Raw genomic sequence first — 70,796 nt, 5'->3', positions numbered from 1 at the left:
TTCTTGGGCTCTGGTTCTCACAAGGGCAGCGAGGACTTCTGCCATCACCCTGAGGTCTGTGCGAAGGGAAGAACCAGCTCCATGGGGCGGGCGCAGCTGATTGTGCAACCCCACCTGACAGATGGGGACACGGAGGCTGAACGTCCACTGCTCACACAGCTGGGAAGCCGCAGGGAAAAGAGTCAAACCCGGTCTTAGTTTCCAGCTGCTCCAAGTGCTTCTTAGGGAGGCCACCGCGCTCACCCCTGAAGGAGGAGACCCCAGGCTGCGGGGCAGACCTGAGTCCGCTGGGCGATTTCTCAGGTGACAGCGCCCTCTCGTGGTCGGCGTGCAAAGGCTAGGAAGGCCCGGAGCCCGGCCTCAGAACCTGACGGCCCCTCTCTGCCAGGGGTTGATCCTTTCGTTTATTCATCCCTCCAATCCCACAAACACTTTCGGAGTGCCTACTGAGCGCTCGCCGGCGACACGTTGGGACCCACAAAGACACAGTGGCTGCTCTGGCCGCACTTACAGTCCATCTGGGAGAACAGAGAACATACCCACACTGATGTAGAAATACAGCTTGTATTAAAAATGCATGGAGGAACAATTCAGGGTGCGTGGGAGTGTGTGCCTGAGGCCCTGGCCTGTGGCAGAGTCAGCCAAGTCCCCTGGGAGGAGAGGCATGATTAGGAGTTAAGTGGGAGAAGAGGGTGGAGGAGGAGTGGGCATCGGTGGGGAGTTTTGCGCAGAGGACGCAGCACGTGCGAAGGCTCTCAGTGGAGAGGAAGCCTGGGGAGCGTTCAGGTTGGAGGAGTCTAGCCAAGCGGGGTGGGTGGGCGGGGGCGCCGTGGTGGGAGGAAAGTTGGGGCGGTGGGCGGCCGACCTCACAGGGACTTCTGAGCCTCAGCCAGCGGGTTTCTTGTGTCCTGGGTGCCTCAGGATGGTGTCAAGGTTACAGGTGTGGGCTGTGGCCCCAAGCTGCCTAGGTTTGAATCTTTTCTCTGCCTTTTGCCAGCTGGGTGACCTTGGGCAAGTTGCTGAAGCTCTCTGTGCCTCAGTTTCCTCCCTCTGATAGTTGGGCTGGTGGCAGAGCTCCCCTCGCAGGGCTCTGGTGAGGAGTAAATGAGTCTGCACCAGGAACACGCCTGCAACAGTGCAGGGCCCTTGAGTGCTGGCAGATATCGTTATTGCCGTTGTCATTGTTATTGGAGGGTTCTGGGGTGGGGTGACAGGATCAGAATCTCAGTGACAGGAGGACTCCAGGCTCTGATGAGGACGGGTTGGAGGGGTTGGAAGCAGGGAGACCAGGGAGCGGCTGCTGCAGCCTTCCTGAGGGGGGGATGATGGTCACATGGGCTAGGATGCTTTGGGGAGGAGAAGACACATTGCTGGTGTAATTAGGAGGTGAGGTCAATGCAGCTTGGTTGATGGATTGGATATGGGAGGTGAGAAAGAGAGGGTCCCACATGATGCCCAAGATTCAGGACTTCACAACAGGCTGGAACACGAGATGAGGCCCAGGGGGTTGCTGTGTAATTGATCGATAGATTGAGTAATTGATTGATGGCGAGGGTGCTGGGGCATTCAAGAGGTCCAGGGTCAGATTGCCGTTCCTAAGTGTGGTCTGGAGAAGCTGTCCAGGAGACGGTACCTGCAGGGTCCAGTGCTCAGAGAGTGGCCCAAATGAGAAAGGGAGTCTGGATCACCCTTGGAGGGGCACTTATTAAAGCTGTGGGTGAGGATGCCACCACAAGGGAGAGGAAGTGGAGATGGGGGAGCCCCCCCCTGCAATGGCTGGTTAGGGAAGGACGGACAGAAGGGAGCCTGGAGCTAGGGTTTGGGGATCTACCAGCACCTGGCCCAGGAAGGCACCTCTCTGTCTGCTGGACCTGGTCACTCCTTCCTCAAAGGGCCTGTTTGGCCTAAATCCACCATGTGCATTTCCCCTGTTTCCTTTAAATGCCCCTCCCCTGATGCCTTCCTCCACCGTGTCCCTGGCTTGGCCCTCCCTTTCCACGCCCTTCCTCTGCGTGCCCTGCTCAGCTGACGTAGTGAAGATGCCGTCAAATGCCCCACATGTCCAGCAACCCTCTGTGCTTTTCATCCCCCATCACCCCCCAACCCCATGCCCTGAGGAGGCCTCTTCCCTGAGTTCTCTCAAATGGGGGTGGTTTGACTTTGCAAAACTCACAGATCCCGGGGTAAGTCAACGGGGTGGGTGTCTTCCTCGATTCCCCGAACCTCTTCGAGATTTTCCACTTCCGTGCAAAACACCCGGTTCCTTCGAGGTCCAGGGTGTTCAGCAATCCACCCCCTGCCCCCAGCTTTGCTCTTCTACCTCCTTGGTGATTGATATTTCTTTGACATTTTTTCTTTCAGTTCTGTTAACTTTTACCTTGTATATCACCGGACCATGTCATTAAGTACATAAAAACTTGGAATTATTATAGCTTCCTAGTAGACTAAGCCTTTTATCATTATCTATCTCTAGTAATGCTTTTCTTACAGTTTACCTTTTGGGGGTAGTAGTACAGCTACACTTTTGATTATTGTTTGCATGATGTTTTTCTTTCCATCTTTTTACTTTCTACCTTTCTTATCCTTATATTTAAATTGTGGGGTTTTTTAAAGTTTTAATCTGATACTCTTTGTATTTTGTCTATTTAAACATTTTTTTAATATATTTTAAAAATTTAATTAATTAATTAATTTTTCGGGGCGGGCTATGCTGGGTCTTCGTTGCTACGTGCGGGCTTTCTCTAGTTGCGGCGAGCAGGGGCTACTCTTCGTTGCGGTGCGCGGGCTTCCCATTGCAGGGTCTTCTCTTGTGGAGCATGGGCTCTAGGTACTTGGGCTTCAGCAGTTGTGTCACGCAGGCTCAGTAGCTGTGGCCTGTGGGCTCTAGAGTGCAGGCTCAGCCGTCGTGGCACATGGGCTCAGCTGCTCCACGGAACGTGGGATCTTCCCAGACCAGGGCTCGAACCCGTGTCTTCTGCATTGGCAGGCGGACTCTTAACCACTGCGCCACCAGGGAAGGCCTGAATGCTCTTTTGAAACTAATGTGTCTTTTTTCCTTCTGGCTACTTATGAGATTCACTCTTTGTCTTTGATTTTCAGCCATTTTTCTGTGAATTGCCTACGTGAGTTTGTATTTGTTTTGCTTGGAGGATCCTGGCATTTCTTGAAACTTTGGCTTGAGGTCTTTCATAACTTCTGTAAAATTTCAGCTACTATCTTTTTGAATATTGCTTCCACTAACCCTGAGTACCTCTGAATGCGACTGTATTTGGAGGTAGGGCCTTAAAGAAGACATTAAGGTAAAACAAAATCAATAAATGGAGAATCTGTCTTATAGGAGCTCCCAGGAAGGTTCCAAGACAACTACTGTGCAGAGGCAAGAATGAGAATGGCACACAGTAGGAGCTCAGTAAATGGTAATTGGACAAGTGATCAAAGGTAGCAAAGAAGCATGGAGGGGGAAGTGTGAAAAATCACTTTGAAAGGTAAAGTTAGATTTGTACTTTAAGAGTTAAAGCAAAATAACTTCTAGATGATTCTTCAATTATCTAAATGTTAAAACTGTATAAAGGTACTAGAAGATAATATAGGTGAATATTTATATAATCTTTGAACTGGAAACTTAAAGCTTCACACCAAAGGCAAAAAACATAAAAGAAAAGACATAGCTTTGACAACATCAATTAAATTATTTTCTTCTATTAAAAACCATCTAAACAAAACTTGAAAGTCAAATAATAAACGATGAGAAATATTTTCAACATACACAGCTAGCAAAGGACTGTTGTTTTTGCTAGCACTCTTACTAACCAATAACACTTTGCCAGAAAGTCAGCAAGGGATAAGGAAAGGCAATTCACAATAAGATAGCCCATACTCAAATAATAAAACGTATATGCTTGCCAATAATGAAATAACGGCATATTGCAACATTAGTGAGATGCTATATATTTTAATATCTAATTGATCAAAGATGAAAAATAAATAATACCCAGGGTTGGTGACGTTACAGGGAAGTGGATATTCCCACATTGCTGGTGAAGTTGTAAACTGTTTCAATCTTTTCAGAAAGCATTTTGGCAGCGTGGATCTAACAGCATAAATCTTTGCTTTTTTTTTTTTTGCAGTACGCGGGCCTCTCACTGTTGTGGCCTCTCCCGTTGCGGAGCACAGGCTCCGGACGCGCAGGCTCAGCCGCCACGGCTCACGGGCCCAGCCGCTCCGCGGCATGTGGGATCTTCCCGGACTGGGGCACGAACCCGCGCCCCCTGCATTGGCAGGCGGACTCTCAACCACTGCGCCACCAGGGAAGCCCGCATATTTTTTTGACCTAACAATTCCTCTTCAAGGAATTTATCCTGTGGAAGCAGTTGTGAGATGAGCAAAAACTTCAAGGACCTACATGATAGTGCTGTTAATAATTGAAAGGATTTGCATACAATCAAAGTGCTCATTGATAGAGGGATGATGAATAAATTATGGATCATCCAATCAATGGAATAATGTGAAATACTTAGACTTGATGATAAAAACATACAGTAGCAATTCAGAAGATGCTAATAACATGCTGTGGGACCATGAGGGGCAGTTACCCTAGAAACCACCACTCACTTAGGGCCACAGTAGTTGAACGGGGTCAAACCCGTTCCCCCACCCAGGACCCTCAGGATAATCCCCTCAATGCCTTCAGTCATCTTCCAGACTTTCTCTCATCCCTGTCCTGCTCTGTACTGCCCCTCAGCTGACCCAGTTCTGTCCATCTTCCCTCTTCTCCCTCCCCCCTTCCCCCCCCCACAAGAAACAAAGCAACCCTCTCTCCTGTTCACCCACACACACATACTCACACACCTACACACATCCACACTCACTCACAGGCCTTCCCATACACTCACCTTCCCCCCACACTCACACTCACCCACCCACAAGCACACACTCACACACACAGTAACCTTCACCACCCCTATATTCACATGCACCCACACTTTCACTGTACCACCAACACTCACACTGGACACATCCACACTCACCCTCTCACACTCACACATGTTCACTCTCAAACTCATTCATGCTCTACACACTCATCCCCATACAAGCACACACTCACCCACATTCGCCCACACCCCTTCACTCACTGACGCTCACACACGCTAATACTCACCCACCCACGTATCCTCACACACACACTAACACACGCTGTCCACACACACTCTTACACTGACACTTGACACATTCACACTTACACTCACCCATCCACGATCACTCACTCACACTCACTTACACACGCAGACACCCACACCTTCTGTTCTCTCTGAGGTCCGCAAGCCCACCTCTGCCCATGGCTGGCGGGCAGCTGCTCTGAGCCTTCCCTTCCCTCCTGCCTGATGGGACTCAGGCTGCCCCGGAGGACACGGCGCCCCTTAGGTACCCCAGGTGGAAGATGTTTCCACCCTCACACCTGTGCCTGGGAGCCCGGGGATGGAATTGCAGGTTCCTGGCTCCCTCTCCTCCTTGGAGACTGCCATCTGGCTCTGTCAGAGGCTGCCTCAGGGCTGCCATCGCCAGTCCCCTGGACGCCCCCTAATTCGCAGATGGCTGAGGACACTTGGGGAGACCTGATGCTCCTGGGAGTGAGTGACCCGCCCAGACCCCAGGCCTTGCAGCTTCACCCCCTCCACCTCCAGTGACCTTTCCATCCCTCCACCTCAGCCGTCCACCCCTCTGCACGCCCTGGACTCTCATCTCAGAAACCGCACCACCATCGACCCCTCACAAGTCCAAGTGCCCAGCTCCCGGACAGCGCTTCCCGTCCTGCCAGCTCACATAGCCAAGAAGCTCACTGTCCCCATGAACCCAACGGCCTCAGCCTGTTCTCACCCTCCTCCTCCCCCCTGCCCCCTCCTTCCCCAGCTTAGATTTCAGGGCCCATCGTTTACTTCCCCGCCAACACCCTTTGTGGCTTGGCCTCCTCCTCTCCAGCTTGTATGCCTGGCAAAACCCTAACCCTGGTGAACCCAACCCTTTGCCTTCTGTGGGCCTGTCCCTGAGCAGCTGATAAATCCCACCACCCAGCTGACGGAACTCACTTTCAATTCCGTTTTATGATCCCAGAGGTCAGACGGCCCCTCGCTGCCGTGCCACCCACCGTGGCTCTCTAGAAGGTTTCCTGTCCCGTTCCCCCTGGGTCTCTTTCCTCAAAGCCCTGACTTTTCCCACAATCTCAATCGGTGATCTCAGCTCACTCCACGGAGTAACAGAGGTCTCCGGAGGCAAAACTCACATCGCCACCGCCGCACCTACCACCTTCCTGCATCTGCCCCACAGAAGTAAACATCCTCCCCCTACAGCCACCATGCCTCTGGGGCTCTGGATCCCTTCTGGCTACCTCAGGAGCCTTGTTTATTTGGTTTTCTCTCCCTTCAGCATCACCAATGCCTTCTTCTTTAACTGGTCCCCACCAGTATGCAAAATGCCAGCGCAGGGGTCCACAAACCTTGGCCCTCGGGCCAATCCTGGCCTGCCAACTGCGTTTGTAGATAAAGTTTTATTGGCACAGCCAGACCCATCCGTTCAGGTACATCTATGGCCGCTCCTGCACCACAGCAGCAGAGCTGAGAGGTTGTGACAGAGACCTGATGGTCTATAATGCTGAAAAATGCTACAGTCTGGCCCTTTACAGAATCAGTTTGCCCACCTCTGTGCTACAGCATTGGTTTGTGGCTGTGTTTTGGTATTGCACATGAGGGGGCTTTGGGAAATGTGGTGGGTGGTTTTTGGTTGTCACTCTATTTGAGGGGCTCTGCTGGCCTGTATTGGGAGGAGCCAGGGATGTTAAACATCTGGTGATGCCCAGTGTAGTCCTGGGTCACAAAGAACCCTCAAATGCCAAATACCATTAAAACAAATCAGTCCATCCATCAATCAATTGTTGAAACAAAAATCTCATGATACTATACACTCCCAGCTACCTTATTTCTCTACTCACCTTTACGGCCAAACTTGCAGAAAGATTAGCTGCGCATTTTCTGCTTCCTTTCCCCGGTCTCTTTCCAGGACACTTTCATCAGACGTCTGTGTCCACCGTTCCGTTGAAATCGCTCTTATCAAGCTCGCCAGGGCCTCCCCATTGCTAATCCAATGGCCCGTCCCTGTTCTCATCATAAGAATGTTCCAGCAGTATCTTCGCAGTTCACTTCTCTCTTTGAGAAGCTCCCCTCAGCTCAGGACACCACGCCGGCCTGCTTCTCTACTGACTGCGCTTCCTCTCCTGCTCTCAGATCTCGGGGATCCTCAGTGGTCCTGAGCTCCCTCCTTCTCTCCACTTACATCGTCTCTCCAGCTGAGCCCATAAAACCTTGATTTCTATTTCTATTTCAAATCTAGACTGTTCCCCCAGCTCTGGATTCATATGTCCAGCTGCCTAGGCAACTCCTCCTCTTGAGTGTTTCACAGACAGCTCAGCACAAATATATCCCAAACATAAAGTGTGGGCTCTGCCCTAAAACTTGCCCTCTCATCCCAAGTCTACTGGTACCACCAACCACACAGCTGCTGCAGCTGGAAACTTAGGGGTCATCCTTGATTCCTCCTTTTCTCTCTCCCAATTTATCGGCATATTCTGTTATCTCTGCCCCCAAAACACATCCTCCCTCTGTCCATTTGTGTCTACTGACCCCGTACCCCCTGAGTGCAGACCGCCTGCCTTTCTGCCCTGGACCACTGCAGTAGCCCAGCACGTCTGTCCGCTCGGCTCTCCCCCACCTCAGGTCATTTTCCGGAGCCCTCTTCAAAGACTGACTGAACACCTACCATGTGCCGGGTGCTGGGGATAAAAAGTGAATGAGATAAACTGTCTCTGCTTCCACTCACCTCTGATAGGGTGAGGGAGAGAGAGTAAACCGACAGAACGTGATAAATGCTATGGAGAAAATAAACAAAACTCTGCATAGCATGGTCATGAAGAGTATTCTGAGTAAATGACATTCAAGCTGAAACTTTGAGGTGGCAAAGCCTTGTGGGCCCCCTGTAAGGAGCTTTGGGCTTCATACGAAAATCTTTGAAGGATTTTAAACAGAGGAATTATATAATCTGGTTTAAGTCTTAAGAAAATCCCTCCAGCTGCTCCGTGGACAATGGATCAGGGTCGGGTGAGGTCAGAGGAGGTGGAAAGCACTGATTGGCCAGGCCGTGTGCACAGCTCTCAGCCAAAGCAAGGAGATCAGTCAGCACGATCCACATGGATGGGGTGGGGTAGGGTGGCTCCCCTGAGGTGCTGTTTCCAAAATAAGGGGAAAGGGACTTCCCTGGTGGCGCAGTTGTTAAGAATCTGCCTGCCAATGCAGGGGACACGGGTTCAAGCCCTGGTCCTGGAAGATCCCACATGCCGCGGAGCAACTAAGCCTGTGTGCCACAACTACCCAGCCTACGCTCTAGAGCCCGCGAGCCACAACTACTGAGCCCACGAGCCACAACTACTGAGCCCGCAAGCCACAGCTACTGAAGCCTGCACGCCTAGAGCCCATGCTCCACAACGAAGAGTAGCCCCCGCTCGCCACAACTAGAGAAAGCCCACGTGCAACAACGAAGACCCAACGCAGCCAAAAAATAAATAATTTTTTTTTAATTTAAAAAAATAAGGGGAAGAAGGCTGGGCAGGAAAAAATGTAATAGCTGCCCACTTCAGGGACTCAGGTGGAGGTTTTCAGAGGGATTATTCTGCAGATGAAGAGCATAAGAAAGTAAAGGACATTCTACACCTGGGATATATGGGGGCTCAAGAAAACTTTACTGAATGAAGAGCTAACATAGGTCTAAGATATGAAGGGTTGTGCAGGCCAGGAAAGAGAAATCTCTCTTCCCTTCTGCTGATTTGGGAGAAGAGTGAAAGAAGAGGCAAGAACTCTCTGTTGGGGTTTCTCAAGGATGTAATGCTTATAGAGCTGTGGTCCATGTGGTCCAGTCTGAGAAAATTGCTGTGGGATCAAGACCAGAGTCCAGCAAACAAAAAACGCAGTGTCAACATAGTACAATTCTTCCACTTGTATCTCTCAGTCACCATCAAAAGGACTAATTTCCTACCTTCCTCTTCCACCCATAGGTTCTCCGACCCTCTCTTCCAAATTCCTCCTGCATGCCTCTTGTGCTTCCCTCTACTCTGCGTTTCTTCTGAGAATCTTCCCAAAAAGTGGACAGGAGGGAAGTTGGACAGAGTCAGCAGGTAGGAGGCAAGAAAGGTTCAGAACACAGTCACAGAGGGGTCATGGTCCCTGGGCATGGCCCAACCTTCCCCATGCTTGTCTTCCTCCCCCACCATGTAGTCATTTGTTTAAGTGGAGAAGTATCTGTGGGACGCCTACCAAGAGCTGGACACTGTTCTTAGCATGCGGAATTAAAGATGAACTAGACATTTCCCCGGCCCTTGAGAAGCTAATGGTTTACTGAAGGTGATAGAGAAGTAAGCAAATTATCACAGATTAACGCAGTCTGGCGGTGTCGGGGTAAGGGGTGGGATCTGCCAGGGAAGGCTTTCTGGAGGAGTCATATGGAAACTGTGAGGTTTGAATGGAGAGCAGGTAAGTAGGTACGATCCAGGCAAAGTGTGTGTGAGTGTATGCCCTTGGAGTATGGTGGGGCAACGTTCCAGACAGAGAGAGAAGCATGCGTACACGATACACTCCGTTAACCCAGGCATGTGTGAAATGAGCTGACTTTCCCCACAACTTCGTTTCTATTTTGAGACCCCATTCCACCGGGGTTCTCTACCTTTCCACCAAGGTCATGGCCAAGTTCCAGGGGTTTGTGTCATGCCAAGATGTTGACGGGAGTAGGTGTACAACACAGAGCCAATTCTCAATCCCATCTTTCCACGTGGTAGCCCTAGATTGGTCTTAGAGCGTCTACTGTGCGCTGGGTCCTTGCACCCTGGTTGCTTTCTGCCCTGTGGCATCTTTCCTTTGAGTATGGAGGGAGGGAGAGGTCCCAGGTAAGGGAGGGAGGTGCCAGGGGTCAGGGAGACTCAGTTAATATTTAAAACATACAAGCCTTCCACATTTGTAACGCAGTTTACTCTGGCTAGCGCAGAACAAAGTGAGGTGGCAGGGGTCATAGGAGTGGAGGAGCCAGAGTGGGGCATGGTCAGGGTGGACCCCACACATCCTCTGTCCTTCATCCATGAAGAAGGGGGTAGCCTGAGCCTGACACGTGTCACTGCTCTCTCCAGCAGAGGTGGGTAGGCTTTTTAAGGCCACCTGGGGTCTCACAATTTCACTCTACCCAGGTCATGCAGTGAGAGGTCTTCTAGGCTGTTTGGGGCCATCATGTATCTATTTGGTTACTGGAGAAACTGAGGGTAACAAGCGCCAACGACTCTGCTGGGGTCATGGAGCCAACAGAGCCCACATGTCACCCCCAACCCAGGGCATGACTTCTTCCCTGGCAGACAAGTGGGGAATGATATACAGCCGTGGAGATGCCCCCGCTTCTGATCAAACTTCTTAGCATTCACTGGGCAATTTGCAAGTTCTCAGGGAAACCACAGCTCTGGGAGGTGGTTTAACAGGTGAATCAGAGCTTAAGTGTTTTCTATTCTATGTGAAGTAGGAAGGGAAAATAAAAGGGACTGTTTAAAAATATATTCAAAAGCAATCCTCAAGGTGGAGTATACCATCCTCTCCAAACCGCCTCCGTCTTATACCTTTGGTGGTTTTGCTTGTCTGTTTTTTGGCCGCACTGCACGGCTTGCGGGAGTTCCCCGACCAGGGAGTGAACCCAGGCCACAGCAGTGAAAGCGCCGAATCCTAACCAGCAGACCACCAGGAAACTCCTGGTTTTATTTGCTTGTATTGGCCTGATGAGCCACCCAGGCTGGAATGAAGCTGCCTCAGGGCCTTTGCATGTACTGTTCCTTCTGCTTGGCAAACCGTTCTTCCTCTTCTGCACCTGGAGACCATCTGTTCCCCCTTCAAGATGCTCCTCAAGGGTTCCCTCCTCCTGGAAGCCTCCCCCACCTTCTCAGCCTTGATCAGAGCTCCCACATTCTCCTGAGCTTACCCCAGTCATAGTGCTGGTCACTCTTGTACCATTTGCTTCCATGTCTGTCCCCGTTCCCTGACCATGAGACTGGTGAGGGCAGAGACTACGTTGCGTTAGAGAAATCGGCTTACTCACTGGACTCCACTTTGCTCACTCTCTTTAGAAGATCGTCTTGTCTTGCCAACTCTCTTTTTATGCACACTGTCCAGACCCTTCTTGTATTAGACAACTACAATATACATATACTACAGTATACGTTCCTGATAGAAATTTTTTATTTTACATGCAGAGAAGCCAAAGAAAATAAAACCACTCACCACCATCATCTCTCCATCAAGATAACCACTGTTCACATTTTGGCGTATTCCTTCCAGCTTTTTTTCTATGTCAATTATTCATGTATATTTTAAGGTTATCAAGTTGTTTATAGATAGGGTCTGTAGCTCTTTTTTTTCCCTTTATAATTTAGCAATATTCTCATGTTAAATGTGTTCCAGTGAGATGGAATGGCAGGTCTTGAGCTGTAAAGATGGAAAGAGGAGCTCTGACCAGAACCTAAGAGGATGTGTTTCTGGGCGGTCAGGGCTGCCATGTGCAGAGAAAGGGATAGAGCTATGGCGCTGTCATTGACACACCCCATCCAGCCTCACCCACGGGCGTTCCACTCCACACCCGGCCATCAGTACCATCCAATGCTTCCATGATGCCGGCTACTCGTGCTGGGATTCTGCCCCTTCTACCAAAAACACGGTTGAGTTTACTGTCTTCAGAGCTTGTCACAAACCCAGACCAGACTTCCTGACTGGCTTTTTTCACTTAGCATAATGACTCGAGGGTTTCTCTTGATTGTATTTTCCTTGTTTAATTTAATTTAATTAATTAATTAATTTCTATTAATTTTTTAATACAAAAACAGTGACAGTTTTACTTCTTCTTTTCCAATTTGTATCCCTTTTATTTCTTTTTCTTCTCTGATTGCTGTGGCTAGGACTTCCACGACTATGCTGAATAATAGTGGTGAGAGTGGACATCCTTGTCTTGTTTCTGATCTTAGAGGAAATGCTTTCAGTTTTTCACCATTGAGAATGATGTTTGCTGTGGGTTTGTCAAATATGGCCTTTATTATGTTGAGGTAGGTTCCCTCTATGCCCACTTTCTGGAGAGTTTTTATCATAAATTGGTGTTGAATTCTGTCAAAAGCTTTTTCTGTATCTATTGAGATGATCATATGGTTTTTCTTCTTCAATTTGTTAATATGCTGTATCACATTGATTGATTTGCATATATTGAAGAATCCTTGCATCCCTGGGATAAATCCCACTTAATCATGGTGTATGATCCTTTTATGTGTTGTTTGATTCTGTTTGCTAGTATTTTGTTGAGGATTTTTGCATCTGTATTCATCAGGGATATTGGTCTGTAATTTTCTTTTTTTGTAGTATCTTTGTCTGGTTTTGGTATCAGGGTGATGGTGGCCTCATAGAATGAATTTGGGAGTGTTCCTTCCTCTGCAATTTTTTGGAAACATTTGAGAGGGATGGGTGTTAGCTCTTCTCTAAGTGTTTGATAGAATTCACCTGTGAAGCCATCTGGTCCTGGACTTTTGTTTGTTGGAAGATTTTTAATCACAGTTTCAATTTCATTGCTTGTAATTGGTCTGTTCATATTTTCTATTTCTTCGTGGTTCAGTCTTGGAAGGTTATACCTTTCTAAGAATTTGTCCATTTCTTCCAGGTTGTCCATTTTATTGGCATAGAGTTGCTTGTAGTAGTCTCTTAGGATGCTTTGTATTTCTGCAGTGTCTGTTGTAACTTCTCCTTTTTCATTTCTAATTCTATTGACTTGAGTCCTCTCCCTCTTTTTCTTGATGAGTCTGGCTAATGGTTTATCAATTTAGTTTATCTTCTCAAAGAATCCGCTTTTAGTTTTATTGATCTTTGCTATTATTTTCTTTGTTTCTATTTCATTTATTTCTGCTCTGCTCTTTATGATTTCTTTCCTTCTGCTAACTTTGGGTTTTGTTTGTTCTTCTTTCTCTAGTTCCTTTAGGTGTAAGGTTAGATTGTTTATTTGAGATTTTTTCTTGTTTCTTGAGGTAGGATTGTATTGCTATAAACTTCTCTCTTAGAACTGCTTTTGCTGCATCCCATCGGTTTTGGATCATCGTGTTTTTGTTTTTGTTTTCCTGTACGCGGGCCTCTCACTGCTGTGGCCTCTCCCGTTGCGGAGCACAGGCTCTGGACGCGCAGGCTCAGCGGCCATGGCTCACGGGCCCAGCCGCTCCGCGGCATGTGGGATCTTCCCGGACCGGGGCACGAACCCGTGTCCCCTGCATCGGCAGGCGGACTCTCAACCACTGTGCCACCAGGGAAGCCCCAAGGATCATCGTGTTTTCATTGTCATTTGCCTCTAGGTATTTTTTGATTTCCTCTTTGATTTCTTCCTCAAGTGATCTCTTGGTTATTTAATAATGTATTGTTTAGCCTCCATGTGTTTGTGTTTTTTATGTTTTTTTCCCTGTAATTCATTTCTAGTCTCATTGCATTGTTGTCAGAAAAGATGCTTGATATGATTTCAATTTTCTTAAATTTACTGAGGCTTGATTTGTGACCCAAGATGTGATCTATCCTGGAGAATGTTCTGTGTGCGCACTTGAGGAGAAAGTGTAATCTGCTGTTTTTGGATGGAATGTCCTATAAAAAGCAATTAAATCTATCTGGTCTATTGTGTCATTTAAAGCTTGTGTTTCCTTAGTAATTTTCTGTTTGGATGATCTTTCCATTGGTGTAAGTGAGGTGTTAAAGTCCCCCAGTATTATTGTGTTACTGTTGATTTCCTCATTTATAGCTGTTAGCAGTTGCCTTATGTATTGAGGTGCTCCTATGTTGGGAGTATATATATTTATAATTGTTATATCTTCTTCTTGGATTGATCCCTTGATCATTATGTAGTGTCCTTCCTTGTCTCTTGTAACATTCTTTATTTTAAAGTCTATTTTATCTGATATGAGTATTGCTACTCCAGCTTTTTTTTGATTTCCTTTTGCATGGAATATCTTTTTGCATCCCCTCACTTTCAGTCTGTATGTGTGCCTAGGTCTGAAGTGGGTCTCTTGCAGAGAGCATATATATGGGTCTTGTTTTTGTATCCATTCAGCGAGCCTGTGTCTTTTGGTCGGAGCATTTAATCCATTCACGTTTAAGGTAATTATCGATATGTATGTTCCTGTTACCATTTTCTTAGTTGTTTTGGGTTCGTTTTTGTAGGTCCTTTTCTTCTCTTGTGTTTCCCCCTTAGAGAAGTTCCTTTAGCATTTGTTGTAGAGTTGGTTTGGTGGTGCTGAATTCTCTTAGCTTTTGCTTGTCTGTAAAGCTTTTGATTTCCATCGAATCTGAATGAGATCCTTGCCGGGTAGAATAAGCTTGGTTGTAGGTTCTTCCCTTTCATCACTTTAAATATGTCATGCCACTCCCTTCTGGCTTGTAGAGTTTCTGCTGAGAAATCAGCTGTTAACTTTATGGGAGTTCCCTTGTATGTTATTTGTCATTTTTCCCTTGCTGCTTTCAATAATTTTTCTTTGTCTTTAATTTTTGCCAGTTTGATTACCATGTGTCTTGGTGTGTTTCTCCTTGGGTTTACCCTGCCTGGGACTCTCTGTGCTTACTGGACTTGGGTGGCTATTTCCTTTCCCATGTTAGGGAAGTTTTCGACTATAATCTCTTTAAATATTTTCTAGGGTCCTTTCTCTCTCTCTTCTCCTTCTGGAACCCCTATAATGCAAATGTTGTTGAGTTTAATGTTGTCCCAGAAGTCTCTTAGGCTGTCTTCATTTCTTTTCATTCTTTTTTCTTTATTCTGTTCCACAGCAGTAAACTCCACCATTCTGTCTTCCAGGTCACTTATCCATTTTTCTGCCTCAGTTATTCTGCTATTGATTCCTTCTAGTGTATTTTTCATTTCAGTTATTGTATTGTTCATCTTTGTTTGTTTGTTCTTTAATTCTTCTAGGTCTTTGTTAAACATTTCTTGCATCTTCTCGATCTTTGTCTCCATTCTTTTCCCAAGGTCCTGGATCATCTTCACTATCATTATTCTGAATTCTTTTTCTGGAAGGTTGCCTATCTCCACTTCATTTAGTTGTTTTTCTGGGGTTTTATCTTGTTCCTTCATCTAGTACATAGCCCTCTGCCTTTTCATCTTGTCTATCTTTCTGTGAATGTGGTTTTTGTTCCACAGGCTGCAGGACTGTAGTTCTTCTTGCTTCTGCTGTCTGCCCTTTGGTGGATGAGGCTATCTAAGAGGCTTGAGCAAGTTTACTGATGGGCTCCTTGTTTTATTTTAATGTGCCTGACATAGGGTTTCATGTGTGGGTTAAACAGAGCCGGTCAGATCAGTGGCCTGAGGTGGGAACCAGAGTTAGGAACCACGTACCTTCCTCCCAGCATTGTGGGGTCTTGGGAAGGAACCTGTCCTGGGCCCAGCCCCAGTTCACACTCACCGTGTCCCCCACCTCAGTGCCAGCCCAACCCCAGACTCAGATGTAACCTCAGCACAGCCTGTCACCCTAACATGCCCTCCTCAAGCTTACCCAGATCCGCAACGCCATTCGCAGGAGCCTGGCTTCCCAGGTCACCTGGTGACATCTGAGGATCTGCTGAGGGTGGGGTGTGGCAGGGCAGTAGATCCGTCAGCACTTGGTCCGTGACTACCTGTCCAGTAGTTTCTTTCTGCTTTGGTTTTTGCCGCCTCTCACCAAAGCCACTAGAGGACGACAGTGCTCCATCTTCTAGAAAGAATCAGCCAATCTCCCCCAAGGAGGAGCCCAGAAGGCTCCCTTCTCTGGACCTCAGGACTTCTAGGGTCACTGCTTCATGGTGGGTATGGGGAAAACGTGGTCCCAAGGGGATGGAGCCCTCACCCAGCATCACATGGCTATCCTCTCTCCTGGCCCCCTGCCCAGGCTACTCCACTGCCCTTGGCCCATTCTTCTGTCCCTTCTGGAGACTGGCCTGTGGGAGGAAGCCTGCCCAGGAGCCGCCAGCCAGGGGAGTCGTGGGAACCTCTGGAGGAAGAGAGGCTGGTTGTAGCAGAAGGAAGATGTCTCTGGGGACCTTTGCCCCACCCATCATGCTGTCCACAGCCTCTGTGCTCACGCTGCACTCTGCTGTAGACCATGCTTGGGCTGATCCTCTCTGCCGGCCAACCGCTGTCCATGCTCCGAAGCCCAGCTCTTGGGTGACCTCCCCAGGGAAGCCTTCCCCAGGACTGGCGCCCCTGAGAACAACCCCGGCTGAAACAACCCCGGGGGCGGGGAGGGGTCTAGACAGCAAGGCTGGGCTGGGAGGGACAGCTCCAGACAGCCTTGGAACCACCTGTTGGGGAACAGGGGCTTGAGGGAGACCTGAATTGCTCAGAATAATGGAGAAGATTCCTGTTTTTGTGGGGATGGGGATAACACTGGAAAAGGCAAATCAGCTAGCACTGGAAGCTTGGGTGTGGATGGGAAAAGCCAGAGACATCTCCCTGGGCACCTCCCTGCATTTCTTTCCTGTGGTGGCTTTGGGTATCTTCTCCCAGACCCCCGTCCCCATCCCTCCCTGGTGGGGCAGGTTCCCCTAGGGGACGCCAAGGTGGGCGTGGGCCAGTGTCGAGGCTGCTGCGGGGATGACCAGGCTGCAGGCAGCTCTCCGCTCAGCTCAGCCGGGGAAGCCTGGCCCTTCCCACGCCCCTCCTGGAATGCAGGGCTGCTCCGGGGAGTTGATCGAAAGTGTGACTTCCCCTCCGGAGTCTGAGGTCAGTCAGCCTCCCAGGCCCGGGCCAGCATTCTTGACAGGGAGCCAAAACAAGCAAGGGGCGAGGGGCCGGGGCCAGCTCAGAGGCCTGGGAGCCCCTGCCATCTGATCGTCCCTCGCTTTCATTCCTTGTGGGTAGGAGGTGTGCTAATGCCAGATATTCCACACTTGGGGGAGGGAGATGTTGAAATCAAGGTTCTACTATTTGGGACACCTGTGCTGATCGCCTGTAGATGCTGCTAGCCGTGTCACAGGCCCACTCCTTGAGGTAGTACGGGGCCTGGAGGGAGGCCCAGGGGACTGTGGGGTGACAGAGGTGACCCCTGGCCCAGCTGGGACAGGGAGGAGTGGGATGAATGGGGGAGGTGGTGTAGCAGGCCTGCAGTACTGGTAAAAACGCTAACCACCTACTGAGCACTTCCTAAGTGCCAGCCACTTCCTGACACGGAGCGTCCTGAGCAGTCCACCACGGGGCTGACACCCTCTCACCTCAAAGATGCAGGAACTGAGACTCAGAGAGGGTCAGTAACTTGCCCCACAGCAGAGGCAGGCCTGGACCTCAGGCTTGTCTGTCTCCTGAGCCCGCGCTCTCATCCCCCTATGCTAGACTCCATCATAGTGGATACCCTGCTGGGAACTGACAAGCAAGAACGCAGCCTCCTCAGGACCTGGGGAGTGAGTGGTTCTACAGCCCCACCTAGAGGCAGGGAAGTGAGGTGCAGAGAGGGAGCCTCCCCATTGCAGCCACACAGACTTCGAGATGAACAGCACCCCAAGAAGGCACCTTGGGCAGACCAAGTGCCCCAGCTTGTTGGGGTCTAAGTGTGGATGTGAACTCTGGCCTGTCCGGCTGACTCCTGAGCAGTTCCTCCAGAGTCCTCAAAGGATGGCTGAAGCCTTTCCCTGGCATCGGGGAGAGGCAGGCGGGGAGCCTGAGGCTCTGAATTGCGAGAGGAAGGTTTAGACCTGGGCAGGTCATAGCCAGGAGGGGAGGGGGCTGAGGGAAGGGGACCAGCCTGCCCAAAGCACTCTGATGCAGCTGCCCCAGGGACTTCTGGAAGCTTCCCCTGGGTACATTTAACAGCCAAGGTTGGGGCTCTGTTCCCATAGCTGGATGCCTGGAAAGTTCATTTTCCACATCCCTGTGTGGGAGCCAAAACCAGCTTCCAAGAGCCAGGAGACTTGAGCCTGAAGGGAGAAGCAAAGATTCTCTGTCCCTGGAATTGGGCTAATAGACGTTATGTAAGTTGAGGACCTGGCTTGACAGCTTTTCTCTCCTTGCCCTTCTAGGTGCTGAGCCTGGTTCTCTCCCTTCCGCTTCTCTCCCCTTCCCTCCTCTCCCACCCTTCCTTTTCTTTCTTCTCTTTCCTCTTCCTCCCCCTCCCCCTCCCCCTCCCTACAGTTTACTCACAGAGAAGCCATGATGCCGTGGAAGGAGCCAGACGTGGTTCACAACCTGGGCTCCACAGCTCACGAGCTGTGTGATTCAGGCAGGTCATTGCCCTCTCTGAGCCTCTCTTCCCTTACCTGTAAAATGGGACAATAATACCTACCTGAATGGCTGTTTGTAGGATCAATGAAAACACAAGTGAATATGTTCCAGGCCCATTTGCCCTTGAAAAATCACTGGGTTTAGATTCTGGGAAATAATTACAAAAAGAAAGAGAAGAAATCATTTTGTCTTTGAGAGGCCACGCACAGTGGGATAAAGTTACTTAATTTCTCTGAGTCTTGGTTTTCTCTCCATAAATGGGAGTAATGATGGGATCTACCTCAAAGAGCTGTCATGAGGATCCAATGGATGTCCTTAGCACATAGTAAGTGGTCATTAAATGATTTGTTTATTATTATTATTACTATTAAGGATTGTTTGTCCTGCGGGAAGCCAGGAAATGAGGGAAAGAGAAGTCTTTATATATATATTTTGGCAAAACTCCTCTGAGGCTAGCTGCCTCAGGGATGCTGAGGGTCAGGGCGTGGGCTTTGTACACTGAAGCTTTAGACAAGAATATGATGTGCCTGGGAGTATGGCCCAGGCATTGGTAAAAGCCTGAACATCCAGGAGAAAGAAGGATGCTTAAATTACATCACTAAGTGATCAAGAGATTTTACGCCTTGGATTTGATCTGTCCCAGCAGCCTCAGAACTACACTAGCCTGAACATGTCTGTTTTGGGGTCTGCCTTCCCGTTCCAGGTTGGTTGATTCTTGAGGGTAAAGGCCATGTCATACCTGATCTTGTATCAGGTGTGGGTGTGTGACGGAGATGGGTTCAGGGATTAAGCTTTTAGATTAAGTGCTGGGCAGACTCTGCCTCTGAGACCTCAGGGAAAGGGTGAAAATGTGCCTCTGAAAGATTTTGCCTCTTTACTCTGGAACAGGCACACCTGGGGTCTAATACTCCTTCTACCTTGGAGGGAGCCTGGTTTCCTCCCTGTAAAATGAGGAGACAAATATTGTGGTGAAGATTCATTGAGAGAATGTGTGAAAATCACGGTTTCTTCCGCTCGATAAATGCTGGTTCATTTCTCTTACCCTACTGTTTCCAAAATTCAATGTCACCTAGCTGGGCTGTTCTAACAAGCCAGGAGGAACAGCCCTGGGCAGCAACTTCTCTTCTTCCTTCCCCCCACTCCTGATACCGCTGCAAGCCTCCACCCCAGAAATCTGGGCTCTAAAGCCTGGCCTGGAGGAAGCCCAACCAAACTGGTTAGCCTGGCCTGGTCTCCACTAGGAACTAGCAAGCCCTTATCTCCACCGTGACTAAATTTGGATCTCAAACGCAGACAGTCAGCCTGGGAATTCCTGCTGAATTCTAGCAAGGGCCAGCTGTGCCTGTCGGGTTTTGCAGAGCAGGGAGATCATTTTTCCAAATAAGAAGTTTAAATTAAAAGTAATAACTGGTCATTATAGAAAAATTGGAAAACATGGCAGAAAAAAAGTTACCAATAATGCCATCACCCAGACACAACCCCCATGGACATTTTGCTTCTATTCTGTTGGTCATTCCAATGCATGGTCAGGTTTAGGGCTATTGGTTGTTGGTGGTGGTTTGTTTTGTTTGTTTGTTTGTTTTACATCCATCCAATCAAAGTGTACGTGCAGGGTTGTTTTTGAGTCGTTGTTGTTGCTTTTTAAATTTTTATTGGGGTATAGTTGATTTACAATGTTGTGTTAGTTTCAGGTATACAGAAAAGTGAGTCAGTTATACATATACATATATCTACTTTTTTTTTTTTAAGATTCTTTTCCTATGTAGGCCATTACAGAGTACTGAGTAGAGTTCCTTGTGCTATACAGCAGGTTATTATTAGTTATCTATTTTATATATAGTAGTGTGTATATATGTCAGTCCCAATCTCCCAGTTTATCCCTCCCCCCACTCCCTTATCCCTTGGTAACCATAGGCTTGTTTTCTACATCTGTGACTCTACTTCTGTTTTGTAAATAAGTTCATTCATAGCCCCGTTTTTTAGACTCCACATGTAAGTGATATCATATGATATTTGTCTTTCTGTGTCTGACTTACTTCATTCAGTATGACAATCTCCAGGTCCATCCATGTTGCTGCAAATGGCATTATTTTGCTCTTTTTTATTGCTGAGTAATATTTCATTGTATATATGTACCACATCTTCTTTATCCAATTCTCTGTTGATGGACTTCTAGGTTGCTCCCATATCCTGGCTATTATAAACAGTGCTGCAATGAATATTGGGGTGCATGTACTTTTTGAATTATGGTTTTCTCTGGGTATATGCCCAGTAGTGGGATTGCTGGGTCACATGGTAGTTCTATTTTTAATTTTTAAAGGAAACTCCATATTGTTCTCCTTAGTGGCTGCACCAATTTACATTCCCACCAACAGTGTGGGAGGATTCCCTTTTCTCAATACCCTCTCCAGCATTTATTGCTTGTCGATTTATTGATGATGGCCATTCTGACCGGTGTGAGGTGATACCTTATTGTAGTTTTGATTTGCATTTCTCTAATAATTACTGATGTTGAGTATCTTTTCATGTGCTTTTTGGCCACCTGTATGTCTTCTTTGTAGAAATGTCTATTTAGATCTTCCCCCATTTTTTGATTGGGTTATTTGTTTTTTGTATGTGCAGTTTTATATCTTGATTTTCACAGTATATTTTAATGTAAACATGTTCCTGTGTTATAAACTCTTTGCTGAGTGCCAGATGCTGTGCCTAGCACGTCACCTGCATGATCTCAATAATGCTCACATCCATCCTAAAACCAGGAGCTCGTATTATTCTTGCTTTGCAGATGAGGAAACTGAGGCACAAAGAGTTTAAGTGTCTGGCCCAATGTGGAGGTGAGCACCAGGCTGTCTGGTTTCACAGCCCATACTATTTCCCAGGGATATATCTGTATCATGTTTTATTCAACCTTTCTTAGACACCTGTTGTTCCTCCCTGCCCAGCTTTCCTTCAACATTGCTCCAATTTTCCCATGGGGTCTCTGATTCCCACCCCCCAACCCATAATTCAACAGGTGCGGCTATTGGGTGGAGGTGAGCGCATGTCCTGGGTCTGACCAATCAGAGCCCCGGATCTGCCCAGCTTCCACGATTGGCTAAGGAAGGGGCACGTGATCCAGTTTGGTCCACACAGGGATTGCTCAAAGGCAGGATATAACCTGGACCTGCTGCCAGCTGTCTTGAGAACTTGTGTGGGAAGTGGGGACAAAAGAAGGCAGAGGCAGAGGGGGAAAGACCCCATCCTCTTGCAGCTTTTCAGATTCCGGAACGAAATGCACCTGAAGTGAGTTCTTGGGTTTTGATACTGGACTTCTCAGTTACCTGAGCCTTTTAATTCTCCAAAGCCTGTTCCAGTTGGGTTTCTGTCACTTGTAACCAAGAGCTCTTGGCAAGTACAGTTGGCCCTCCATATCCGCAGGTTCTGCATCTGTGGATTCAACCAGACTCAGATGGAAAATATTTGAAAAAAAAATTCCAGAAAGTTCCAAAAAGCAAAACTTGAATTTGCTGGGCTGGCAACTATTTACATAACATTTGCCTTGCATTAGGTATTCTAAGTATTCTAGAGATGATTTAAAGTATATGGGAGGATGTGCGTATGTTATATGCAAATACGACACCATCTTATATAAGGGATTTGGGCATCCGTGGATACTCCAAGGCAGGGTGGTCCTGGAGCCAATCCCCTGATGATAGAATGGTGGGGGACAACTATAAACCCTGGTTGTTGGTTATCAGGCTTGCTTCTAGTTTTTCATCATTATAAATAATGCTGCAATGAACATCTTTACATATAGAGCTTATCCTCAACAAGAATTATTTCCTGGGGATATTTTCTCAGGAGTTACTTGGCAAAAGGTTTGAATATTCTCAGGGTTCTATAGACATTTTGCAAATTGTCTCCTCAAGGCTGGCAATGATTTGTATCCCTCACCTCCACTCCCCAACTGTGTAGGCAACTGTGATTTTTAAAACTGAGTCCTGAAGAGACTTTCTTAACAAGCCAAAGTTGTATTTGTTTTTTTAAACAGGAAAATTATGTTAATATAAAACGGATAAAAACAGACAAAAATCAAAACACACAACACGCAAGAGCACAACACACAGGACCAGTGCAAACCCTTCCCCACCCATTCCCCCCAGGTTTTGAAAACTTTATTACAGATCTCCAAAGATTAGACTGTATTGGAGAGGTCACAGTATTGAATCAGAAAAAGAGACATTTTTAAAAAGGTCTGTACACAGGTAGTGGGGTGGGGCGGGGGACGTACACTTCTTCACTCCAACATCAAATACACAATGCAGAAGGGTTTCAGTGATGAGTACAGATTTCTAGAACACTACCACGTATGCTAGTCCCCGGCCCACTTTTTAAAGTCGCTTTCAAAAAGGATTAAAAGTGCACAGACACTTTCATAAGGCACAGACAAATTGTTGTACAAGTCATCTCACTAGGGACTTGAGAAAGACGGTGAGAAAATTAAATACCGAGAGATGCCGGGAGGACACGTGTTCCTGAGCCGGAGTCCTTCTGCCAGAACCGGGTCAGAGACAGGATTGAGCAGCAGAAGGTGACTGCCTCTCATTCGCCAAGAGTTTGCACAACCCTATTCTGGAACTGACTGGGGGTTCTCTATCGACTTGGGGATTGATTGCCAGCCACCAGTCCCAAGGCCTGAAAGTAGCAGGTAGCTACCTCCCTGTGTCTCCCTGGCAAGACCTGAAGGCGATTATCGGTCGGTGGGGCTCTTGAGGGTTCTGCCCAAGGCCATTTCGGCAGCAACTCAGCGACTACGAGATGCCCGGCATTCCTAATTCAGAGGAGGCTTTCTGAAGTGTGCAGGGGGCTCTGGGTCTGGAAAGCAGTTGTGTACTCACTAAGATAGACCCCCGAGGCAACAGAATGGCCAGGAAAGCCCATGGACTCTGCCCCAAATGTCTCATAATGTCACTCCCTCTGACATCAGAGCTGGGGTCCTATCCTCCCAGCTCCGTCCTCCCAGCACCCCACGCCTGGTGAGCACTCAGCAAATGTCTGTTGAATGACTTTGCGTGCATGTATACACGGTGTTTTACCAAACCCTGAAGACTCATAACCTGATTTCTGATTTACTCAGTAAATCTTTAATGAGTACCTACTAAGTGCTACCACAGGACCCAGCACTAGATGGGTCAAATACAAGTTTACAAATCTGCCCACCTCCTGCTCTGGACTGCGAGCTCCCTGCAGGCCTTGTCTTTAGACCCGGTTCCCATCCCTTTGTCCAGAACACAGGCCACGCTGACCAGTGGTTGTCGGATGACTGAAAAAGCATTGCTGTACTTAGGGGAGCAGCTGCCCTGGGTAGCTAAGTCCCAGAAGACTCCCAGTTCTGAGAATGGGCTAGAAAAAGGAGTTTGTCTTGACTTGGAAACAGCTCAATTTCTCTGGCGGTTCAGAATGAACAGGCACCAGACCACAACAAAGGGGGTATCCTCTGGTCTTCCTGTCCTTGCGCTGGGGGCCCTACTTAGGGGGCTGGTGGTCATGAGGCCCAGGAAGGTGGTGGGACAAGTGTCTCCCCAAAGTTGCCCCTGACGGGCACCCCCATGTAACAGGAGGAGGCCCTTGGGTTGGACCCAAGCTCACACGTGGCTTAGCTCTGCCGGGAGAAGGTGGACAGTAGGCAGATAAGCCTGAAAGGAAGGACACTTGTGCTCTCAGGGTTCTGGGCAGCACAGGGGCCGCAGTCGGGGGCTGGAACCCTCACACAGGGGCGGGTGCCCAGCTCTCTCCAGGCGCTGCCCAGGTGAGCTTCAAGGAAGAAAACTCAAGCAGTCTCGAGCTTTCTGGGCTCAGGGCCAAGCAGCGGAGAGCGTGGGTTTTGGCATCACGCGCTCCTGGGTTTGAAGCCCAGTCCTGTCACCTCCTGCTTCACTTCCAGCACCTTAGTTCTCTTACCTGCCAACTGGGGATAATATCGTCTTTCACTGATTCTAGGAGCACAGCTTCTCCACTTATGTCGGAGTAAAATGAATCGAATAGCTGTGGCACCTTACAGTTGAAATCGGCAGTGTTTTTCCCTTAGTGGTACATAGAATGGTGTGTTTTGTCATCAGTGGTGTCTTTGATACGACTCAATATGGTACTAAGACCTCCCTCACAGGACTGACATGGGGATGCACCTCTCCAGCCCGGTGCCGGGCACACAGTGATGCCAAATAAAGGAGAGGGGTTCCCTTCCCTCTTCCTCCTGCCCCCTCTCCAGACAGAACCTAGAGGGCGGTGTGGGCAGCTCCTCTGCAGCGCTGAAGAAATCAGTTTCGAGCATCAGGAAATGTCTGGTTTTTAGAAGATAAACACACCCTTAATTCCTCTTGGAAACAGGGAGGCTATTTATAGCAGCTGCAGAGCATGTTAAACAGGCCACCAGCTCCTTTCTTCCCAGGTAATAGGTCACCAGGCACATGGCCTGGTCCACCCTGGGTCCAGGCCCTCGATCCCTGGATTCCTGGCAGTGGTTGCACTGACCCTGGCTGGAACCCGAGGGGACAAGAGAGAGGAGCTGCCTCCCCCAGGCCGCCGAGGCCACCGGGGCTTGCGACCATGGCTCAATCCAGTCAGTGGAGCTGCTGCCTGGAGAACCACGGTCCTGTGGGTGACTAGCCCTCTCACAGGGGGCCTGTGCGTGGCCTTGCCCACACCCAGCACGCGGGGGAAATAGAAGGCTCCAGCGGACCAAATTCAGCTGGGTGCCGCGCGCCGCCTAGGTTTGCAAACTCTTATCTTGGCAAATGCTGGGGTGCCAGTCACTCCCCTAAAGATTCTGCTGCAAAATTAAAACCTGGACATGTTTCCCAAGTTCACAAGGGAAAAAGAACTAATCAGGGATCCTTGAAGGGGCAAGAGTAGGGCTTCTGAAGTTGAGATCAGGTCGGAATACCAGGCAGAAGAGTAGCAGATGGTCTAAGACCTGGAGTATCACAAGGGCACGGACTGACTGGCCTTATGGGCCTTGATCTGACGAGGGGGACCCCAGACACGCAACCAACACTTGTTACATGAAGGCAAAAACTCTGAATGTCCTCCCTTCCCTGCTTCCCCCAACAGAGGAACAGATTAGGAATTGGACTAAGAACAATACCTGCTCTTGGCAAGGTGTCTTGGGCCTTTTAAAATGTTCCAGTCCTGCCAAGAGCTCTGGAGTGGGCAGGTACCAGGCTTCCTCTTGGACAGATCGGGAACTGAGAAACATAGAGGCCCAGGGACCTCCCTAAAGGTACAGCACAAGACAGGGCAGAGGTGGGGCCCAGAAGGGAATTGCAGGCCTCCCAGCCCGTCAGCTCAGGTGTGGTCCGGGAGTCTGCAGAGATGGGCCCAGGCAGGGGGGAGGGGCGAGGGGGGAGGGGGAGGGGTTGGGGCAGGGCCAGGGTCCCAGGAAATGCCCAGCAAATAACCCTGGGGAGGGGGATAGTCCCAGTGTCAGCATTTTCAGCGAGTGTCTCAGTTCCTAGTTAACATCCTAATGATCAGTTAACATCTTCCGGTTGCAAAACCCTGCTTCCTTCCCCTACTTGGCCAGCAGGTCATCCTGGTGATGCCCACAGCCGTTGGCAAATGCCAGGCCCCGTATTTCAGCAGGAAATGTGGAGAGCTTCGGAGTGACCCTTTCCAACCCCAGGTGGCTCACCGGCATCTAGGATTCTTCCCCTCGCCCCCCCCAGGGAAAGGGAACCTGTTGCTTGTCTTCTCCTTGGAGACGGTGAGGATGCTATAGACTAAAAGCAGGTAGGGATGGAGTCAGGGGTGGTGTGCTTGTAATCAGGCTGTCTGGGGCTGAAGGGGTGACAAGGCTTCTGGAGAAGACACTGCCCAGAGCTCTGGCCCCAGCACCCAGTCAAAACTCCTCTCCAAGACTGAGTTAGAAACTGAAAAAGCAAATTGTTCTCTTATGTTCTCCGCCCAACTACTCCCCGAGGAGTTGCCGCTTCGGAGCTGTAAACAAGGAGCTATTTTTTCCTCGCCTTAGAAAATCCGAGTGTCCCTTTTCTATACCACCTGAGGGAGTTCTGTTTAGGTGCAGGCTTTGTACATTCAAAACCAGCTGACGTCACAGCCCTGTAAAGTGAACAACTTCTAGTCACGCTACCGTCTGGGCTCCGGATTGCACATTCCTTACTGTTAAATAACCTCCTAGAGCCAGGATCCCTGGATAAATACCTACACGTTCTCTCTAGGTCATTCTCACACACTCACCCTCTCTGGACTGTCTCCCTCCCCTCCCCCTCTCTCACACACACACTCAACCCAACGCCAGCAAAAGGCATTGCACAGAGGACGCCATTTCTCAGCTGAGAGGTCACCGGGGGACAGGGCAGTCTGCCAGGCAGTTCCTGAGCTCGCTCTTGGGACGGCCTTTTGGGGGCAAAGCACTTTCGAGCCAGAAGCAACCCTCACTTGGACTGAGACCCCCGGGGGCCTCGTGTCCACGACTGTCACGCCTTGCCCACCCCTGGAGAGTGGCAGGCAAGATAGCTGCTGCCCTTGGACTCCCCGGCGGCCATGGTGGTTGCCCGGCCCGGGGTGGGGGTGGGCTTCAGAAAGGTGACCTTGCTCTGGTCAAGGCCGTCGGCGGGCCAGGCTACGGCCTGTAGATCTTAATGACGTCCTTGATGGGCCGCCGGCAGATGGGGCAGCAGGCCCGGGCCTGCCTCTTGAGCCGCAGGCCGCAGCCGTGGCACAGGCACATGTGTCCACACGTGTAGATGACTGTGTCCACTTCGCCATCGAAGCACACCGCGCACTCGCTGTTCTTGCTGCCCACCAGCTCCGGTGGGGAGAACACGGGGGACACTGGTGGGCTCAGTGGGGAGCTGGGGGCCGTCACTGCAGAAAGGGAGAACAGGCAGACCTTAATCCGTGGCTCTCAGGTGGGCTCTGCTGGGGCAATCCCAAGAAGGCAGGGCTTCTATGGCAGAATCCATGGGGGGACAACTCGGGGAGACACCAGTTTTGGTTATTCTCCTGGGTTTTGCCCCCTTTCCTACGCTCCTACCCCCAAGCATCAAGCACCATTATCAGCCTCTGGGATGCCACATCCAGATGTTTCTCCTCCCTACAGCTGAAGAAGGAAAGGATGCGGGGGAAAGGCAGCCACCTTGTTTAGCCCCAGGAAGGGCTGGTACAGCCACCAGGGTGAGCCCCTGTCTCCCTGCACCCTCCACTCCCCCCTCCCTGAAGGTGTGCCCTTCCTTACCCAGGGATGATTCAGATGCCGAGGAGGACTGGTTGACACTGAAGGCCATGTCGGAATCGCTATCGTCCTGGGAGCCGCTGAGGGATCCTGATGGGGACGTGGTTGCTGGGCTGGACTGCAGGGTGCCTGAGACCAAAGAGACTCCATCAGGGGCAGTGGGAGGTGGGCTCTGCTCTGCTAGTCCCTGGCTCTCCACTGCTTTGCACCTTCACTTCCTCATGTGTCTAATGGGAGGACAAGAGCTACCTCACAGGGTTCTGCTAAGAACGGATGGAATCGTACATGTGTGATAGACATCTGGTCTCTGCCGCCTAGCCTCCATTCTTGTTTATTTCAGAAACAGCACTGGAATTTTGTTTGAGGCACTACTTCACCCTCACACACACGATCTAGGCCAGGCCAATAAGAACTTCCACCCTTGGTCTCAGTGGTGGTTCAAGCAAGGCCTGCAAGGCCAGATTCTGTGACTTTTACTAGAACTACTAGGAAAGAAGGGGCCCATTCCATGGGGAGATGAGCCTGGTGCTGTAGGGCCTGCCTGAGAGTCAAGCCAACACAGAGGAAAGTACAGCTTTTAGGTGGAATCCTGAGGACATCCTTTCAACACCTAGATCCAGCTGTTCCTGAATCCATCCAATATACTCCCAGACTTCTGAGGCATGTGTGTACCCCCCAAATCCCTTTTTTGCTTAGGGCACTGTGAGTGGGGTTTCGTTAATTGCAACTACAAGACTCCCAACTAGTGTTCAACATGGATGGGTCTTCTTCCCTGAACTCACTGTTGGTTCAGATAATGATGGGTTATCTCTGATGTGAAGAGACATGCCCCTTCCCTTACCCTGCTTGAGGATGGATGGACAGATTACAGAACCAGGGTTGCTGTCAGATGGGGATCAGGAGGGCAAGTCCCTGGCCTCTAAAAGCAGTCACTTCCTTTCTAGCTTCTCCTGCCTTCTCTTCCTGACCACTCAAAGGCTCATCGTGGTTCTTCTGGAGGTGCTGGGGAGGGGGAGAGAATGACTCTAGGCTTAGTTCTTGCAAAGTCCCAGTGGGAACTTGGGCAACTCATCTCAGGCTGAAATGATGACTATTGTCTGATGGTCCCTTAAAAAAAAAAAAAACCCAAACCAACCAAATTACAACCACCACTACCCTGTTCCTCCTCTGTCCTCAGTCAAACAGCAACAGTCACTGTCGTTACTACTGCTACTTATTAAACATGCTGCATGTGGCAGGCACCTGCTTAAAAGCATTATAGGCACCTCATCATTTCATCCTCACAACAACCCCACGATGCACGTCATCACTCCCTTTCTACACTGAAGGGAACTGAGGCTCAGGGATTCTCTGATTTGCCCAGCATCTTCATGGCTGACCAGCCACGTGACTGGGAGTTATTTAATCTCCCTGTGCTTCAATTTTCAGGAGGATAAAACTGAATGAGGTGACATATGAAATGTTCATCGTTTCTGTTATCGTTTGGACTTTACTTCTTGAAACACGAAAATGGAGCTGTGCTCTCTGGGAACCATCCCTGATCACCAGCCCCGCTCCACCAAGCTGGCAAGAAGAGAAGCCCCTCTGCTGTAGTAAACACCACACCGTGCAAATCTCCATTTGGGTGTCTGTGAGGACGTGAGGGCGCTCCGTGGTCTGTGTCCTCTCCTCTGCCGTGCCCCATCCCACGAGCTCAGGGCCTGGCCCACAGCTGGAGGAGGGTGCTGTGTGTCTATTTGTGGCACGAATGAAGGCAAGACTCAATCTCAAAACGGGATGGTTCAAGCCTGCGTTCCACTTTCTGTGGACGGTGTTATTCTCATTTTCCTCTTTTAAATGTAGTTGTATTTTCTTTTTCTCCTACACTTAATATACATTACATATGTAAAAATATTTATAATAAATCATAATAATGGAAATAAAAATTGCACCGACAATTTCCCTGTCAGGCTCTGACACCAGCGGGTACTTGGGTTGGTGTGGACAAAGTGTAGTCCAGGGAGCTGCGACAAAGGCATCCCCGGGGCACTGGTTAGAAATGCATTTTCTCAGGACCCACCCCCACTGAATGGGAAACTCTAGGTGGAGGCCAGGTGGTTCTGATGCGTGCTCAAGTTTAGGGGACCACCGGCTGGGCTTCAGCAGTGGCTCCGGCTACCTATCCAGTGGTGCCAGGATTCCCGAGGTGAGCCCCGCAAAAGCGCGGTCGGGGGACTCACCGAGGAGGCGCAGCTGGCCTGCGGCGCCGCCGCTCACGGCGAAGAAGGCCCAGAGCGCCTGCGTGGTGTCGACGCACAGCAGGCGGTCGCGCGGGCGCCCATTGACGCCCAGGAGCACGTCGCCGCCGGGCCGCAGAGTGAAGCTGAGCGCGTCGCCTCCGCTTGGTACGGGCCCGGCGCGCGCCACCACCCAGTACTCTTTGCGGTCGAGCAGCGCGTAGGGGTCGGTGGGCAGCTCGGCGGCCCGGAGCCCGCCCGGGTCGCATGACGTGATGCCGAAGGCCAGCGCACCGGGCGCCGCCAGCCCCGGGCGGCCCACCTCCACGAAGAGGCTCTCGCCGGGCCGCAGCGGGCGCTCGGAGAAGACAAGCGTGCGACCGCCGTCGGGCCGCGGCGCGCAGGCCACCTTGCGGTCGAGCGACAGGCTCACGTCGGGCCCGCGCGTCGCGTGGAAGCGCAGGTCGGCTTCTAGCAGCGCCGGCGACGACGAGGGCCGCGGGCGTTCGCGGGGCCCGCACGGGATGGCGGCGGCCGCGTGGTCGGCGAGCGGCGGGCCCGGGGCGCGGCCCAGCGCCAGGTGGCCCAGCTTGGCCACCACCTGGTTGTTCTCCAGCTCATTGTTGTCGAAGTTAGCCGCGTCGTGGCTGCTGGGCGGCAGGCAGGCGCTGAAGCGGGCCTGGCCGAGGCGCGCGGGCGTCAGCGTGTCAGCGAACCCGCTCTCTGCGCGGGGAGGGCAGAAGAAGGGCAGTGAGGGCGCAGCCGGCTAGGAGCCCCCGCCTTGCCCTCCCCACGCCCCCACCCCCACCTGAGCCCTCCCTTTCTTTTTCTGATTCCTTCGTGAGGTTATTTAAGATCCTCAGGTGCACAGAATTGGATTAAGCATCATCCCGAGTGCACTTGACTATTCTTATCTTTGGGACGGGCAGATGAGGCCCTTCCTCCCTTTTTCCTCCCTCCTTCTCGTACTCCCATCCCTCCATCCTTTCCTCTCCCTCTTTTCTGTCTTCTCGTCTCCCTTTTTTTTTCTTTCCCCCTTCTTCCTTCCTCCCACCCCCCTCAGAGGTTTTCATACTTTTGAAGATTTTTTTTTCTTTTAATTGGTCTTAGTTTCTGCTTCATAATAAAGTGAATCAGCTACACATACACATATTTAAAGGGCATTTAAAAATCATTATTGTCTGCTTCCCCAACCAGAACATAAACTTCAAGGGAAAGAGCAAACCCTTGGGTTTGTGGCCTTACTGTGTGACAGGTTATTTTAAGCTCCTTTTCACAGGTTCTCATTTAGTCCTCATACAACCTGTGAGGTGTGTACTGTTATCACCCACCATTTGGTAAAGAAGGGAGCTGAGGCACAAAGGGGCTAGGGAGCATGACCAAGGTTGCACAGCAATTAAGTGGCAAAGTCAGGACTCGAACCCGGGGCTGTCTGGTTCCATGCTGCTTCTGAAAGAAGGCGGGGCATGGGCCTGTCCTCACTGCTGTGTCTGCAGCAGGGAGCACAGTGCCCACCTTTGAATGTGTAAGGTTTCTGCAAGAAATGGCCTCATTGTATAGGACAGGAAACTAAGGGGGCGTGTTTTAAAAGTCACAGTCATGAAAATATTTTTGAACAATTTTTAGTAACATGAAAAAATGCTCTTGATCTATATTAAGTAAAAAAGCAAATAAAAATAGTGTTTGTCATCCAGCTCTTCATACTTTGGTATCAACAGATTACTTGTTGACTGTCCCTATCTAGAATGTGAGTCCCTGGAGGGCCGTGTCTGTGACAGTCTGTTCACCACCAAGTTTCAGGGCTTAGCAGAGTGCCTGGCAGATAGCCTTCATTATTATGTAGTTTACTGGATGAATAAATGAATGAGGTCTCTAGCAGAGACTGACTGCCTCTCTGAATAACAAAGATATCAGGGAAAGAAAGTATTTTGAAGTTGTTTTTGTGATCAAAATTTTCTTGTTAACCAAAGCAAGTAAAGGAAGCAAGAAAAAGTGTTACTCAGACTTTTTAAACCAAACCACTCTAGCTAAGATTTTGTTACCATTCTGTAATTTATATCATGGGGAAAAAAATATTTCTTCCTCTTTAGTTTTCCAAATATAAAATTAAATCATAATAACAAACATGGTTTTGCAAAAAACATGCCCTAACCCCTGGTGAGAGCCTCATATGTTACTCCCCACCCCTGCTCCACACAGGGCAGTTTGCAAACTGGCCATCCAAGTTCTGATGCTGGCTCACAGACCTGTCTGGTTGGCCTACTGGTGTTTGGTTTTTTTTTTTCTTTTTTTTAACTTTTTATTTAAAAAACAAACAAACATACAAATAGTATAATGAATGCTGTTTACCCAGATTCAACAATTACCATTCATGGCCAATCTTGTTTCACTGATGCCCCCATCAGTTCTCCCTCCTATATTATTTTGAAGCAAATCCTAGACATGCCATTTTATCTCAAAAAATTTCAGTATGTCTCTCTCAAATTTAAAGACTTCTTTATTGTGTGTGAGAATATGCTTTGTTCCCAGTTTCTTTGAATGAAGGTCCAAATAAAGCCCACTCTTTGTCACTGGCCTCTTTTAAGCTATGGTTGCCTCTTCTTTTTTCCCCTTCCAGGGGTTTGTTGAATAAATCACCCCTTGGTCTTTCAAAATATTTTTTGAACTAGTGGCCAGTATTCAAGAGTCAGGAGATTCACTTACACTGGATTTATAGCCTCTCTTGGAAAATCAGGTCTAGTGACACAGGACCTGAATTCTCGCCTGTCATCAATGGGTTACAGCTTGCCCTTTTGCTGAGGTTGTTTGCTCTCCTTCCCCATGGCCCTGAGCTGGCCCCTTCACCCATCTCAACTACTTGCTTGGGATCTGTGGACATTTGAGTTTGTCTTGCGTTAGTGGATGCTTCCCCATAACCTGAGGGAAGAAGTAGGATTTCAGTTTGGTCCTTTTAAAAAGTATGTATGTGTGCATGTGTCTGTATGTATCTGTCTGTAATACTATATGTGCATAGGAAATCAAGTTCTAGAGAGACATGCAACAAAATGTTAATGGTCATTATCTCTCAGGTGGGTGAGGTTATGAGGGATTTTCTTCAGATTTTTCTGTATTTTCCAACTTTTCTACAGTAAACATACACACTGCAAAGTTTTCTCATCAAAAACCCCAATATTTTGAAAAATCAAGTTTTCAATTAATATTTAACAATGGGGGGAAAATGCCCGTGATATAATATTAAATGAACAGCTGAGGATACAAAACCGAATATATGATTTGATTCGAATTATGTGGGAAATGTATGCATGGGATACAGAGGAAAGATATAGGAAGGAAATACATAGAAATTTGAGGGTGGTTATCTCTGGGTGGAAATTTCCTTCTTTATGGTTTTCAGATTTTCTCATTTTTCGCTAATGAACATGCACTGATTTTGTAATCAGAAAAAAAACATGAATAAAAGTAGACTAAAACAAGCACTTTTTTGGAAAAGGCATTTTAGACAAGTGGATGTTTCTGGGAGCCTCTTGGCATAATGCATTTTCCCAGGGCCCGCTGCCCTACTACAGTCATCCTGTGAGGCCAAGCCTAAAGGCATCAGCCATGGCTTGCCCTGGGCCTCTGCTCTTGCCAACACACTCTGCTTCTGTCCTCCACCCCCAAAGCTCTTCCTCCTGGCCCCTAACAGCTCCACGTAAGAGCCTGTCCTTCAGTATAGCATCCTAATTGAGAGCATGGCTTGGAGATGGGTACACTTAGGTTCGAGTCTTGGCCTCAGCCCTTCTTGGCTATGTGACTTTAGGTAAGTCACTTTACCTCTTGAAGTCTCAGCTTCCTCAGCTTAAATATCATATATTAACGCATATATGTGGAACCTAGAAAAATGGTACAGATGAACCGGTTTGCAGGGCAGAAATTGAGACACAGCTGTAGAGAACAAACGTATGGACACCAAGGGGGGGAAGGGGTGGGGGCGGGGGCGGTGGTGGTGGTGTGATGAATTGGGAGATTGGGATTGACATGTATACACTAATATGTATAAAATAGATAACTAATAACCTGCTGTATAAAAAAATAAAATAAATTTTTTTAAAAAAATGGAATAATGATGATACCTGCCCCCCACACTCCCACCCATGTTGTTATAGAGATTAAATTAGATGCTTTTATAAAGAGTCTAGCACAGGGGTCTCAACCCCTGGGCCACGGACCCGCTATCCGTCCCCATGGCCTGTTAGGAACCAGGCCGCACAGCAGGAGGTGAGCAGAGGGCAAGCGAGCGAAGCTTCATCTGTATTTACAGCCGCTCCCCATCGCTCACATTACCGCCTGAGCTCTGCCTCCCGTCAGATCAGCGGCGGCATTAGATTCTCATAGGAGCGCGAACCCTACTCTGAACTGCACACGCGAGGGATTTAGGTTGCACACTCCTTGTGAGAATCTAATGCCTGATGATCTGAGGTGGAGCCAAGGCGGTGACGCAAGTGCTGGGGAGCGGCTGCAAATACACATTATCATTAGCAGAGAGGTTTGACTGCACAGAGACCATAATCAATCAATGCACTTGAATCATCCGGAAACCATCCCCCCCCCACCCGGTCCGTGGAAAAATTGTCTTCCACGAAACCAGTCCCTGGTGTCAAAAAGGTTGGGGACCGGTGGTCTAGCACAGAGCATGGCACAAAGTGCTCAAAACATGGTAATTATCGTTATTCCTTAAACATCTATTAACAAAATGTATAGAGCACTTGCCATGTGCCAAGCACTGTGCTGGGCACTGGCTGAAGAGAACAAGCAGGCATGGCCTCTGGGCCCATGGAGCTCTCATTGCAGTGGGAGAGACAGATTTTAACGAAGCAACTGACAGAAAACTAACTCTTCTTCCAAACTGTGATGACTGCCACCAAGAGCTGCCGTCTCACGATGCTCTGAAAGACGGGCACATTCCAGTGGGGAACTCAGACTCCGAGAGGCAAGGTGAGTTACTCCGAGTCACACAGCCAGGAAGTGATAGAACTGGGATTCTGTGTGTGTCAAAGGGGGACTTGGTCAGAAGTGGGGCCTGAGAGTGGGTCAGAACAGCCCAGTCTCTGATCACGGAGCTATGACACGAAGGCTGAGGGAGTGGTGGCTGGGAGGTGGAGAGTAAGCATTTCAGGCAGAGGGAACAGCATGTGTGAAGTCTCTGAGGCGGTGAAATCTTGGTATGTTTTTGAGGCTGGTGTTACAGAGTATGTGACAGCACTTAACCTGGGACCTGGCACACAGTAGCCCCTTGGAAAAGCTTGGGTCTCCTTCCTTTATATAAGGAGCTTCGTCCCTATCAGGCATTGTCCCTGAGTGAGACAGGCCCAAGATAGCAGAGTGCTGGCCTAGGCCCGACCCTTCAGAATCCACCTCTCAAAGCTTCTCTATGGAGAATCAGCCAGCTGGCTACAGGCAGAAATCCAGCCACATCAAGAGGCCATCAAGGAAGCTTATCAGAACTTCCTGGCTCTAACCTGCGACTCGTCTCCAAATGCACTCCCTGTACCTGATGAAAGTATACACAACCATTTACTTGAGCACCTACCAGAAGCACCTCCATGCACTCATTACCCTTATCAATCCTTACCACTATCCCACACGGCTCTGCAAAATGGGCACATTTCAGAGTGGGAAAACACCGAAGCGTTGAGAGATGAAGTGAGTTATTCAAGGTCACACAGCCAGCGGTGACAGAAATGGGATTCCATCTCAGGCTACGCAACTCCAAAGCCGGGCTCCTTATGACAAGCAACGCTGCCTCCAAAATTCAGCTCTCCTTGTTCGACTCTTACAGCTGCCCAGCATGGGGACCCAGCCTCAGGCCAAGTGGAGTTGTGGTCCCCAGGGACCTAATATCTCTGAGAGGAAGGGTCCAACAAGTACCCCCCTCCACCCCCCCACGATCACCCACCAAGCACCATCATGCAGCAGCAGTCCGAGGCCAGGCGTGCGGAGGCTGGAATGGCTGGGATGGGTGCCCTGACCTCCCACTCTCCCTGGGCCACCTCCAGGGCCTGCCTCTGGCCTGGGATGGAGCTCAGTTCTTCCCTTTCTTTCTCTTCCCTGGCTCTCTCAGGTCCACTGTGTCTGGGCCTGGAGGTAAAGCAGAATTTATGCCCCAGGAGAAACCATCTGTGTGTGAAGATGAAAATGAAGACTGGAAGAACTGGAGACAGAGGGGCCCATCCATCAGTCACTTCGGTGTCTCAGAAGGACTGCTTTGGGCCGTGTCCTGGAGGCAGAAGTGACAGGACACGCTGACGGAATGAGTGCTGGGGGAGGAAAAGAGGAGTCCAGCATGACGCCGGAGGTTCCGGCTGAGGCACCACGTGGGTGGTACCATCCACAGACAACAGGGATGGCTGTGTGAACGTGTTCCATGTGGGAAGCCTCTCGGACGCCAGAAGGAGATGTGAGTAGGCGGAGGGAACTCTGGAGTTCAGGGGAGGTGTCAGGGCTGGGAATATGGATTCGGGAGCCAACAGCTTAGAGATGGGACTCAAGGCCCAGCGACAGGCTCATATCATCTGGAGAAAGAGGGTAGATGAGAGAAATGGCCTTGCCTCGTTTGTTTGTTAAATTCTACAGTTGTTTAGGCACTTTTCTACGTGCATGTTGTAGTATATGATTTAAAAGTAAGAAGGAGGGCTTCCCTGGTGGCGCAGTGGTTAAGAATCCACCTGCCAATGCAGGGAACACGGATTCGAGCCCTGGTCTGGGAAGATCCCACATGCCCCGGAGCAACTAAGCCCATGTGCCACAACTACTGAGCCTGTGCTCTAGAGCCCGTGAGCCACAACTACTGAGCCCACGTGCCACAACTACTGAAGCCTGCGTTCCTAGAGCCCGTGCTCTGCCACAAGAGAAGCCACCCAATGAGAAGCCCGCGCACCGCAACAAAGAGTAGCCCCCGCTCGCCGCAACTAGAGAAAGCTGGTGCGCAGCAACGAAGACCCAACACAGCCAAAAATAAATAAATAAAATAAATAAATTTTTTAAAAAATATTTTAAAAAAATTTCACTGGGTTGAGCTGAAGAGGGAAATGGGAGGGGGTGGTATAGACAACACCTTTGAGAGAGTTTCTCTCTGAAGGAGAGCAGAGAAATGGTAGTAGCCTGTGGAAGAGATTGTCAAGGGCAGTTTCTTTTAAAGATGGGAGCTACCAGAACCCTTGTGTGTGCTCATGGGGATGATTCTGTGGAGAGGGAAAGACAGGCTAGAGAAAGGGACAAATGACAGGAGAATGCCCCTGAACAGGCAGAGGGGACAGGAGCAGAGCTCCTTCTACCATGGCCACAAGAGGGCAGGCAGAAAGGCAGGGGTGTTGGGATCGAGAAGAGAAGGTGAGGATGTTGGGCGCTGAGGCCGGGCTTTTCCAGATGCCTCCCTGCTGCCAATCAGAGAAGATTGGACCAGGGCAGACAGACCTCAGCTGGTCCCTGGCCAGTGCGGTTTGTGACCTCAGCTTCCTTCTGCAATTTGGGGAGTTTCACACCTGCCTCACAGGCCCATGGGGAGGACGAATGGCAGCGCTGTGGAAGGAATAACCACGGGCCTGGTGTCATGCCCGGCACAGAGTGGGCCTTTAGGGGCCCCTAGTAGGACGTGGCCACAGACTGGAGCTCTCACTCCTGACTGGGAAAGGATAAGCCTTCGGGGTACCCTACCAGGTAAATGCCTTACTGTGGGCCTGGGAGCTGGGTGCTGATCTGGGCTGTTTGTAAAGAAAACATTAACTGCAAAAGCCGATTACCCTCTGCTGCTCCCCAGTGGGGCTCCGGATGAAGCCAGCTGAAGCCGCTCCTCCCCGCCTGATGTGGGTGCTCACAGGTCCCAGGCCAAGGCACCTCTCGGGTCCTGGACCAAAGCCCCTTGCCCACCACAGCCACTGATCAGCTGGGTGACCTCAGGCAAATCCCTGCCCCTCTCTGGGCCTCTGTTTCCTTATCTGCAGCACGGAGAGATGCACTCAGACCTGCAGGCTCTGATTTCGATCTACAACTTCAAGTCTTTATCAAGCAGTTTGTTCATAACACTGGTGAACAGACACTGACTCTAGAACCACCAGCTGTTAGGTGACCCTGGCCAAGTTATCCATCCATGCTGGGTCTGCCGATGGGGATGACAGGGTTCTTGTGAGGACCAGAAGACATCACCCAGGTACAGCCCTCAGCGTGGTGTCTGGCACAGAGTAGGTCCAATAAATTAACGAAAGGGCTCCAGGCTTTCAGGGGGGGTTAATGACTCCCTTACGAGGCCTTTGGAGAGCCACTGTTGCTGGCTATCAGGCACCCAATCCCTGCTTCTTCTGATCTCAGCACCCAACTATTCTTTTGAGGGAACTCCCCCTGCCCCATTTCCACTCATTGCCTTGAGGAGGGAGTCTTAACTTGGCCAGTCACTCTATCCCATCCCTCTAGCCATGGAGATCAACGAGGTTAGATCTTGAGATTTTAGCTAGACCTTGTGGGAAAGCAGCTCTCCTGCTAGTTTGTGGGACATGGGACTGGAGCTGCTGGTGGCCTTGCCCCCAACCCAGAGGGACAGCCTGGTGGAGGATGACACCAACAAAGACTACAGCTGAGCAAGAAATAAAGGCAGGCCAATATTCTGGGTGCTATTTCTTGGGCCTCTGCATCAAACCAGTCTAACAGGGAGCTGTTCCCTGGAATTTTCAGTCACAGAAGACATTAATTCCCCATGCACCCCCCACCCTTTTTTTTTTTTTTTTTTTTTTGCTTAAGTGAGATTGAACTGGTTTCTGTCACTTGCAACCAAAGGTTTCTGACAGCATAGCCTGCAATGCCATGGCCTTGGGCTGGCATTCCATGTTCAGTCTGACCAGCCTTCTACTGCTCGACAGAGGAAGGATAATGAGGCCATGACACTGACCACTAGTGAGCTGCCTGGAAGAGGGACAGGGCTGCCTCAGGACAGCATGGGGCCTGCATTCCAGAGCTCTGGAAAAGGGCTTCCTTGGAGAAAAAGGAGCCAGGAGAGGTGTGCATGACCCGGCTGAACCTTCTTCTCTTGGGTCCAAGAACTACTAAAATCAGCAGAAAGTAACTTGGAGCATCCAGAGAAATCAAGGCTCTCAGGATGGACCACTCCAGGCCCCAGTAAGCTCATCCTGGTCGATGCCCCTGAGAACAGTAAACTAGCAGCCACAGGGCAGCCCTGTGGGAGAATGTATCAAGCAATGCAGTTTGCATGGGGGCAACCCAGGTGTCCATCAAAGCGGGAAGCCATTAGAGAACAAGGAAGCAGAGAAACAGATACGGATAAATCTTAAAATGGGGCAAATGAAAAAAGAAAAATAGAATAAAATCCTTAGCACAATACCATCTACCTATGCATACAAAACAGCTCTACATTTTTTTTTTTTTTTTTTTTTTTTTTGTGGTACGCGGGCCTCTCACTGTTGTGGCCTCTCCCGTTGCGGAGCACAGGCTCCGGACGCGCAGGCTCAGCGGCCATGGCTCACGGGCCCAGCCGCTCCGTGGCATGTGGGATCCTCCCGGACGGGGGCACGAACCCGCGTCCCCTGCATCGGCAGGCGGACTGTCAACCACTGCGCCACCAGGGAAGCCCTCTACATATTTTTAAAAGATACACACGCCCAAGGGCTGCCAAACATCAGAGTGACGCTTATCTGGGCAGGGGAAGGCGCGAATGGGAGCGGGGATCGGAGATGAAGCAGAAGAGTCAAAACAAGAGAAGGGGCTTGTGTGATGATACCATGCCCTGAACTGAGAGGTCTGAAGAGCTCAGCCTGGTACCAGGCAGGGAGGAGGGACAGGCACCCATGCAAAGAGGATCATTGTGATCACAATCCGGGCTGCACCCTGGGGTCACCCGAGGAGCCTTTAAGAAATCTGAATGCCTGGGAGCCACAACCCCCCACCACCACCTCCCTGAGGTTCTGATCTAATCGGTCTGGGTGCAACCTGGGAAGTGGGGTCTTCAGAGCCTGCCAGGTGACCTCAATGTGCAGCCAAGGCTGAGAACCACTGAACTAAAGGTTCTAATCCTGGCTCTGCCACTCACAAGCAAGTCACTTCCCCTCTCCAAGCCCTGGATTCTTTATCTAAAAGGGGCTAAGCCGTCCTATCTTGAGGAAAGACTGAATGTCACAAGAGGGGGCACCTGAGGGTCTGGCCACAGAGAAGCAGCGCTCTCTGCTGCAGCTGGACCCCCTGCAGGAGGAATGCTGGGCTGAAAGCACAATTTCATCAGGTAAGAGAAATAGGCAAGGCCTACCAAGCTCTTTTTGCTTCTGAGACTTAATTTTGGCTCAAGTTCCAGGGCAAATACAGTGCACCCCTGTCCCACCAGACGGGGAGGACACCTCCCAGATGAGGGTTGCCAGATAAAATATAGGATGCCATGTTACATTTGAATTTCAGATAAACAACAAATTCTTCTCTACCCAAGATTCTGTAATAACCTATATGGGAAAAGAATCTGAAAAAGAATGGATATATGTATAAATGAATCACTTTGCCTTATGCCTGAAACTAACACAACATTGTAAATCAACTATACTCCAATAAAAAATCAAAATTAAAAAAAGAAAACAAATTCTTTTATAACGATGTCACAACTATTGCATGGGGTATACTTGTACTAAAGAGATTATTCATCATTTTTCTGAAATTCAAATGTCACCGGGCATCCTAAACGTGACAACCTTCCCCAGACGCTGCTTTAGCTTGGTGTTGAGGGTCTATCCAGTGTGGTCTGAGAGAGGTGAGGGAGGGATGAGGGGTCCCTATTCTGAAGTTTCACAGCTGAGACCCTCTGAGGGAACTATGTTACCCCCTTGTTCCTACTGAGGAAAAGGAAGCCAGAGGAATTTGCATGACACTAACATCAGTTGCTTTTTATTTATCCACTTGGTACTGTGGACACCACCCTCAGAAGCCCAGTTCTTCCAGCAACTGGGAGGGAGGGACCCCCTTTATGGTGGGATTTCTTTGGTTCTCATGTTGTGCCGGCAACAGCAGAGTATCTATTACCCAGGCTCAAACCGTACAAAATCATGACTGTTTCGCTTTCTTCTTATTTTTATTATAACTTTTTTTTTTCTGATTATAAATCATTGTTGATAACTTGGGGGAAAAAAAAGAAGAAAAACACCCATATCCCCTTTACCCCGATGCAATCAATGTCAATTTCCTCTTTCCCTGGGAAGGAAACATTTATTGAGTCTTGATCACATGTCAGTAACCTCTCCATTATCTCATATAACCTTTAGAAAGAAAAATAACTTTATTGCCCTTTCTGATTATAAAAGGTTTTTTACATATATATTAAAAAAGATAACTCAGAGAGGTAATAAAGAAAGAAGTGGAATTCACCTATGATCCCATCACGGAGAGATAGCATTCCTTCTAATCTCATTTCCCCATCTGCATGTAATTGTGAACATGGCCCCGTGGCACCTGTGCTAGCTGCTCCCTGTCAACCAGCTCACCGCAGGCACTACTGGCAGATAAGGAAACTGAGGCTCGTGCCTGCCACCTGCCACTGATGTTCCAGTGGGCCCTCTCCTTCCCTCCAAGGGGCGTGGGATGCTGGAGGGGCTCCATAAAGGCTTGTTAAATGAACAAATGAACAGGAGAAAGAGTCCGTGACTCCTCACAGGCTTGTTCAGTCTCATGAAGTCATCAGAGGCTGCTTCCGGTTTGTATTTTTTTTAAATCCTAATCTACTTGCACTGATTTTGGAGTGGCTGTGATTTCTCGGCTGTTACCCTGAGACATGGGCTATCTGAGGGGCAGGTGAATGAGGCCTGATTGTTTTCCCGCTCTATAGGAATAAATAGCTCCAAAAAAGAGTGACAGGAGATCTAGAGGAGGTTTTAGAAACCTACATTTCCTGGAGGTGAAATACCAAAATCTTCCATGGGCAAGAGTGTGGGGCAACACAGTTAAAATGCCCAAGTAAGGCCCCAGCTTGGAGGATGGGTAGCTCTTCATAATCTGGTCTGCCTAAGCCTGGATTTCAGACATGTGCTTCAGCTCCCATGCAAACGGGCAGAGATTCTTACTTCTTAGCTGTTATTTCTTGAGCGCCTTCTATGTGCCAGGTGCTGTGCTGCATCCCTTTCATACACCATCTCATGTTCCCCTGCCCCGCAATCCCACGAGGTGGGTGCTATCGCGAACTCAATTTACAGATGAAGAAACTGAGGCACAGAGAGCGTTCGGTCACCTGGCTAAGCCCACATAGCTGGCAAGTGGAGAGCCAGGTGTGGAGTAGAGATCCGTGTGACTCCCAACCCTCTGCTCCTAACTGCTCAGAAATTCTGCTGCCTTCCTTCTCCTGGAGAGTTGGGGAGCCTGAACGTATACATCTCCCCTCCCTGCCCAATGGTGGTGTGGGTGGTGGTAGGCAAGGAGCCCGGGGCCAGAGTTTTCCCTCAAGATGCAGGGCTGAAAGGCCAGAAACAGCCCAAAACGTTCAGATATACAAACTGTGGTACATCCATATCACGGAATACTACTGGACAATAAAAAAGGAACAAACTTCTGATACACCATCAACAGGGATGAATCTCAAAGACCTTGTGCTGAGATTAAGAAGCCAGAGACAAAAGCATATACCGTATGATTCCATTCATGTAACGTTCAGGAAGAGGCACAATAATCTATAGTGAAAAATCGGAAGAGCGGCTGCCCCGGGAGAGAGGGGGGCTGCCCAGAAGGGGCAGGCAGGAACTTTCTTGGCTTATGGACAGGTGTATAAATCTGTCAAAACTCAAACTTTAGATCTGTGCCTTCACTGCAGGTAAATGACATATAGGGCTGTGTCCCCTGAGAAACTTGCTCTCCTTTTGCTCCCCCAGAAATGGAGGCTAGGTTGGCTCAGGTGCCACCTGTGACTTCAAGAGCTAAGGTCGCAAACAGAAAGCAGGTCCATGGTTGCCAGGCGCTGGGGGGAGGGGAGGATGGGGAGTGGCAGCCCAATGGGTATGGAGTGATGAAAACGTTTCATCTGCTGATGAAAACGTCTTGGAACTAAATACAGGTGATGGTTGCCAACTGAATGCCACCGAACTGTACACTTTAAAATGGTACTTTTTTGTCATGTGACTTTTTTTTTTTTTTTTAAGCGGTACGCGGGCCTCTCAGTGCTGTGGCCTCTCCTGTTGCAGAGCACAGGCTCCGGATGCGCAGGCTCAGCGGCCATGGCTCACGGGCCCAGCCGCTCCGCGGCACGTGGGATCCTCCCGGACCGGGGCACGAACCTGCGTCCCCTGCATCAGCAGGCGGACTCTCAACCACTGCGTCACCAGGGAGACCCTGTCATGTGACTTTTACCTAATTTTTAAAAAAGTTTAAAGAGAGAGAGAGAGAGACATAAGGTCTTAAGAGCAGCAGACTTGTAGCCCCATGAGTTCTCACCACCTCCTCTGTTACAGCCAGAGCCACACTTGCCTGCCTGCTTCCCCAGTGAACCTTGAGCCCCTTAACCGTGGGCCTTGATTCGATACATATTGCCAACTGCCTGGGCACTGTAAATACTAGAAGACTAGGCCATATGTTTGACTGCTGTACCAGTAGATGGATTGTGAGTGAATGAATGAGCAAATGAATAAACACGTGTGAGTGAGTGAATACATGAATGAGTGAATGAATGAGCGAGCAAAAGAACAAATACTTGCATGAATGAGTGTGCGAGCAAGTGAACAAGGGAGTGAAGGAATGAGCACTGGAATGAATGAAAGAATGAGTGAATGAGCACGGAACTGAACGAAGGAGCAGGTGAACGAACCTGGGCCTGACCATGGACTCTGGACCACACCCGTGTGGGTTCCAATCCTGGCTTTGCAATGCAAGTCACTTAACCACTGCGTGCCTCAGTTCTCTCATCAGTAAAACGGGGGTGGTAGGTGGACTCTGGACCACACCCGTGTGGGTTCCAACCCTGGCTTTGCAATGCAAGTCACTTAACCACTGCGTGCCTCAGTTCTCTCATCAGTAAAATGGGGGTAGTAGGTTTTCGCCAGAAAGAAATGAGTTGAAATGTGTCAACTGCTTAGAAGACGCCTGGCAAAGTGAGCCCTCGGTATTCGTGAATGTTAACAGAAATACACATTCATGCGTGCGGGGACCCGCTGCCTGGTCCAGGCGGCGCCGCCCTATCCCCCTGCCAGCGGGAGCCGCGACCTACCGAGGAGCTGCACCTCGTCGGTGATGCCGTAGACGTCGATGAGCGCCCAGAGAGGGCCGCTCACGGCCACACCGCAGTGGAAGAGCACGGGCTCGCCGTCGTTGACGCTGTAGAAGACACGGCCGTGGCGGTCCGCCCAGTAGGCCAGCACAGTGTCGCGCAGCGCCAGGTTCTCGGGCAGCGCCTTGGCCCAGTAACCGGGCCGCGTGACCAGGTCAGGACAGGCATACTTGGGGATGTCCTGGGCGCTCATGAGCGACGGGTCGTGCGCCGTGAAGCCGAAGCGCAGCGCCCCGCTCCAGCCTGGGCGCACGGCCACCAGGCGCAGCCGCACCTGCTCGTATAGCCGGATGGGCCGCTGCGTGAACGTGACCCCGTTGCAGAAGCTGTTGCGCCGCGTGGCCCGGCGCGAGTGGCCGTCCAGCCGCACGTTCTTGCCCTTGGCCTGTGCATGGAAACGTGGCGCTTCGCCCAGGACCGGGCGCCGCTCCGGGCCAGGGCCGCAGCAAGGCCGGGTGGCCAGGAGGCGCGCGGGCGGGCTCGAGTCTGCGGGAAGAGACAGGCAGGAGGGTTAGGCGCCCTCGCAAACTGTTAGGCCCCTCTGAAACTGTTCAGAGCTGTTTCACTCCCAGACAGGCCAACACCAATGAGCTGGTCACAAGAGCCAGGCTGGGGTCAACTGACTTCTCCATCCCCATCAAATCCCTCCACATCTAGAGGCTTCCTCCAAAAGCCGCTTGTGGGCTGCAAAGTCCCTCTAAAGGGAACAGCGGCCTTGGATTCTTGGGGAGTAGTCGGGAGTCTTTGGTTGCTTTTCTCTGTGTAATTTTTATTAAAAAGCAAGGCAATTTGGGCGCACTCTTGGGATCCCCAGTGCATCCTGGAATCTCAGCTCTCTGGCACCTCCTGGCTATGGATATGCAGGAGATCCTATCACTTCTCTAGCCTGTTTCCCTGCCTGTAAAATGGGGACATTGCTTAACTCACACAGCTGCTAAATGAACATGTGGATGGGGTTCCTAGAATACTGCCTGGCACAGAGCATGTGGTTAATAAGCAACTAATAACATGATTATAATACTGAGGTTCCAAAGGACACCCAAGCCAGGATTCTGATTTCCCTTCCCCTTTACCCACAGAAGAGGAGGGCATTCTTTATAAGCAAGGCTGGCTTTTCTAGAACATACACCTTTCATAATTCATTTCTAGGGGAATTTTGCCCCAAAGGACCTGGAGAATCTTGGGATAGTCTCCTTTCAAAGGATCTGGACACTGGCCACAAACCCAGGTGGCCCCATCTGGAGGTGGGGGCATCATCCTTCCCACCTTTCCTCCTCCATCCCTGGTTACTTACTATGCATTTCCTCATTTAATCCTTATAATAACCATATGAGGGAAGGACTGCCATTATCCCCTTCATGCAGATGAAGACATGGTGTTTCAGAGAGGTTGATTTATTTGCCTGAAGTCACACAGCTGGCTTCACTAAAGGCAGAGCTTCAACTAAAGCCATGTTTGTGTGACCTCCGTCCTGCCTTTTTAGCCATTTTACCTTATTCTCTCTGCTGTTTAGGAATCAACACAGGATGGATAGAAGGGCTGGGCTGTAGACCCCTGACATAGGAGAGGGATGCAGAGGCCACCTGTTGATTCCTTGTACCCCTAGGCAGGCCTGCTAGGCATTGAACTGGTGGAGGAGGGCTGCAGGCAAAATGCTCAGTCCATTATTCATCCATCCATCCACCCTTCCATCCATCCATCCATCCATCCATCCATCTACCCATCCATCCATCCACCCATCCATCCATCCATCCATCTATCCACCCACCCGTCCATCCATCCATCCATCCATCCACCCACCCATCCACCCATCTATCCATACATCCTTCTATCTACCTATCCATCCATCCAACCATCCATCCATCCATCCATCCATCCATCCATCCATCCATCCATCCACCCACCCATCCATCCATCTATCCATACATCCTTCTAACTACCTACCCATCCATCCAACCATCCATCCATGCATGCACCCATCCATCCATCTTTTCTGCAGATGCATCTGCTGGTGTGAAGCACTGAGGGAGCACAGGTGATGATACAATCCTGCCCTTGTGGAGAGCTGAGTCTCTCCGTGGAAGAGAAGACACACAGATGAATAGACATGAACATTAGGGACCGATAACAATAGAGACCCCATTAGGCATTGGCACTGGGGGGCTATTAGGCCCAGAAGAGACCCCAGACTCAGCCAGGGGCCGGAGGGCAGGGAGTTATGTCCACAGAGCCAGGTCTTAAGGGAGCCTACATTCCAGGCAGAGGGAACACTAGGGGCAGAGGTGGGGGAAGCTGGACTTGGAGGGGAGGGTAAGTACTACGGTAGGTGTGACAGAGGGTATCTGAGGTTGGGCAGCCACTGCTTTGCAGGGGTGAGGGGTGAGGGTGCCATCGCATCATAGGAACCAGCCAGGAAGGCCCTGAACGCCAGCCTGGGAGGCTCAGAGCGCACACCACGGGGAGAGGGAGCCACTAGGGGCCTCCAGTGGAGCGGGCCAGCACTGCCTGTTAGGGAGGGCCCCTGAGGCAGAGAGGAGGGCGGACACAGAGCCAGGCTGTGGGCCATCTCCGGAACCACAAAGACAAGAGTAAGGGACCACTGGACAGCAATTCCGGCAGGACAAAAATCAGACGCGTGGGGGAAATACTGCCCGGGTGTAAACCATCCGAAGAGGCCGCCCAGGACAGCAGAGGCTGCGTTCTCCACGCACGCTGTGGCCTTGTACCAGCCACCCAACCCTGGGCGGCAGTCTCCTCCTGTGTCTAACAGACCGGATTCTCTCCAAGGTCCCCGCCGCTGGCAACCTCTCCAGGAAACATTAAATAGGACTAGAGATCAAAAGCACCAAAGACCACAAACCACCGTTATCTGATGATTTTTATCTCAGCTCCCATCACTGTTGTTTTTCCAACCTTACCTCTCAATCAGAGGCTTCCTTTACAAAACTGGCTTGGGAACCCTAAGCAGCTGCTCCTTCAGAGTGGCCTGGCGATTTCAATGGATGCTGGGGGGTGGCGAGATACTGCTTTGTTACTACAAGGGGATGTTTCCTGCTAAACCAGCTATATGTTAGGATAAAAGGCAGCCAAGTAACAGCGAAGTTTACATATTTGTTTAATTTTGATTATGTGATCCAACTTCCTTCAGGGAATGAGGGATAAACACTACTTTTCCCTCCTCTGAGGCCAGAGTCCTGATGTGAGATAAAGAAAACCAGAGTGAAAAAGTCTCTAAGAGGATGTGTTATTTACACAAATTGAAAATGCTCAAAATGAAAGAACAAAAAGCAATCTGCAAATTGTACGCCAGCGTCTGCTTTTAGCTCAGCTCAGGGAAAACAGGCTCTACATGAAACAGAAAACTACGGCCACGGACCCCACGGGCCTCGGAGAACATCCTAGTTCAGGGACGTCAATGGAAAACCTGAACTTTGTCATTTAAATTACAGCAATAAACACTACAGCCATATTAGAGAAAGTTTGGGAAGAAGGAGAAAATTTCCCCTCTTCCCCCCACATTCATACCTTAACCCACATTGCATTTTTCATGTTGGCCTTTATCCTGCCTGGCCCTTAGCCACGGAAGAACCACTGGCTGTGCCCTCACTAGGCGCCATGTCTTGGGCCGTGTGTTTTTGATACAAGGTTGCAGTTAATTCTCAATGCAAATCCTCACCCACAGGATGACTGTCTTTATTTTCCAGGAAAAAAAACTTCCTGCGGCTACAAGGAGATATGAACCCAGCTCTGTCTGACCCCAAACCAGCGCTCTTTCCTCCTGTCCTGACTTGCCTCCATAAGGAGCACAGAAGGACTAAGCACTAAGTAGTACTGAGTACCTTTTCTAACTTCCTTGCCACCAGAGCACACATTTAATTTTGACTCCTGCCTTTTCTTTCCTAACTCAACATTATATAAAAAGCATCTTTTCCCACATGGCTCCCAAGCGTTCACTGTTCTGTTTCACCACTGCAGAATATTCCACTGAGAGCCAAAATGTCCCCTGCCGTTCCCCTCCTGGAGATGACTTCAGCTGTTCCCGCAAATGGCTGAGTCCATGGGCACAGAGGTTCCTGGCTGCTGGTGCCGGGACCAGATTTAAATGGACACCCTGTCACTGGTGAGGTGTCACCTTCTGCCAGGGAGGGGCCCCCAGCCCACACCAGGGACCAGACCCTTTCCTCCCACGCGAGGCAGAGTCTCCACTGGCCTCGTGCGGGTGTGCCTCCCTCTCTCTGGCCAGGAACTGGGTCTAGAGACTCTAAGAACAAGGCAGGGGGAAGGAGTTTCTACGCAGTGGGAACCGAGGGGAGACTCTGTAGTCTCTTCCTGTGTGTAGGAAGGAGGGGACAGTCCTGGCCCACTCTCATGGTTAACCAAAGGCTGCTGCAGCCCCTCCAAGACCAGAGGGAAGGGTCCTTCCAGCGTTTAGGCAAGGAAGCAATGCCCCACTAGAAAACATACGAGTACAGATTTTGGGGGGTGGGTGATGAGTGGCTGTCGGTATTCAGGGAGGAGGGAGCTCTGTTCTGGCTAAACAAATGTTGCCCCTGCCAGCCTTGGGCTAGTCCTTCGGGAAAGCAGGGGGACATCAGAACTGCTCCGCGGGCTGCTGCTCTGTGATCTACTCACATCAGTGCTTTAGAACGGCCCTCACGGGCTCTGGGTTCGAACCCATGCTTTGCTGCTAATTTGTCTGAGGGGCCTTTGGACAAGTCACCATCTGTGAATAGTGTGTGAATGCAGAGCCTCATCTCAGGCTGCTGGGAGGGGCGATGAGAGCACAGAAAGCTCCCAGCAGGAGTCCCAGCATACGATGGATGTGCACTAAACGTTCATTCCCTCCCCTGCAGGGAACATCAGGTCCAATCCCTGGGTAAGCCCCTCACTCCATCTCTCCCACACTTTTATTTTCTAAATCTCAATGTGAGAGGCGGTTAAAAAGAGCACAGGCTTGGAGTCAGGCAGATGGGGGTTTAAATTCTGGTTTTGTTGTTTCGTAGCTGTATGATCTTGAGGTACGTGCTTAACTTCTCTGCTCCGCCCCCTAACCAGACCTAGAAAACTGGTAAGAGTCATCTCCACCCGGCACGATTGCTCTGAGGGCGAATGAGGCCAGCTGGTCAGACTCGGTGTGTGGCACGTAGTAGGTGTTCACTTAACACTGGGTCCCCCACCCCACCCCCTTTAGTTACCTTATTTAGTTTCTTTGCCGAGAAAAGGTTTACTCCTGGGTCGAAGATGGCTACTTGTAGGGTCAGGGGATTATATCCTGCAATGTTTCTCCCATAGAGGGTTGGTAACCTTGGCCAGGAAAGGCCTCTTGAAAACCCCAGGGCCACTTTCCCTGGGTATCCAAGGACAGAGACCTATTTTTAAGCCATCCCAGCAGCGTCCCAAATGTGCACTGTGCCACCCCTGAATGATGCCCGCTCATCGCCCCAACCCAGCCTTTCCTTTGATCTAAAAAGAGCCCAAGGAAATGGCATTTACTGCCAGGAGGATGGCAGGAAGCAACAGCTCCAGCTTCTCTGGCTGCCGAGATGACGGCCTCCAGCTTGCTGGCGTTCAGCAGATGGCATCCTGGCTGAAATTTTCATCAGATTCCGCTCCACCGGGAAAGGGAATTGCCAACTGCGAGGACAGTCTATTCTAGCCCCTCCCTCTCACGAGAGGATTTAACTAGCCTTTTACTGAGCCTTCGTTATGTGCCGGAACAGGCCTTTGTGGATTGAGTTTACATTCTTACAACCCTGCAGGGTAGGTTTGACCACCTTCATTTTCCAGAGGAGGAAACCAAGGCAGCAAAGCTGGGCAGTGGCAGGAGAGGGCCAGGCTCGGGCCCTTCCTCCCATCCCTGTCCCCTCTCCAAGGCGGCCGCCTGTGGCCTTTGGGGGCGGGGGTCGTGTGCCTTGCTAAGCACCATGACAGCTGTACCGGCCCCTCTCCCACCGAAACACACCCACACTCCACTCACACAATCTGATGTACCACTTCAGGGGCTTTCTGAACCCGCACAACATCCAACCTCAGACTGTGGACCTTCAGTACCAAGTCTCTGTTTCAAGTGACAGAGGTAGGAAGCAACAGGGCGCACGTGTGTGCGCGCGCGCACGCGGGCTTTAGAGAGGAAAAGGCAAGGCTGGCTTTTGGCAAGGCTTCCCGTCACCCAAAGCAGGGCGGGGATATCAGTCTCCTTTGGCAACAGAAAGTAACTTTTCTATTGGTGGGTTTGAAAGTGGATTAGAAAAAAATAACCAAGCCTCCTTCACCTCTGCCAAAAAGGGCAGTGACATGCACCCAGCAGACGGACTCCAGCCTAACAGGACTTTGTTCTCTGTTTCAGAGGCCTGGTCGGCCAGCACCCAGGGTGGAAAGGGGCCAGCCCACACTTGGAAACCGCCACCAGGCTCCTCCCCGCTCCTATTCTCTGCAAACAGAACCCGGTCAGCACAGGGCAGCCGGAAAGGCACAACACTCCTGTCAGCAGCTGCAAGGAGGCCCGGGGGGAGGCCGGAGGTCACGCGACACCGCTCGTTGGGAGAAAAGCCCTCTCCTTCCAGGTCTAAGTGGCAGCCCTCTTGGCTCAAGTGGGCTCAGATGCACTGAGTTCCCAGGGAGTGAGGTCATCCCAACGCCCCTTCCAAGCGTGTTCAGCAGAGTCGGGATTCCCAAGCCGGCTCCGACCCTCTGCTGGGCCCCTCGGTCGAGGTCTCTTCTTGATAAAGGGACCCAGGAAGCTCCAACTTCAGAAGCGCCGGCTCCCAGGGTTAGGACCCCACTGCTGCAGAGGGTGGGGGGGAACGTGCCCTCATTCTTTTTCAAGTACCTCACTTCCTCCTTCATCTGACATTTAAGGAGCATCTGCTCCATGCCAGGGCCGCACTGGCTGCAGGGACGCACGCACTGACGAGTCACACACAGTCCCTGACCCCAGAGCTGCGAGACCAGCAGGGGGCATGGACACAAGACACCATGACTGCACAGGGTGGTCAGCACGGAGGGCTGGGGCCATGGGGATGCTTCTCAGAGGGGCCACTCTGCAGTCTGAGGAAGAAATGCCTGGGGGTGGGGCATGATAAGGGGTGGGGAACCGTGTTTCAGGCAGAGGGAACAGCACAGGCAAAGGCCTGGAGGCGAGAACACGCGAAGTGCGCTTGGGGAACTGCAGGGAAGAGAGCGTAGGAGGGAAAGGGGAGGGTGGAGAGGGAGTCAGGAGCTGCAACACAAAGGGTCTTAAAGGCCTAGCAGAGGAGGTTAAGGTCCTCAAGAAGGCTCTGGGGGCCACTGAAGGGTTCAGAGAAGGGAAAGAGCCTCTGAGGATCCGTCTCTCTGAAAAATGAGATTCAGTCCTGGGTCTTCCCATAGAAACTGCCCGTTCCTTTCTTCCCTGCCTGTCAAAATGATCCGGCACAGCTGGAGCGGGAAAACCAGTCCAGGTTTCAAACGCAGCTTCTAACCGCTGGTACAGTCCTGTCCCTTGGCACCTGCCTCTCCTCCAGGTAGCTGCTGGCAGCTGCCTGCTAAGCCAGCTGATGGGCCAGCCTTCTCCTTCTCTTTGCCCTGATAGCAGCCACTCCCCCAGCCTGGGTGGTGCCCAGAAGCCTGGCTGTTCACTCTCCTCAGCCCTACGTGGGCACCTTCAGGGCCCCTGTCCCAATTTTGAAACAATAGGCCCACTGGCCCTGCTTTTCAGGCTCAAAAGCAGCTGGAAACTCTCCTAGAACACCAACTGTTCTCACCTCTGGGGCTGAGGAAATGCTCTTCACAAACCCCATGGCTGGGTGGTGTTTGCTGGCCCCGAGGGGTGGGAGCCCACCTCTGTGGCACTCCCCGTGTGTGCCGGGGGCTCACCACACGGCCCATTCACTCATGGCCGCACCCTGCCAGGTGGCTTCCAAGTGAAGAAACTGAGGCCCAGAGAGGCGGACGTCCTGGCCAGAGACCACCCAGCCTGTGAGGCCAGTGCCTGTTTTTGAATCTGGTCCCGTCTGACACTGAAGGTTGCATCCTTCCTGTTTCATGCCTCATTCCTCCCAAGGTCTCTCGCTTACCCCCTGACCTACGAGAAAAAAGTAGGCTATGTACAAGAGGCATAAGCCACCTTCTGGGACAGAGGTGGAGCGAGGCCCTGGCTTGGTCTCAGAGAGGGGCAGGTGTGGTGGTGGATGTCATCCATCAGCCTGTTTCGAGCAACTCAAAGGCCACAGGTTGGCAGAACTTGGGATGAACAGCAAGCAACATCTAAGAAAAGGAACGCAGTGGCAGATTATAGCAGGGGGATGGAACCCCAGAGCCTAATGTCCCCAAGGTTTAAAAGGGGATTGGAGGTGGGGCATGATCAGAGAGGCAGACCTCCCAGGGGGCCATCCGGAGCCTGGGGCTGGCCCTCCACCCACCAGACTTCCTGGGATCCTCCTGACAGTGCCGAAGGAGGTGACTGCTACCAGACCCACTGCTGGTGAGGAAGGGAGGCTCAGATAGGCTGGGAGAGCTGCCCAAGGCCACACAGCCAGGAAGTGGCGGAGTTAGCATTCGAACCATACCAGCCTGGCTCCCAAGGCTAGGAAGAAGATGCGATGGGTGCTTTGGGCAAAGTGTAGAAGTTATCCCTACAGGGAAGGAACAGAGTCTGGCACACAGTAGGTCCTCAACTAAAGTAGATTCCTTCCCTCCCATGTTTGGCTTTGAGGCCCACAGAGAAGTGACTCAAGGGTGCCCCTCCCACTCTCCTTCCTTCTCCAAAGATCCAGCTTTCTTTTTCCTCTCCCCCTCATCTGTCAGACTGGCCTTTCTCCAAATGTCTGAGGGCTCCCAAAAGCCAGTGAGTATAGACTGAGGACGCCTGCAGGAAGTCTGCATGGGCTTCTGCCCCTGACCCAAGAAGTAAAGGATGAATGTTGGAAATGCAAACTCAGGAGTCCTGATAAGAATCTCCACATCATACGTCCTAAGGTCTGATGATCTGAGAGTTGTTGGCTCACTGGGGCCTCTCTACATCCTTACGAACCCATTCCCCAGATGAGGACATTAGGCCCAGATGAGGAGGGCATGGCCCAAGGTCATGGTGCAGGCAAACAGCTGGGTCAGGATTTCACTCAGACCTGAATCCAAAGCCATGCACACACTTAACCATTATGTGGAATTGCTTCCCTAGCCAGCCAGCAAGTACTTTAGGGATCTATTGCAGGGATTTGAGAGGTGAGACCCAGCAGGACTATCTGGTCCTATTGCTCCTCTCCTTTTCATCAATTTCAAGAGCACGGATTCCTTGCCTTCAAGGAATCCAACATCACCTCTGGCAAAGAGGGTGAGACATGCCCATTTAAAGAGTCCCCATCTCATGTTGGCTCAGACTTCTCATGGAGTCGCCTATTTATTCCTCATCACAACCCCATGAGGGGGGTCGCCGTCATTCTCCCCATCCTAGAGATGGGAAATGAAGGTTCAGAGAGGGGAAGTGACTTGCCCAGGGTCACTTAGCTTACATAGAGGAGAACTGAGGTTTGAACATGAGACTACCTCCAAAACCAGTGCTCTTTCCACCATCTCTCCTGGGATTCCAGCCAAAGACCCCACCTGTAATCTCTGGGTGACCCTTCGCAAGGCTCTTGTCCTCAGAGTCCTGATCTGCCAACTGGGAGGTGGGACGTGGTGAGTCTGAGCATTCTTGGAATTTATGAGAGGGGTGGGCATCTCCTTGGGGAAAAGGAAAGAAAACACGCGCCTGAGGGATATAATTATGATGTAAACAATGGGTAATGTTGAGGATGTAAACAGAACACACTTGTTAATAGCTGTGGGCCTTGTGCCGACTGCCAGTACTGCCCCGGACACCACCCCCCCACCCGTATCTCCAGATGGTTTACTCATTAAAGAACTCTCTCCCCTCTGCCCAGAGGTGATACAAGAGGCCAGCTCTGAGCTGCCCTGAGTCCTGGTAATAAGGAGAATGAAGGAGAAGGGAGGAGAGCGAGCTGGCACTGATATCCAAGAATGGCTGCTGCTCAGAAGTACCTGCTGCTAAGTGTGGAAAATTGCTGAGGCTGGGAGGTCACAGGGGAGGGAACAGACCCAGAAGGGGGCAGGTGGCTTCATCTTTCTGTGCCTCAGTTTCCTGATCTGTAAAATGGGGCTAAAGCCTCCCAACATGCAGAACTGGCAGGGGGATTAGAAAAGTGAGATTATGAAGGGCCCTCCACGCGTTCAGCAGATGAACACTGGCTAGCACTTCTTATTAAGACCCCGGGATCAAAAGGCACCTTAATGGACAATTCATCCCGGATCCATCTGACGCTCTAGTTGCCTCTACAATGTCCACGTCAAGTCCCAATTGGGCTAAACACCCATGCCACTCTGGCAAAGGGTACTTTCTCCCCCACTGCCCTCATTCCACTTCCAGATAGCTTCCACAGTTAGAAAGTTCTTCCTTTGACTGAGCTGAAATCTCATGTGGTGTCCACACACGTCTGGTCATGTCTGTGTTCGGTCCACAGTACCCTTCCCTATCAAGTCTGCTCCCCTGCCTCATGGATCTGCAGGCAGCTCTCAGGTCCCAAGGGTCCCCAGGCTATGTTGCTGGGGATCCTTTGCTCCTCTGGGGCTGACGTGGCCCTTGCTTTGCTCTCCAGAAAACTCTCAGGACATCAGTCGTCCCCTGGCCTGCCTTGAAAGGGGGTTGAAAGGAGATCTACACATCAGACTTTGGGAATGTCAGCTGGAGTCCCCATAAGCCACCGGGAGAGTGGCCCTACCCCACCATGCCTAAAGGTGGGATGTGAGATAAACCACCTCAGAAGTGGTGGTTTTGAAATCTGAAAAGAAATCTGAAAAAGAAATCTGCCAGACAGATCTAAATGCTCACAGGTTTCTGCTCAATACTATGAAGGCTTCCAGGGCAAATGTGAAATGCCCCCCACCTGACCCCCTGTCTTGACCTGGCAGTCATCCATCCCACATCAACACTGCTTCCTTCTAGTGAGAATCATGTTGGACTACCCAAGCTGTGTGCCCTTAGGCAAGCTACTTTCCCTCTCTGTTCTCTCAATAGTTACATGGGACTAAAAATAGTAGCTCTCTCACAGGGCTTGTCCTGAGGGCTAAATGCAGGTACCTGCTGAGAACAGTGTCTGGCACGGCCTGGCTGAGTGATACAAGCTAGTGGTTATTATTATACTTTTGTGTCTGTCTCCCTTGGGAGCACCAGGCCCAGCAGCGGGCAGGGGCTTGTTTGTCTAGTGAATACATAATCATAACAGGTGCCCCCTGTGAGCACTCACTATCTGTCAGAGGCTTTGCAGGCCTGAGACGTAACATCACTATCTCCTTTCTGCAAAAAAGGGAATCAAAGCTTAGAGAGGTCAAGTCGTTCGTCTGGATAATAAGGGGCAGAGCTAAGACTCAGACCCAGGGATGGAGGCCCCCAGCCTGTGTCATTACCAACTCTGTTAACAATGACAGCACACCAGGGGGACAGGATGCTCCTGGCCTGCAGGAAAGCCTGGGTGCAGGGTGACAAAGGGCGCTCACCCTGGCCCCAGGCCCTTGCTGACCGACTGGTAGGGGCTGCCTGGAGCTCCGGGTAGCAGCCGGGCTCAGGGGAAAGGATGTGGGTGCGTGGTGACACCTGCCAGTGGGGGGTGGGGATGGCCGAGCACGGGCCAGCTTTTACCAGGCAGACACATCAGGAGCCTGAGCCCTAGTCAGGCAGGAGGAAGGGGTGCAGAGCTCCAGTTCACCCCTTCTCCTCCAGGGCAGGATTCCACCTTTTTAGTTAGAGTCTCCAGGCCTGGGGCGAGGTGAGCGGGGCTGGTGGATGGACCTTTTCTATGGGCAGCATCATCCTGGCTGCTGGGGACAGAGGCGATTCACCTTCCCAGGACAGAGAAGGTAAGAAGGTGCCCCTGCAGGAAGGACAGCTTGTGGGGAGGGGGGACTCAGGAGCTCAGGATGAGGCCAAGGGGCAGCAGCCCCAAGAAGCCCCAGGGGGCAGCGCCCCATAGTGATGGGGGAAGGGGCTCTGGGGTCAGGCAGGCTTGGGATCAAATTCTGTTCTGCCACTTCCTAGCTGCCTGACCCAAGGCAGGTCTCATGACCCTTCTGAGCTCAGTTTCCTCATCTGTGAAGTGGGAGACTACTTCTGGAAGGCTCGTCCTGATGGTTTAGAGGGGATGAAACAGCAAAAGGGCCTGGCATGGGGCGGGCGTGCTGCAGCTCTGACCACTTGGCTACACCCCCCAGGTGGGCGCTCACAACCTACCGCACGCTGGGCCCCTTCCTCTTCCCTCTCTGCTTTAAGCTCTCACCACACACCTGGCTTCTGGGCTTCTATTTTAAGCCCTTATAGAGCACCACCAAGTACAGAAAGCCCTTTGGTCCAAAAGAGGACAGAGCTGACTCTTCTTGTCCATGGGGAAGATTAAACAGCCTTTGCGGCCCAGCCCAGCAAACACAGCACATCATCCTGGCGGGGAGTGTGGCATCTGAGAAAGCTAAGTCTTCTGACTGCAGGCCGGCCTGCAAGAAATCACTCTTCCTCTGACCTGACCTCTACCCACCGCTTTGACCTCATATTGCTACCACCACTTGCACTGGGACCTCCGAACTCTGCAGCTCCCCCTTCACATGCCCCGTTCTCCCTCCCCTCAGGCCTTTGCACATCTAACCCTCTGCCTTGAACAGCCTTTCCCATTCCCTTGTGGCTAACTTCTCTGCTTTCCGGTCTCAGCTGGACAGGACCTCCTCCAGGAAGCCTTCCCTGCATCCTCCTCTAGGCTCTCACAGCCCCCTGGGCTTCCCCTCCCCCACTTACCAAACTGCCCTGTCCTCGTTAGTCTCTCCCACTAGACCTGGAAGTTTGGTGAGCCGATGCAAACTGCAAATGCAACCTGCCAGGCAGATTCTTCTCCTCAGAAATGAGGTGTCTTGGACAGGGCTCAAGGAACCCTTGGGAACTGCTGTCAGTGCTATGAAAGGGATGACACCCAATCCAGCCCCTCAGCTCGGGGCTCGTGGTCACCTGGGGCAGAGCTTTCAAGGCAGGAAGTGAAGGGCACTTGTCAGCCAGCCCCATCTAGGGACCCCAGGGGCAGGCCTGAGGCCTCTCCTGTCCACGGTGGCAACAATAACCATGACAGTGACTGCCCTGGACATTGTGCTAAAGCCTCCGCCCACTCTGTTCCGTTTAATGTTCACTCCCACCCACTGCGGGGAGCTACGAATCCTCCCCACTTGCAGGGAGGAAACCGAGGCACAGAGAGAGGAGTCCTTGCCCAACATCACTCCACTGGGAAATGGCCGCGCTGAGATTTGAACCCAGGTAGCCTGACTCCAAGATGCATGTCTAGACCCGGACACCAGACCTCCTCCTGCTGTAGACCAGTGAGTGGGCTCACCGTAGCCCTTAACCACTGTGACCCACGGAGAGAAATGCATTTGACATTGTGACATGCAACACGCACAGGTGCACGCACACGTGCACAACTGAAGCCAAAGTTTCTGAGGCCAAAATACTCTTCCTACGTGAATGCACTCGATATTTTATTTTTTATCCTATTCTATGTCTTTAGGATTTTTTTTTTAAAGGTGGTCGTGCACGACCCACAGTAGACAGACAACAAGGCCAGGCCTTGTTCGGGGTGTCGGACATCGGCCCCTCCTTCTTTGAGGCACAGGGTAGCAGCGCCTTACGCTCTGCAGTGCTATAACCAGTCACGTGACCTGCTCTACTAGCGCACTCTATCCCTCTCCCGCCAGTGGCCGGCTCCGCGGGGCCTGCCTGTGGCTGTCCATCCCATGCAGGGCGGGACCCCAGGGCTGGCACACGACACATGCCCGACAGATGTCAGATGAGTGGACGAAGGCGCACAGTCAGGAAAACGCAGGGCAGGGCACACCCCAGGGTCACCCAGCCTGGGCACACGGCACTTAAGTGGAGATCAGGATGGCTTTGGTGCAACTGAGCTACAGAAGAGGCAGAAAAAGATGACATTCGAATGGGGAAGGCAGACATGCAGTTGGACTTTCCTTCAGATGTCGCCTCCCCCAGGAAGCCTTCCCTACCCCCCTTTCCTGCCTGGCGAGAGAGAGAAGGAAGGGAGAAGAGGTGGGATAAGAGGGTAAAAACAGAGGGAGGCCCCAGTTCCTTCTGGCTCCAGATTCTCCACAGGCAACTTCCCCATGTTTCCTATACATTGGACAGACCCATTCCTCTTCCTCACTTCCACTGATGGATAAGACTGCTCCATCCTTTCCCCCAACGCCCACGCCAGCCCCCAGCATCCTCGCAGGCCCTCACCAAGGAACCTTGACTAGTCAGGGCCCCTGACCATGTGTTGACAGCCTGGTAGGTTTCAGGGCTGTTGGACGAACCACTGTCACTTTGAGAGGCTCAGGCTCAGGCCTCTAGCTCAACTGGGAGGTTATAAAGTGATTCTTCATGACCCAGTGGGAGAGAGGCAGATGGGGCCAGATAAGACGGGCAAGCCCAACCTAACTTTACATTGTGACTGGGTAAAGGAGGAAGAGCCGTGCAGAGAGAGGGGAACGTCCCTGGTTGGGTCATCCGTGCAGCCGCCGTGATGGCTGTGAGAGTGACAAAGGCTGCTGTCCTCCCTAGAGCTGAGACGGTACAGATCCAGGGAAAAGAGTGGCTGCCGGGCCCTCAGAGCATCACCGCCCACTGCCAGAGGGCAGCAGATCTGACCCATGTAGGCCCAGTAGCCACACGGTTCCGTATTCAGGTCAAATAAAGAAAGAGGCTCTACAGGGAGGGCACCTGAGTGGCCCAGTAGGAGCAGATGCTTCCGGTCTGGACGTAGCATTTGCAGACTGACCATCTAGGTTAGGGAGATTGGTTCTCCCCCTATACCGGTGAGCCTTTGTCCTTTACCTCTCCAAGCTTCCATCTGCCTCCCTGTAAGATGGGGATAAATATAGCCCCTCTAAAGCGTTGTTATGAGGATCTGAAACAGGTAATGTGGGTAAAGCCCTTGACTCAGGGCTTGGCACAGATCAGGGTCAACACGCTTCCCTCACTCCAGAGCTCCAGGATACCACTCACTGAACTAACACTAGAAAGGGCCATTGACTTGGTCAAGCATGGACTGACTTAATGATTAAACCCAACCGACAGTTTGAATTCAGACTCTTCTCCAACCAGAACTACGGGTGAGCCCCAGAGGCGTGTGGAGGGAAGGGATTGAAACGTGCTGGTGGGAGAAGGGGGAGAGTTCCTCCTCCCATCCCCCTCCCTGCTGGAATTGTGCCCTCCTCTCCCCCCCCACCCCACGCATGTTTACACTTTTCTTTCTTTGCTTTGCAAAACCCAGATTAAGGCTAAAGGAGTGCAGAAAAAAGGACCATGTAGTATATCACAAACAAGACAGACCTGGGTCTGCTAAGCCCAGCTTTACCACTGCCTTACTGTGTGAGTTGGGGCAGGTGTCTCAACCTCTCTGTGCCTCAGTCTCCTCACCTGTAAAATGGAGGAGAATGGCACCTTATTTTGCAGGTCTGAACTGCAACCAGAAAGGGAATGGGTAATGCACACAGTAAGAGCATAGCAAGTGCAAATTCCCATGCTGAACCCTGCACACTTGTTTATGGGCCATTGATCTGAATTGCTGATGCCCTTTGTGAGGACCACCAAGGGGCTTTCCCTCAACCGATCACAAAAGACATTCTTTTCTGGGGGCATTTCCTTACTGTATACAACAGCATGCCAGGTGTACTCTGGGGCACCCAATAAATGGTGTCTGAACCATGGATGTCGGGGGAAGACTGCAGGACTTTGGAGCTAAATAAACCTGGATTCAATCCTGGTTCTGCCAACTGGTTGACCCATGTGAAATGGGATGAGTCATTTTACCTCTCTGAGACTTGGTTTCCTTATCTGTAAAATGGAGATGATAATCCCTACCTTGCAGAGCTGTTGCAAGAACTAAATTCATTCATTCAGCAAATATTTACTGAACATCTCCTATGTCCCAGCCACTGCTCCGGATGCTGAATATACCCCAGTGAATAAAACAGGCAAAATCCTCCCTGGGGAGACAGACGATAAACAGCTAACTACATGTACAGCATGGCACATGGTGAGCCATGCTAAGAAAAAACACAAAGCAGGGGAGAGGGAGTGGGAGACGATGGGGGCAGGGGCAATGGCAGGAGTCGCGTGAAAGAAGCAGGGGGAAACCATGTGGAGATCTGGGGTAAGGATGTTCCAGGCAGAGGGATCAGCAAGTGCGGAAGCCTTAAGGAGAAGCATGCTTGGCATATAAATGAAGCCACATATGCAGGAAGCCTGGCATGGAATCCAGGTGCTTGGCAAATGCCAGCTCTCTATTTCAAGTCCCGTAGAAGGAACCCCACGCATGTGTCCTTTTCCTGAGAATGAAAGCACAAGGATTTCTACAGGGCAACACTGAGCCAAGTGTTCTTTCAGCCTAAGATGCAGGCAACATGTGAGCTCCACCGCCAATTTTTGGGCTCCCGCCAGGCACCAGGCTCTGAGCTGGGCAATCAGGGATACAAGATGATCAAGACGTGGGCTCTGTCCTCAGGCAGCCCCAAGGCGAGTAGTAGAGACGGGTGATGACAATGCAAAGTGGTCTGATGAACAAGCAGAGACAAGAAGGTATTTAGGTGGCAGAGCAAAGGTGTGGGTGGTCAGGGAAAGCTTCCTGGAGGAGGTGACAACTGAGCTGGGTTTTGAGAGATGGACTAGACACTGAAAGGATATTCCAGGTGTCGGGAGCATCACGTACTGAGCACAGAGGTGCAAAAAACAGCACAATGTGTGTGAGAAACTAATTACGGGCAGGTCAGAAAACAATAAATGTTTCTTCATGTTTTTGGCACCTACAGCCTGATGTGGCACAGGAATGCCAGTTCCATCTCCTTCCTCAAACTCAATGCAAGCTTCAGCACCAGTGGAGCTTGAATTTTCCATGATTAGCTACTGCCGTGAGTAACCGACCTTAACCCCAGGCTCCCAGCGCGGGGTGGCCCTGTCCACAGAGAGAGGGCCGAGTGGGATGGAGACTACATAAATATCCAGCTATATTTAGCCCGCCTGGCATGCCTCTGTCCCTTCATCTACCCCAAGGCTGACCCACAGGTGGCAGAATGGCTTTTCTACTAGAACAGCATAAACATTTCTTAATTAAGAAATCCCACAAAGGGGCTCATGTCTTTGTGGCTGGGAGGACATCTGCTGCTCTATTTGCCAATATCCCTGGACACCTCCAGACTGGGTGGCGGGCTCTCCCCATCCCATTCCCATCCCCATGCCGTCAGTAGCCCTGGCCATAGGAGGCGTGGCCACTCTCAGGTAAGAGGACCTGGATTCGAATCCCACCTCTGCCACTGATTAACTGGTGACGCTCTGCTGGTGACTTCACCTCTCAGGGGATTTGGTAAATTCTGTGTGCAGTGGCCTGAAAGCTGCCCAGGGGCTTATAAAGCAGAAGGAGGGGCTCCTCTCCTATAAGCAGGCCTTGGGAATGTGGGGCTCAGCACCGTCCATTTCAATCCCTTCCAGGGGAAGAAATAATTATTTTTTGATATGTAATTATGAAGGAGAGAGCTATATGGGACTGTTAGAGCATAGAGGAGGTGATACCTCCCTCTCCTCCTAAAACCTCACATATGTGTCTCTCACCTTCTGCCTAAAGGCTGCTACAAATGCCCAGCCTTAAGGCAAAATAAAGATTTATTCTAAAGACTTGGCAGGGAGGAGGGTGGGCAGACAGACATAGGTCCCAATCCAGACCCCCTCCCCACTAGCAACATGGCCTTGGGTGTGTCATTTCGCCTCCACTGAAACTCAATTTCTTCATTATAAAATTGGAATACACACCTTTACTGTGAAGCTTCTTTGCATATCGCGCTGGGGTAGGCAAAGTGCCAGACACTGAGCCTCCAAGCCTTTGAGCAGCGCTGATCTATTCCCACAATTATCAGGTATTTTCTAGCAAGGCCTCTCTGTCTTCACACCCCCACCTCCTTCCAGCTCTGGATCCCCTTACTCTGGCTCCGGAAATTCTGGGGCGGTGTTAACTAGGGGGCGATGCGCTCGACAGCGGCGACTGCAAGGGGCTAGAGAGCTCCCAGCTGAGCAGACACCAGAGGGGGGCGCAGCCAGGGTGCGCGTGGGAACGTGGCCAAACCAAGGCAGCATGTACCGCGGGGGCGCTGAGTGGCTGGTAACTGAGGTACCCCTGCGAGCACCCCCCCCCCCAACTCTCAGCCGCTGCAGTCTCGGCACATCGGGCGGCTTTTGGCCGTCGGAAGCCCTGCGGAGCCTGGTTCCATTCACCCCCCTGGAGCGCCCCGGGCTCCTTCATCAGCGCCCTTGGGCTGGAACAAAGGCAAGGGGTCGCGCAGCATCGTCCCAACGGCCCCTTCGCGCATCTGGCCAAAGCCGGGAGAAAGAGCACCGGGGTCCCCAAGGTAACCAGGACGCGGTACCCGCCCTCCCAGAGCGCAAAGCTCAGCCGCTCCGCGCGCGCTGAGCCGGGAGTCGGGAAGCACCAGAGATTCCAGCCCGCCGCGCCCGCCGAGGGCTCCAAGGGTAGGTGGGGTGGCTCTCCGGAAGTCACCCAGAGGGTCCCCCGAGGAGAGAAGAACCCCAGCGCCCGACTCCCGGGAGGGGCTCCCCGGCGTACCTGGCAGGGTCCTGTGCACAGTGTTGCCCATAGCTGCGTCGGGGCGCGGCGTTGGCGGTGGCGCGCTCGGGACGCACGGAGGCTAAATACGCGGTGGGCCGGGAACCCGGGCCGGGGTCGGGCTCGGGCTCCGGGGCATCGCGGCTGCACTGGCGAGCCGGCGGGCTGCAGCTGGGGAGGGTGCGGTGAGGAAAGCAGCGGCGGGAGGAGGAGGCGGAGCCACCGGCCGGGGCCTGCCGGCTCCGCCCCCGCCTCCCGCTGCCTCCAACCACGCGGAGAGGGGCGGGGCCGCGGCCGCAGCATCTTTTGAAAGTTTGCACCGGGAGGCGGGAGGGGAACGGCCGAGCCTCCCGCCCTCGCGGCTCCCGCGCCCGGGGCAGGAAGGCGCGCTGGGCATCTAGGTGCCCTCAGGATGCCAGACTCGTTAGCCTGCTGGCCTTTCTGTCATTAATTGCAACACTGTAAGAAGGCCTACGTGTGCCAGGCGCTGGGCCACAGGGGGGCCAAGCCCTCGCCCTGCGGAGCTTCTATGCGGGATGTTGAAGGTGCGGGGGTAGGGGTGGGGGATGAGGAGGTCCGGGACGGAAACACAAGCACAAGGTCAACTCGGACAGTGTAAAGGGCTTGAAAACAGTTCAACCAGGGTGATGGGTTGGGGTGGGATCTCGTGCCTACAAGTAGGAGAAACCTAGACAGTGTCCAGAGGTTGGGAGGAGGGAACATACATTCATCAATTCACTCACTCGCTCATTCATTAAAATATTTATTGAGCACATCCTCTGTGCCACAGGCTGTGCCGGGCACTGTAGATACAGACAAGCCATGCTAGTCTAGTGGTGAAGACAGAAATAGCAAGCAATTAAGATCACATAATATAATGATCAAAGCCAGGAGGAAAATAAAACAAGACTGATGGGGTAACTCTGCGGGGCTCAGGGAGAACCTGGGGGCGTGTCAGCTCCATCCGATGCACAGCAAAGAATCGTCAGGGGAAGAGCTGGAGACAGTGTCTCTGGCAGAGGGAGTAACAGGCATTCCTTATTCATTCATTCAGCCCACAGATCTCGGTACCTCTCCTGTGCAGGAACCCAGACCACACTCAGTGGGGCATGAAGCTTGCTAACCCCTGCCTTCATTGGGCTCCATTTTTCAGATCAGAACACTGAGGCTTAGGAGGTGAAATGATTTGCCCAAGAAGACCCAATTCCAAACCAGTTTTTTTTTTTTCCGGCTTTACTTTCCATGCTCTTGTAACCTTTATGACCTTATGAAATGTGTTATTACCCCCACTTCACAGATAGGCAGATTGAGGCGCAGAGAGTGGAAAACAGGTGCTCCAAATTTCCCAGTAAGGGGCAAAGCTGGCCTGGAGATATGTGATTGAAAGATGGGTATCCGGGAGAACAAGCCCCCGCCCGCCCCCAGCCCCCACAGCTCAGTTTCTCTGGTGCCTTCTGCCTCGAGTGCCTGACCCATCCCAAAAGCGTTCTCGTCCTTCAAGGTCAGCTCAAAGCCTCCACCTCTGGGAAGCCTTCTCTATTCCCCACCACACCCTGATTTATCATATACGTCTGAACATAAGGTTGGCTTGTGTTTGAGTCACAATTTCTCATATTACGGGTACTCTCTCAGTCACTTATTTTTTAAACACAGAGTCCTGTTTGGGAAAGGTGCAGTAGTTCCATATACCCTCAATCCACGTGAGTTTGGGATGCGTATAGAGGTCAGTATTATTATAAAAGGAGTCTAGGAAATTTTACTCATATAAAGCAGTGCAGTGCAAATAGGATTTTGTAACTGCAAGTGTCACAAAGGTAGGGTCACAAAGGGTGACGGCAAGGGAGGTTGTCGTAAACAGGCCTTTTAAAGGTCACTTTCAGAGCACCCAAATAAGTGGCAGGGTTGTGCAGATCACAAATGCACACCTGCAAATGAAGCCCCAGCTGTCCTAATGCAATGCAGATGGTACCTGCAGAGGGGACACAGTGTCCAGTGGTCACCTGACGCTTGGATCCAAAAGGGCTTCGTTTTAGCATCTTGGTCCCTGCGATTAAGATGTGCTCTGGAAAACCAAAACTTCTTTCCCCCCACCCTCCCACCAGCTGATGGTGACACTAGTGTCAAAGCCACGTGTAAAGAGTTTGAACCAAGTAGTTTCTTGAAATTTTAGATTGGACAAAAGCAGTCTTTCCAAATTAATATTTTATTAAATAAATGAAATATTAAAAATTTAACTATATAAAAGTGATTTAAAATATATCTCTCTCAGTAAAGAAATAAATATTACAATAGCCGTTTGACTATTTCGTCTCCACACCTTAAAGTTTATATTATTTAACTTTACTGTGCATCTTCTCATTGGGAGAATAGGGATTGCCCTTAACCTTTACTTGGGTGACCTAATATTTGGGCATATATGGTAGTTGCTCACCCCTCTGAGGTCCCTCTGCACTTTGTCTTTTCTGTCAATTATACCCTCAGGGCAGCTGCTTTAGCTGTTACCCCTCTGTCCTCTCCATTGGCAGATGGGAAGCCTCCTGTGGGCAGGACCCAGGACATATTCACTTATGAATCCCCAGTGCCCAGAGTAGGAGTAGCATGCCCAAATGCTCAATACACATTTGAAAAAACTGACTGCAGAGGGGCATTGCTCTAAAACGGGAGAAGAAAGGAAAGAAGGATGGAAGAAGGGAGGGAGGAAGGGATGGAAGAAGGAAGGGGTAAAAAAGAGTTGTGAAGGAATGAGTTTTAGTTGATAGCAGCCCTGGACTTGGGTGTCATCAATAGTGATATGTGTGGGGAGAAACAAGTAAAATAGGGACGCATTAACAGAAGTATGGTCTGTAGAGCAAAGGAAGAGCTTGCCGCTCCAGTGCATGATTAGACCATTCTGGGAGAAGTTGCTTTGGTTCTGGGCACCACACTTGAGAAGGAAGGCAAAGCTGCAGGTGGCTTTGGGAGAGAGGGAGCTCCCAGTCACAGGAGGTGTGCAAACAGAAGCAGAGGACGCGGGGCATCCTTGGGCCAGGACAGCAGCCTCTAGTCATAACCTCTCCTGGCTTTGACTTCCACACTGCCCCCCACCCTTAGCCACATCCAAAACCGTGGAGACAATGCTACCCTCCCTTGGCACCAGGACCCGTGCTTGGGTTGCAGGGGCCCCTGGGTGGGGCTGCCTCTCTTGACTGTGCAGTGTTGGCACAGTCTCCCATGGCAGTGGGTAGAGGGAGGGCCCAGGCTCTGCTCCCTGGCATTGCTCCCTCTGGGCATGCCCTAGCAGATCCTGCCCCATGCATGGCAGGCCGTCAAGTGCACCTCGTAAAAAGGGCACACACTGAGCTGGTGGGGGTTATGGCCACTGCAGACTCCTGGGTAGAAGACCCCTTCCTCCAGGGAATCCAAGGCTCTTTGCACAGACTCGTCCTTGCAACTCAAGAACTGAGAATCCAGGCTACAGTCAAACCACAAAGCTTGGTTTTAAAATTGCTACGGGAGGCCTCTACTTTTCAGCAAACTGCCCATCAAACCTCGATTTCCAAAACCAGCGGTCTTCACCCACAAAAGCAATATATTTTCAGTTCCTGGTTACAAAGTGCCAATCATGCAGGGGGCACCAGGCTGTGCCCTTTGAGCGATCCTCCTCACAGCCTAGTAGCGTGGTCATTAACATAATTCCTGTTTGACAGGAGAGGAAACGGAAGTGAAGGGCGAAGAGGGAACTGCCAAGTTCACACATCCAGGAGGAAGCAGAACTCAGAGACTTATAGCTCTCTCTCTCTTTTTACAGAAGAGGAAACAGGCTCAGAACCACAAAGCCACTCATCCAGTGTGGCACAGTCGTGAACAGAGGAGACAGGTGTCTTGAGTTTTTCTGGCTCCCATACCTATGTTCATGCAGGGCCGCCCTCAATGAGCAAATCACGTTTGTGTGGTACTAAATCTGGCCACAGTTTACCTGGCAGCCAAGGCAAAAAGGGAAAGAAGCCCTGGCACATGGCTTTCCTTGTCCTGTTCCCTTGCAGATACATACTTTGTGCTGGCATCAGTTCCAAAGGGGAGCTCATCACTGGTGCACAGGAAGGCTGAATGGACAGAATCTTCCTCTAGAGTCTACCCAGAGACACATCAACAACATTCAGATGGATGGGTCCCATGGTGGCCATCCGAAAACGCCAAGCACTGGCATTTTCCTGAAATCCAGTGGAGGCATCTCTGCCACAGGCTGGAGTCATGGGTGTCCTGGACTCAGCTTTCTCATAACACAAGGACAGAGCTTAGATGCTCTGAGACACATGGTCATGATGGCCATGGGATGGAAGCCTGAGGCAGGGGGTGAATTGAAATCAATTTATCATCCCAATAACTTGCACTTACTGTGCAGTTACAATGATAATTACGACACAGTAATAGCTAACATTTATTGAGTGTTGGATGCTGTTTTGAGTCCTTTAGATGTATTAAGCTAACAACAACCCTAGTATTATTAATATGCCCATTTTACAGATGGGGAAACCAAAGCCCAGAGAGTGTAGGTAGCAAGGCCCCGGTCACATAGGCAGAGAGCAGTATGACTGAACATGTTAGGTTCTGATTTATTTAATCTTCATAAAAACCCTATGAGTGAGAAAAGGAGTGAAGGGTTGTTAAGGAGTTGCTTGTATTTGTTGCCTTTTAAAATCTTCATCCCCTCCAGCAGAGGTAGGGGCCATTATCATCTCCCTCCTATATGACATGCTGGGAGGCTCAGAGAGGTACAGCAACTTGCCCAAATCTACGCAGCCAAGAGGGCAGGACCCGAACAGGAACCCAGCCTGCTCTGACCCCAGAGTCTGTGCATTCCTCCTGTCGGCCCCTCAGGTGGCTGAGAGTTTGCAAAGAGCCCAGCCCATCCTACCTAGAGCAACTTGAGGGCAAGCCTGTGCTGATCCATCCCAGGGTCCGGCACACAGCTTGTCCTGGCCCTGGGAGAGCCCACTCTTCCCTGCTGCCTTCCTAGAGCTGTGGAGAACCCACCAGGGGGACATGGACTTTTAAAGAAAAACTGGAATAATGAATGTGGAAAGGGCCAAATCCTAGCTAGGCTACTTACTTGATTACCTTGAATCTTGTTGGCTGTGTGTCTCTGCATAGTTACTTAACCTCTCTGGACATCAGTTGCCTCATTTGTAAAATGAGGATGATAATAACGCCTACCTGATAGGCGCTATAAACTTTCAACGAGATTATGATTGCAAAGTGCTTGACACAGAATAGGTAGTCAGTAAGTGTTTAATTAATGAACGAATTGATGAGTCAATAGATAAACCCCAGGGACAGGGGTTGGATCTCATCCACAGATGATGTGCTGGCTAAGGGCTCAGTCTCTGGAACCAGACTACCTGGCTTCATAGTCTGGCTTCCCTCCTATCTAGATGTGTGACCCTGAGCATGTTACTCAAATTCTCTGTGCCTCACTCCCCTCGTATAAAATGGGCTAATAAGGGTACTAGCCTCATGGGATTGTTTTGAGGATTAAATGAGATAATACACGTCAAGTGCTTAGAACAGTGCCTGGCACATGGTAAATGCACAATAAAACTAAGCCACCATTCTTATTAATTAATAACTCTTGTTATTCCTGGGGTCAGTTGCTTGGGGAAGAGGACGTTTCTTCTAGAGGAAGGGAACAGAGTGCGGACATGGGGTGGGACAGTAGAAGAAGCTGCTTCTCTTGGCCTTGAACACTGTGGTGTCTCATGTCCTGGGGGAGCTCCTCAGAGCTGGGTCAGGAGCTGCCAGGTCTGGGGAGCCTGAGCAGGGGACCAGAGGGGTTACGCCAGCCTGGGGCCCCGTGGTGCCACTGCAGGCCATGTGAAGCGTGGGTTATGCCTGGCAGGCCTGGGACGCTTGGCTTCCTGTGACCCTGGGGTCTTTCAGGCAATCTTCACCTCCCTCAGCTGGCCCTGCACTGGCTAGAGAGCATCAGGGGAATCACGGAGGCTCTGGGGCCATGTGGGCTGCAGCAGGAACCTGAGTGGAGGATCCCAGGTTGTCAGGGATTTGAGGCAGATTGGGATCTGGGACAGCTGGGATGTGTGTATCTTAATGTGCAGGGCCTTGTTGGTCCAGGAGGCCAGGCCACTTGCACCACCAGTGGGTTCGGTGGGCTCCAGAATTGGGGGGCAGACCCAGGTCCTCCTCCGGCTCTGATGGGAGATGGTGCAGAGGGAAAGAGTCCAGCCCCGGGCCCCTGGCTGGGGTGCACACCCAGCCCACTACTGCCTAGCTGAGGGTCTTTGAGCATGTCACGTGCCTGCTCTGAGCCTCAAGTTCCTTATCTGTAGAATGAGGACAGTCGTTCCCAGTGTGGGAATGAAATGAGAAGCAGCCTGGGAAGGGATCGGCGCAGAGTGCAGGCTCAGTCCAAATGGCTTGAGGTTAGAATTACCGCGAGTTTGGAATCAGATCCAGTGTGGAGCACACTTTTTCTCCAAAACACATCTGTAGTGTAAAACGCGATTGGGCTGCATTTCTTGAGGCGTTGCCAGGAGCCCGGCGAGGCTGGTAAAGGCCAGAGGACAGAGGCAGACCTTGGTGGGACAGGTTGGGGGTGAGGTGGTGGAAGGATGCCACCAGGGGCCACAGCAGGTGCAGGAGGGTACGGTTTGGACCCTGAGGCCAGGCTGACTTTTTCAAAACCCCTGGCTTGCCCTTTCTTGGCCATGTGGCCTCTGACAAGCAACTTCCTTCACTAAGCCTCAGTTTCTCCCCCTGAAAAATGAGGACGGGGGACAGGGTCTGTTTCTCTGACTATTGGGAAGAGTAAATGAGGCCAGTGGCCCTTCCATTGCCCCAGAGCCTGGCATGGAGACTGGCTCAGACCAGGCTCTTCATCTCAGCAACCACTGTTACTGTCTCAGGAAGAGAAAGGCTGGGGCCTCTGTCTGCTCTCTATGCTGAGGGACGCTATTCCTTGTTTATGTAGGGAATCCATAAAGCCACCCCAGCCCGTGCTGGAGGCTTCTCACCATGGTCTGGTTCACGCTCAGAGGTTTCTTCATCATCGTCTGCCCAGCCTGAGGGAAGTTGTCTGTGCCGTGTGGCTGGGGGAGCTCTGGTACCGATTGGGACTTGGAAAGCCCAGGATCAACTCGAGGCTGCAGCACTTACCCAACTGAGGCCTCAGGCAGGCCTCAGTGTCCTCATCTGTAAAATGGCCAGGAAAAATCAGTTTCTGGGTTTACTGGGGATCAGATGGGATTCATCTTGGACTGTGATATTCAGGCTGTGTGTATTGCAACACTGCAGTCGGATGCACAGGACCAGGTTGGTAGTCCAGGATTTAGTCCCCTAGACCAGGGTTCAAATAGTGATTCGCCTTCTTACTTGCCCTGTGACTTGCCCTTATGTCTCAGAGCGATGGGGACTCAGTGACAGGCTAAACTCTTGTGAAACAAGGACCATTAATTCTATCAGAGGTATAGATATAGAAAGATAAATACCCTCTTTTATCTCCCACTCCTTCCCCCAACAATTTCTGGTCCCTGCTTGCTCTGCCCCCACTTGTCCCATAACTGGGTGAAATCTCACGAGGGCTCTTTAAAACTCAGTCCCACAACCATTGCAGGAGCACCCGTTCTGCGCCAGGCCTAGGGTCGCACCCTCGCTGGCTGGAGAGAATCAGGCAGTACAGGTGGGATGGGAGGAGATGGGACCCGAGCCAGCAGAGGTGGGTGACTGGGAGGTGGCCCTGAGAGCTGGTGCCGAGGCACTGGCCGTGGAAGCCCAGCACCCGGGAGCGCTGTCCAGTTCACCGAGCCATTTCGCTTCGTGGCCTCTTCGCCCTTTTCACTGATGAAGAAACTGAAGCTCAGAGAGGGGAAGGATTTGCCCGTGTCACACAGCTGGACTCAGGGGACTCGTGCCTGTGGTGGGACCCCTACAGTCGGGTCCTCACTCTCACTGACCCCTCACCTGCAGAGGGAAGAGGCTCCTTAGACCAAGAGGAAGGAGACCATGAGAGGAGGCAAGCATGTGGAGAAGAGTCCACATTATCCTCCATCCTCCCGGAGTGGTTAAGGGTGGGAGCCCTGGGGGCAGAGTGCCTGGGTTCGAATCCCAGCCTG

General features: G+C 51.1%; 1 protein-coding gene across 2 annotated transcripts; it reads right to left on the bottom strand.

Annotated features, from left to right (window-relative positions):
- Positions 1-22,502: 22,502 nt before the first annotated feature.
- NEURL1B (neuralized E3 ubiquitin protein ligase 1B) lies at positions 22,503-62,863 on the bottom strand. Of its 2 annotated transcripts, none has more exons than XM_060144205.1 (5): positions 62,692-62,863; positions 43,964-44,509; positions 29,764-30,483; positions 27,548-27,673; positions 22,503-27,177 (listed from the first exon to the last, which is right to left on the bottom strand). In XM_060144205.1, the coding sequence occupies exons 1-5, from the start codon at positions 62,720-62,722 to the stop codon at positions 26,933-26,935; spliced, it is 1,668 nt and encodes a 555-aa protein (XP_060000188.1). In that variant the 5' UTR covers positions 62,723-62,863; the 3' UTR covers positions 22,503-26,932. The 2 variants fall into 2 exon arrangements, with proteins under 2 accessions (XP_060000188.1, XP_060000187.1); XM_060144204.1 differs by lacking the exon at positions 62,692-62,863 and adding an exon at positions 50,001-50,104.
- Positions 62,864-70,796: the final 7,933 nt, after the last annotated feature.

This window comes from Lagenorhynchus albirostris, chromosome 3 (genome assembly GCF_949774975.1).
Source record: "Lagenorhynchus albirostris chromosome 3, mLagAlb1.1, whole genome shotgun sequence".
NCBI classification, from domain to species: Eukaryota; Metazoa; Chordata; class Mammalia; order Artiodactyla; family Delphinidae; genus Lagenorhynchus; species Lagenorhynchus albirostris.
Note: the sequence above shows the minus strand (reverse complement) of the source record. Positions and strands in the feature narration are given on the sequence as shown.

Coding starts and splice junctions, on each gene's coding strand:
- NEURL1B (XM_060144204.1), bottom strand. CDS start 50,046: ATGTTGTGCGGGTTCAGAAAGCCCCTGAAGTGGTACATCAGATTGT. Junction 44,510..50,000: donor GAAGTGGTACATCAGATTGT/GTGAGTGGAGTG, acceptor CTCTTCCCGCAG/ACTCGAGCCCGCCCGCGCGC. Junction 30,484..43,963: donor CGACGAGGTGCAGCTCCTCG/GTAGGTCGCGGC, acceptor CTCCCCGCGCAG/AGAGCGGGTTCGCTGACACG.